Source organism: Melanerpes formicivorus, unplaced genomic scaffold, assembly GCF_026170545.1.
Source record: "Melanerpes formicivorus ecotype bairdi unplaced genomic scaffold, bMelFor1.0.p_v2 SCAF_167, whole genome shotgun sequence".
Taxonomy (NCBI): Eukaryota; Metazoa; Chordata; class Aves; order Piciformes; family Picidae; genus Melanerpes; species Melanerpes formicivorus.
In genome coordinates, this window is record NW_027142519.1 from 163511 (window position 1) to 233352 (window position 69842).

General features: G+C 51.3%; 1 protein-coding gene across 1 annotated transcript; it reads right to left on the reverse strand.

Moving 5' to 3' along the window:
- Positions 1-1366: 1366 nt before the first annotated feature.
- ATP12A (ATPase H+/K+ transporting non-gastric alpha2 subunit) lies at positions 1367-50750 on the reverse strand. The gene is given in 25 exon segments (XM_068169174.1): positions 1367-1931; positions 2842-2933; positions 4013-4114; positions 6323-6456; positions 9022-9167; positions 10589-10712; positions 12423-12577; positions 16444-16612; positions 21315-21465; positions 23388-23524; positions 24830-25005; positions 25426-25618; positions 26096-26230; positions 30224-30333; positions 31272-31470; positions 33799-34038; positions 34040-34068; positions 35819-35867; positions 35869-35937; positions 36445-36579; positions 36715-36828; positions 38264-38467; positions 43366-43425; positions 46751-46891; positions 50532-50750. Coding segments are annotated over 25 exon segments (3102 nt in total). The 5' UTR covers positions 50541-50750; the 3' UTR covers positions 1367-1902.
- Positions 50751-69842: the final 19092 nt, after the last annotated feature.

A 69842-nucleotide genomic window follows, 5' to 3' on the forward strand; every position in this document is an offset into this window, starting at 1 on the left:
CCTTCCCCAGCTTCCTTGCCCTTCTCTGGACCTGCTCCAGCTCCTTTGGGCTGAGGGGCCCAAAACTGACTCCAGGATTTGAGATGTAGCCTCAGCAGTGCCACAGAATCCAGTGGCTTACATTATATATTGTTTGGCTTAAAATGGGTCAAGCCTGGGTCTAGAGCACATGTGGCACCTACTGGTTCATGCCAAAATGCCCATATGAATGACCTGGTTTCAAGCAGGGCTGCATCTGTACCTACCTAGTCCATACTGAGGTCTACTTTGCCATAGAGGTTGTGGCCTTTGGAAAGTGAGGATTGAATTTACTATTAGGAGCAATTTCTTTGCTGCCAGAGTGGTCAGGGACTGGCAGAGGCTGCCCAGGGAGGTGGTGGAGTCCCCATGCCTGGAGGTGTTCAGGAAACCTGTGCCCATGGCACTTGGGGTCATGGTTTGGTGGCCATGGTAGGATTGGGTTGCTGGTTGGACTGGATGACTTTTAGAGGCCTTTTCCAACCCAAACAACTCTCTGATGCTATGAAATTGTTCCAACTGGTTAGTGGCACTGGGTAGGCAACACCTTGAGTCCTGTGTCCAGTTCTGGGCTCCTCAGGTCAAGAAGGAGATTGAGAGACTTGAAGGTGTCCAGAGAAGGGCAAGGAGGCTGGGGAGGGGTCTGGAGCACAGCCCTGTGAGGAGAGGCTGAGGGAGCTGGGGTTGCTTAGCCTGCAGAAGAAGAGGCTCAGGGGAGACCTTCTTGCTCTCTGCAACTGCCTGAAGGGAGGTTGGAGCCAGGTGGGGGTTGGTCTCTTCTCCCAGGCAAGCAGCACCAGAACAAGAGGCCACAGTCTCAAGCTGTGCCAGGGGAGGTTTAGGTTGAATGTTAGGAAGAAATGCTTCATAGAAAGAGAAATTGGCCATTGGAATGTGCTGCCCAGGGAGGTGGTGGAGTCCCTGTCCCTGGAAGTGTTCAAAAGGGGATTGGATATGGCACTTGGAGCCATGGTTGAGTTGTCAGGAGGCGTTGGGTGACAGGTTGGACTTGATGATCTCTGAGGTCTTTCCCAACCTTATTGATTCTGTGATTCTATGATCCAGCTGAGTGGTTGTGCCTTGGTTTTCAGGCTGTATTTATCCAGGATGTTCCAGAGGGGATTGGATGTGGCACTTGGTGCCATGGTCTAGTCATGAGGTCTGTGGTGCCAGGTTGGACTCACTGATTTTTGAGGTCTCTTCCAACCTCAGTGATACTGTGATGTCAATCTGTTCATGGTGCACAAACCCAACCCTTTGCCTTTAGAGCTGGTAGAGCTTAGCTCTTTTTGCTGTTCCCCCCAGATTCTGTTAAGCTTTTGTAAGAAAAGAAGATGCAGAACTGGTGTCTGGGTTGGGGGGAAACCCCCCCTCCTCAAGTTTTATTATGAAATTATTCTTACACAGCATTTGCCACCTTGGTGAGGTAACACAGAGCTCTGCCTCCACTGCCTTGGAATGCAGTCCCACCAACAAGAGATCATCAGCAAACACCTCTAGTGCAAATCAATGCCTTAGGTTGTGTGGGGTTTCTGGCTTTGGCTTTTTCCTTATGCAGCTTTTCTTTCCTCTCAGAGTTCTCTCTCTCTCTTTCTCTCCCAAGTTCATCTTTGAATGAGGGGGAAAATTGTGCTTGTTACCACAAACAGCCCAAACAGTAGGTAGCGTTTCCATATCGAGCCAAGTGGCAGCTTTACAGTACAGTGGGAGGTGGTTTGCCAGCCTCTAAAGTCCTTATTTCTTCATTAAACCTCATGAAATCTCGTCCCTCCCCTCTTCAGGAGGTGAACTCAGCTTGGTATTGCACAGACAGGACATGAAAGCAGCAGAGGCTGGGTCAGGAGGGGAAGGAGGTCTCCGAGGAGGAGGAAGCACATCAGGGTTTCAGTAGTACATGTTCTTGTCCCACCAGCCTGCAGGAGAAGAGGAGGGGAAAAACAAAACTCAGTTACTCTTTTTCTTCAGAAAGGAGAAGTAGTCACTGGCAAGAAATGGTCCATCTTGAAGCTGCAGCTGAGGCAGATGTGTGAATGAAAGGGCAGGAGAGGACACCTGCAGAGCTGGGCTGAGGAGAAGCTCAGGAGGTTCAATAAGGTTATGCAGCTTGGTCAGGGCAATCCTCAATGTCAGCCCAGGCTGGGGGATATGAGATGGAGAGCAGCCCAGCAGAGAAGGATTTAGGGGTGCTGGGAGGGGAGAGGCTAGACAGGAGCCAGCACTGAGCACTGGCAGCACAGGAGGCCAAGGGCTGCCTGGGCTGAAGCCAAAGCAGTGTGGCCAGAGCTGGAGAGAGGATCCTGCCCCTCTGCTCTGCTCTGGGGAGACCTCACCTGCAGGGCTGGGGCCAGATATGGGGCCCCCAACACAATACCCTACCCACCCTGATGGAGTGGGGCCAGAGGAGGCCACAAGGATGATCAGAGGGCTGAAGCACCTCTGCAGTGGGGACAGACCGAAAGGGTTCGGGCTCCAGGGAGACTTTGGGGCTGCATTGCAGTATCTGAAGGGGACCTACAGGATGGCTGTTTAGAAGGGCTTGGTTTGGATGAGGGGAAATAGTTTGAATTTGGAGCAGGGTAGATTTGGGTTGGACATTGGGAGGAAGCTCTTCACAGTGAGAGTGAGGGAGACACTGCAACAGGTTGCCCAGGGACGTGGGTGAGGAGGAGACATTCAGGTTCAGACTTGATGGGGCCCTGAGCAGCCTGATCCAGCAAGAGCTGTCCCTGCTGCCTGCAGGGGGGTTGGAGAAGATGCCCTTTGATGGACTCTGTGGCTCTGTGAACCTTCTATCAAGGCACCCAAGCAGAAGAGCTCTCTTACTTCCTGGGTATCTCCTGATGAGCAGCTTGCGGACTTCATCGTAGACCCATATCAAGACTGCAAACGGCACAGCCACAAACCAGTACTGAAACCTGGGGGTGGAGAGAAGAATTGCTCAGTCAGAAGCATCCAACCACTCCTCTGAACTCCTGAGGGCCCTCTCTCTCTCCCTCTCTCTCTGTGCTATTTGGTGTTACCAAACCTTTGGCCTTTCTAGTGCTTTTCTCCTCAGTCTGATGGTTAGAACCTAGGTGGTGCTCGTGGAGGCCTCCCAAGCTTTAGTGGTTATTGAGGGAATTGATTCCAGACACTTTCCAGGGAGAAACATTGCCAGGTGGTGTTGCAGCCTCTGGAGGTGGCAGAAAGATGGAACAGGGCTGGCAGTGATAGATTTAAAATAGAAGTTTCCTGTCTGAATTTACTTAGCCTGGGGAATAGGAGGCTCAGGGGAGACCTTCTTGCTCTCTCCAACTCCCTGAAGGGAGGTTGGAGCCAGCTGGGGATTGGTCTCTTCTCCCAGGCAAGCAGCAGCAGAACAAGAGGACACAGTCTCAAGCTGTGCCAGGGGAGGTTTAGGCTGGAGGTGAGGAGAAAGTTCTTCCCAGCAAGAGGAATTGGCCATTGGGATGTGCTGCCCAGGGAGGTGGTGGAAGCTCCATCCCTGGAGGTTTGGTTAGACACTGGCACAGGTTGCCCAGGGAGGTGGTGGAAGCTCCATCCCTGGAGGTGTTGGTTAGACACTGGCACAGGTTGCCCAGGGAGGTGGTGGAAGCTCCATCCCTGGTGGTTTTTAAGTCCAGGCTGGATGTGGCTGTGATCTAGTGTGAGGTGTCCCTGCCCATGGCACAGGGTTGGAACTGGATGGTCCTTGAGGTCCCTTTCCAACCCTAACAACTCTGTGCTTCTATGATTCTATGAAGTGTTTGGATGAGGAGCTCGGGGACATGGTCTAAGAGTTGTGTACAGGAAGATGTGAGGTTGTGGCTGGATTTGATGATCTCAAGGTCTTTTCCAGCCAGGTATTTCTGTGGTTCATAATGAATAACCTTAAAGAGTTACCCTTGAGCTGTGCTGCACAGACATCCTGCTCCCATTTGAGGCTTCTGGCAGGATGGTAGCTCCATGTCTGTCTGCACATGGGGGAGGGAAGGACAGCAGCATCAACACTCACCTCAGAGGTGTGAAGTTCAGGGCTGTCACATGTCCAAGACCATAGGTAAGGGTCAGAGCAATTCCTATCTGGGAAAAGATACCCACCCAGATGACCTTGTTCCTGCAAGACAACCACAGGGGAAGGGTTAGATGGCTCTGTCCCTGCATGGAAGCCTGATGGCACAGCAGAGTGCAGGGGCTGTCTGCATTAGTCATGCCTTCTGCTTGCACCATGCCTGTGTGCTCTGTGACTCAACTCTACATGTCAGAAGGAAATACACAAAGGTGTAGGCTCTGTACCAGCAGATAAAGAAAGGAAAACATTCTACTTTCTATCAGAAATGCTCTGAGTGCCAGCTTTCATGTGTGGCCCCTGACCCACTAAATATTTTTAACTCCCTGAGGGCAGCCAGCACTGTCTGAGGGAGGCTGAGCAGCTGGGAGCTCCTCAGAGGCTGAGCTCCTCTCAGGAAAGACCAACAGGCTGAGAGAGTTGGGGCTGTTCAGCCTGGAGAAGAGAAGGCTGCAGGGAGACCTCAGAGCAGCCTTCCAGTACCTGAAGAGCTCCAGGAGAGCTGGGGAGGGACTTTGGAGAAGGGCTGGGAGTGACAGGATGAGAAGCAATGGATTGAAGCTTGAAGAAAGGAGATTGGGACTCGAGATGAGGAAGAAATTCTTTTCAGTGAGGGTGGGAAGACACTGGAACAGGTTGTCCAGGGAAGCTGTGGATGTCTCCTCCCTGGAGGTGCACAAGGCCAGGCTGGATGAGGCTCTGTCCAGCCTGATCTAGTGTGGGGTGTCCCTGCCCATGGCAGGGGGTTGGGACTGGATGAGCTTTGAGGTCCTTTCCAAGCCAACCCGTTCTGTGACTATGAACTACACAAAGAACTGAGGAAAATAATCTGGAAACTCCTTTTTTATGTGTAATAAAGATTGTGAGGAGTGGAGAGGCCACTCTGAGCTGGTGCCCTTTCAGAGCAACCAGCACAAGGTCTAGAATAGAATAGAATAGAATAGAGTAGAGTAGAACAGAGTAGAGTAGAGTAGAGTAGAGTAGAATAGCATTGGAAAAGACATTTAAGATCATCAGGTCCAACTATGACCACCATGAAGTAGGAAAGGGAGTGATGATCTCAGAGGTCTTTTGAACTGAAACAATTCTATGTTTTTATCCTAAAAGGTTTGAGATCTGGCATTGCTTGAAGCCAGATATAGCCTTTGCTCACAGGCTGAATGTGAGTGGGCAAAATCCCCGAGTTAATCTTGTTCCCAAGAGCTGCAGAAGACTGAATTAGCCTCTTGTGTCAGCTAAAGAACCTGCAAAGTAACTCAGAAAACCCCCAAAACAACCAAACTAAACCAAACCAAACCAAACAAACCCAAACAAAAAACCAAACCCAAACCAAACCCAAACCAAACAAGAAAAACAAACCAAACCTAAACCAAACCAATCCCAAACCAAAACCAAACCAAAACCAAACCATCCAAACTCAAACCAAACTAAACCAAACCCAAAACCAAACCAAAACCAAACCATCCAAACTCAAACCAAACTAAACCAAACCAAAACCAAACCCAAAACCGAACCAAACCCAACCAAAACCAAACCCAAAACCAAACCTAAAACAAAGCATCCAAACCCAAACCAAACCAAACCCAAACTAAACCAAATCCAAAGCTAAACCAAAGCATCCAAACCCAAACCAAACCCAAACCAAACTAAACCAAACCCAAACCAAAACCAAACTAAACCAAACCCAAAACCAAACCAAACCCAAAACCAAACCCAAACAAAACCAAACCCAAACTAAACCAAAACCAAACTAAACCAAACCAAACAAAACCCAAATGCAAACCCAACCCTAACCAAAACTAAACCAAACAAACCCAAACCAAAGCCAAACCCAAACCAAACCATCCAAACTCAAACCAAACTAAACCCAACCAAAACCAAACCCAAAACCAAATCTAAAACAAAGCATCCAAACCCAACCCAAACCAAACCCAAACCAAACTCAACCAAACCCAAACCCAAACCAAACCCAAACCAAACTAAACCAAACCCAAACAAAACCAAACCCAAACCAAACCCAAACTAAACCAAAACCAAACTAAACCAAACCAAACAAAACCCAAACCAAACTAAACCAAACCAAAACCAAACAAAATCCAAACCCAACCCCAACCAAACTCAAAGCAAAACCAGGTCAAAACCAAACCAAATGTAAACCCAACCCAACCAAACCTAACCAAAGCAAAGCAAATGAAAACAAAACCAAACGAAAAGCCAACCAAGCAACCCAACTCAACCCAACTCCCCCAACCTTACCTGAAGAGGCCCTGCTGGAAAATGGAATTCCTTCGTGTTTTCCTGATGATCAAATCCGCAACCTGCTGAATGGTGATGCTGACAAAGAAGGCAGTGTAGCCAGTCCACTGCAGGTATGTCCTCTGGTACTTGGTCTGCAAAGCAAAGGGACATCAGAGGAGGCCTTCCGGCAGCCCCTCGGGGCTGCAGACCTTGCCAGGTGCAGAGACTGGAACGCAGAGTTGCTGGGGATTTAACAAGGATCAGATTGTGGTCGCTTGTTCTGCTCTGCTGCTTGCTGGGGGTGAGGCTGAAATAGGAGCTGGGGGCAAGGAGGTGCTGATATTGCTTTACAAATGTTGATTTATTGCTGCTAATACTGATTTATTACTGCTAATACTGATTTATTGCTGCTAATACTCATTTATTGCTGCTAATATTGATTTATTGCTGCTAATATTGATTTATTGCTGCTAATATTGATTTATTGCTGCTAATACTGATTTATTGCTGCTAATATTGATTTATTGCTGCTAATACTCATTTATTGCTGCTAATACTCATTTATTGCTGCTAATACTCATTTATTGCTGCTAATACTCATTTATTACTGCTAATACTCATTCATTACTGCTAATACTCATTTATTGGCTCAAATACTCATTTATCAATGTCAACATTGATGTATTGGTGGCTAATATTGATTTATTAACTTGAATATTGATTTATTGGCTCAAATATTCATTTATCAATGTCAACATTGATGTATTGGTGGCTAATATTGATTTATTAACTTTAATATTGATTTATTGGCTCAAATATTCATTTATCAATGTCAACATTGACATATTGGTGGCTAATATTGATCTATTAACTTGAATATTGATTTATTGGCTCAAATATTCATTTATCAATGTCAACATTGATGCATTGGTGGCTAATATTGATTTATTAACTTTAATATTGATTTATTGGTGCAAATATTCATTTATTAATGAATATTGATGTATTGGTGACAATATTAATTTGCTAATGTCAATATTGGTTTACTGATGGTAATATCAACTCATCAATGGGAATGTCAACTCATCAATGGGAATGTCAACTCATCAAGGTTAATATCTATTTGTTGCTGTTAATCTGGACTTATTAGTGTCAATATCAATGTATTGATGTTGGTATCAATTTATTAATGTTCATATTGGTTAATTAATATGAATATTGATTAATTCATATCAATGTTTGTTTATTAATGATCTCTCTTAGCCTGTCCCCTTAGGGCTGGAGCTCCTCTCCTATGAGGACAGCCTGAGAGAGTTGGGGTTGTGCAGGCTGGAGAGGAGAAGGCTCCCAGGAGACCTTCTGGTGGCCTTCCAGGATCTGCAGGGGGCTGCAAGAAAGCTGGGGAGGGACTTTTGAGGGTGTGAGGGAGGGATAGGAGTGGGGGGGATGAAGCAGAAGTAGAAGTGGGGAGATTGAGATTGGCTGTGAGGAAGAAGTTGTTGGCCATGAGGGTGGTGAGAGCCTGGCCCAGGCTGCCCAGGGAGGTGGTGGAAGCCTCCTGCCTGGAGGTGTTTGCAGCCAGGCTGGAGGTGGCTGTGAGCAACCTGCTGTGGTGTGAGGTATCCCTGCCCATGGCAGGGGGGTTGGGACTGGCTGAGCCTTGAGGTCCCTTCCAACCCTAACAATTCTGTGATATCTGCAGAGTGAGGGGGAGTGAAGAGTGAAAAGGAAGAGTCTGCAAAGTAAGTCACAGCAGGTCTGAGAGTATCAGAGCAGCATCTCAGAATTACCAAGGTTGGAAGAGACCTCAAAGATCATCAAGGCCAACCTGTCATCACAGACCTCATGACTAAACCCATGATGGGGAGAAACAGTCCAGGGAAGAAGGTTCATCCCCAGAAGCTTCAAGCAGAAAAAGACAAGTTGTAAAAGACTGAATGCAAGAATAGAGTCCGAAAGAAAGAGTTATGTGGCTGGAAGCTCTGGAGAGCCTATCCTGAGGGACCATTAGCTGACAGCTCACTGGTTTGGCTTATAAATCTCTCTCTCTCTCTCTTTCCATCATCCTTTGGTTTGGAGGAGTGTATGGAATTGCTAAGGCACTGTTTGGATGAGAGACAGTGCAAGGATTCTTCAGTGCTCCTTTCTGGAACTGGTGCTCAGAGAGGTGGGGGAGGCCCCATCCCTGCAGACACTCACGGTGAAACTTGATGGGGCCCTGAGCAACCTGACCCAGTTAAAGATGTCTTTGGGACATGGTTTAGTGGCCATGGTGGTGTTAGGGGGATGGTTGGACTCAGTGATCTCAGAGGTCTTTTCCAACTGAAACAATTCTATGTCCCTGCTGGCTGCAGGAGAAGGCTGGGGAGGGACTGCTCAGGATCTCAGGGAGTGATAGGACTAGGGGAAGGGAATGAAGCTGGAGGTGGGGAGATTGAGGCTCGAGGGGAGGAGGAAGTTCTTCCCCATGAGAGTGGTGAAGCCCTGGAATGGGTTGTGCAGGGAGGTGGTTGAGGCCCCAGCCCTGGAGGTGTTTGCAGCCAGGCTGGCTGAGGCTGTGGCCAGGCTGATGTAGTGTGGGGTGTCCCTGCCCATGGCAGGGGGGTTGGGACTGGCTGATCCTTGTGGTCCCTTCTAACCCTGACTGATACTATGATAAGATGATCCTCAAAGTTCCCTTCCAACCCAGTGCATTCCACCATTCTGGGATCCCTTACCCATTGCTGTCCGTAGGAGTCCTCAAAGTCATTAATGTAATTGTTCTCCCAGTAGACTCTCACTCCAAGCAGTGTGAGAGGGAGGAAACCTTGCTCAGCATACACAGTGAAATAGGTGACAAAGGCTCCCACTGACTGCATGATACCTGCAAAAGCAACGAGGTAGAAGTGAGGCTGCCAGTGAGGGTGATTAAAGGACTGGAGCACTGCCTGGTGAGGAGAGGCTGAGGGACCTGGGGCTGTTCAGTCTGGAAAGGAGAAGACTTAAAAGGGATTTAATAGATGTCTTTCAATAGCTGAGGGCTGGGGGTCAGGAGGGAGGGGGCAGGGCCAGGCTCTGCTCAGCTGCACTCTGGGATAGGCCAAGGAGCAATGGATGGAAACTGCAGCACAGGAGGCTCCACCTCATCATGAGGAGGAACTTCTGCACTGTGAGGGTCCCAGAGCCCTGGAGCAGGCTGCCCAGAGAGGTTGTGGAGTCTCCTTCTCTGGAGCCTTTCCAGCCCTGTCTGGATGTGTTCCTGTGTGACCTGAGCTAGATTGTATGGTCCTGCTCTGACAGGGGGGTAAGATTCAATGATCTCTTTGGGTCCCTTCCAATTCCTAACATCCTCTGATCCTGTGAGGCAGAAGCTCATGTGCTGGGGGTTGGTGTGGTTCTGTCTCCATGGCTGTGAGTCTCGGGGTGCTTTTAGAGCTTGTAGTGCTCCAACATTGTTGACCTCTGTAGACAAAAGCCTCTTGTCCTGAATAATTCAGCAATATTCAATATTCAGCCTGTGCTGTTGAATAATGAGCAACAGAAAGGAGTCAGAAGTTTGCCTGGGGAGGCAGATGAGGCTGCACCAGGAGCCAGCAGTGGTCCCTGGCAGCCCAGAGCCAGCTGAGTGCTGAGCTGCATCCAGAGCAGGGAGAGCAGCAGCACAGGGAGGGGATTCTGCCCCTCTGCTCTGCTCTGCTCAGCCCCCACCTGCAGCACTGCCTCCAGGTCTGGTGCCTTCAATGCAAGAGGGACATTGAACTGTTGGAGCAGGTCCAAGGTGATCAGAGGGCTGAGAACCTCCTCTGTGGGGCCAGGCTGGGAGAGTTGGGGCTGTGCAGCCTGGAGAAGAGAAGCCTCCAGGGACACCTCAGAGCAGCCTTCCAGTACCTGAAAGGCTACAGGAGAGCTGGGGAGGGACTCTGGACAGGGGATGGGAGTGCCAGGATGAGGAACAATGGCTTTGAGCTGGGAGAGAGGAGATTGAGAGTGGAGATGAGGAAGGAATTCTTTAGAGTGAGGCTGGGGAGACTCTGGCACAGGTTGCCCAGGGAGGATGTGGATGACCCCTCCCTGGAGGTGTTCAAGGCCAGGTTGGATGAGGCTTTGAGCAAGCTGTGCTGGTGGGAGGTGTCCCTGCCCATGGCAGAGGGGCTGGAAATGGATGCTCTTTAGGGTCCTTTCCAACCCAAACCATTCTGTGAATCTGTGAAGGAGCTGAGTTTCAGCTTTCCTTTTTCTAAGCAACAAATGAACTTGGCTGTGTCCTGGGCTTGCTGGCCTCAGGCAGTGTTGCAGGGAACCTACCAATCTGCAGGTAGGAGTAGACAGCCAGCTGCTGGTTCACCAGTCTGTCTTTCTGCTTGTTCCGAGGCCTCCTGTTCATGATATCACTCTCAGCTTTCTCATAGGCTAATGCCACAGAGGGGATCTGCAAGGGAAGGAAACCATCAGAGGCTTAGTGACAACACTTGGTGCTTACCAGGATGGTTACAGTTCTCAGGGCCACCAGGAGGAGCAGAGGGCTGGAGCTGCTCTGCTCTGCAGACAGCCTGAGAGAGTTGGGGTTGTGCAGGCTGGAGAGGAGAAGGCTCCCAGGAGACCTTCTGGTGGCCTTGCAGGATCTGCAGGGGGCTGCAAGCAAGCTGGGGAGGGACTTTGGAGGGTGTGAGGGAGGGATAGGACTGGGGGGGATGGAGCAAAACTGGAAGTGGGGAGATTGAGATTGGCTGTGAAGAAGAAGTTGTTCCCCATGAGCCTGGCCCAGGTTGCCAGAGAGGTGGTGGAAGCCTCCTGCCTGGAGGTGTTTGCAGCCAGGCTGGAGGTGGCTGTGAGCAACTTTCTGTAGTGTGAGGTGTCCCTGCCCATGGCAGGGGGGTTGGGACTGGCTGAGCCTTGAGGTCCCTTCCAACCCTGACAGTTCTATGATTCAGGGGCTTCTGTTGCTGTTTGCTTCCTTTTCAGGACAGGCAGAGCAAAGGGGAAAAGGCTCCATGTGGCCTTCTCCATTCTGCCCTTTATAAAGGATCTGAGGGAAGCCTGAAACTGTTTCCTAGGTCTGATGCAGAAGGCTGGAGGCTGCTGAAAACATGCAAGGGTCTTTGAGATCTGTGATGAAATCTCTGCAATTCATCCCCTGTGGTCCCTGCAGCAGTCTGTGTGATCTCTTGATTGAAACACAGCATGCATGGAGCAGAAGAAATCCTTTCTTTCCTCTCCCTCTCTGCAGGTTGTTTTCTACTCTCTCTACCTGTCTGCTTTTAATTGCACCTCTGCTCTTTCTACAGCTTCTTAGTCAGCAGCAGGGGGACAGGAGGGGACAGGCTCTTCTCCATTTCACCCTGGGATAGGACAAGGAGCAATGGATAAAAACTGCAGCACAGGAGGTTCCACCTCAGCATGAGGAAGAACTTCTTCACTGTGAGGGCCACAGAGCACTGGAGCAGGCTGCCCAGAGAGGTTGTGGAGTTTCCTTCTCTGGAGCCTCTCCAGACCCATCTGGATGTGCTTCTGTGCTGGATTCTACGGTCCTGGTCTGGCAGGGAGGGATGGACTTCAGAGGTTCTTTCCAACCCCTAACATCCTCTGATCCTATGATGAAGGCAGCTAAGCCTTTGAGTGTTCTGCATGTCCCCCCCCCCACACACACTGAATAAACCAGGTTGGAAAAGACCTCAGAGATCATCAAGTCCAACATATTAACTAACACCTAACACCTCCTGACAACTAAACCGTGGCTCCAAGTGCCACATCCAAGCCCCTTTTGAACATCTTCAGCCACAGGGACTCCACCACCTCCCTGGGCAGCACATCCCAAGGGCCAATTCCTTTTGCTGGGAAGAACTTTCTCCTCACCTCCAGCCTCAACCTCCTCTGGCACAGCTTGAGACTGTGTCCTCTTGTTCTGCTGCTGGCTGCCTGGGAGAAGAGCCAAACCCCCACCTGGCCACAACCTCACTTCAGGCAGTTGGAAAGAGCAAGAAGGTCTCCCCTGAGCCCCCTCTTCTCCAGGCTAAGCAACCCCAGCTCCCTCAGCCTCTCTTCACAGGGCTGTGCTCCAGACCCCTCCCCACACCCAGCCCCTCTCACTCCTCAGGATATTAGAGCAGAAAATCACTTCAACCCCCCCCCTCCAGCTTACAATGTCTGTGCCCAGGTCGATGAACAGGATGGTGATGGTGCCAATGGGCAGGGGGATGCTGGCAATGATGTAGATGAGGAAGGGACAGAGCTCAGCGATGTTCTTAGTCAGGGTGTAGGCAATGGTTTTCTTCAGGTTGTCAAAGATCAGGCGGCCTGGAGGGGAAGGAGACACTGATGTGAAAGCTGCTTGTCAGCAGGGGGGTTTGCAGGTGTAGAAAGGCTCAGCTTTTTAAAACCCAGCTTTCTAATATGTCAAGAGAAGGGCAAGGAGGCTGGGGAGGGATCTGGAGCACAGCCCTGTGAAGAGAGGCTGAGGGAGATGGGGTTGCTTAGCCTGGAGAAGAGGAGGCTCAGGGGAGACCTTCTTGCTCTCTGCAACTGCCTGAAGGGAGGTTGGAGCCAGCTGGGGGTTGGGCTCCTCTCCCAGGCAAGCAGCAGCAGAACAAGAGGACACAGTCTCAAGCTGTGCCAGGGAAGGTTCAGGCTGGAGATGAGGAAGAAATTCTTCCCAGCAAGAGGAATTGGCCATTGGGACGTGCTGCCCAGAGAGGTGGTGGAGTCACCATCCCTGGAGGTGTTTAGAAAGAGACTTGATGGGGTGCTTGTTGCCATGGTTGAGTTGATCAGATGGTGCTAGGTGATAGGTTGGAGCTGATGATCTCAAAGGTCCTTTCCAACCTGGTTAATTCTATTCTATTCCATTCCATTCCATTCCATTCCATTCCATTCCATTCCATTCCATTCAGTTTGCTTGGGTTCTGTCTGTTTCTGGGTTTTGATTGAGTTTTGGTTGTATCTAGGTTTTGTTTGGGGTTTGATTTGTTTGGGTTCTGTTTGTTTCTGGGTTTTGTTTGAGGTTTAGTTTGTTTGGGTTCTGTTTGTTTCTGAGTCTTGTCTGGGTTTTTGTTTGGGTTTTGTTTGTTTCTGGGTTTTTGCTTGGGGTTTTGTTTGGATTCTCCTTGCTTCTGGGTTTTGGTTGTTTGGGTTTTGGTTGTTTCTGGGTTTTGTTTGGGGTTTGGTTTGTTTGGGTTTAGGGTTTTTTTTCCTGGGTTTTGTTTGGGTTTCCCTTTGGGTTAGTTTGTTTCTGGGGTTTAGTTTGGGTTCTGTTTGCTTGGGTTCTGTTTGTGTCTGGGTTTTATTTGTGCTTTGGTTTGTTTGGGTTCTGTTTGTTTCTGGGTTTTGTTTGGGTTCTGCCTGTTTCTGAGTTTTGCTTGGGTTTAGTTTGTGTCTGGGTTTTGTTTGGGGTTTGGTTTGTTTGGGTTCTGTTTGCTTCTGGGGTTTTGTTTAGGTTCCTTTTTGTTTCTGGGTTTGTTTCTGGGTTTTTGTTTGGGGTTTGGTTTGGTTGAGTTCTGTTTGTTTCTGGGTTTTATTTAGGGTTTGGTTTGGGTTCTGTTTGTTTCTGGGTTTTGTCTGATTTTTGTTTGGGGTTTTGTTTGGGGTTTGGTTTGGTTGGGTCCTTTTTGTTTCTGGGTTTTGGTTGGGGTTTAGTTTGTTCAGGCTCTGTTTGTTTCTGGGTTTTGTTTGGGGTTTGGTTTGGTTGGGTCCTTTTTGTTTCTGGGTCTTGTTTGTTTCTGGGTTTGTTTCTGGGTTTTGGTTGGGTTCTTTTTGTTTCTGGGTTTTGGTTGGGATTTGTTTGTTTAGGTTCTGTTTGTGTCTGGATTTTGGTTGGGTTTTGTCTGGTTGGGTTCTACTTGTTTCTGGTTTTTATTTGGGCTTTAGTTTGTTTGGGTTCTTGCTGTTTCTGAGGTTTGCTTCAGGTTTTGGTTGGGTTTTGTTTGGTTTCTCTTTGTTTCTGGGTTTTATCTGGGTTTTAGTTTGTTTTGATTTGCTTGGATTCTTTCTGTTTCCGAGTTTTGCTTGGGTTTTGTTTGCTTGGGTTCTATCTGTTTCTGGGTTTTGTTTGGGTTCTTTTTGTTTCTGGGTTTTGGTTTGTTTGGGCTCTTTCTGTTTCTGGGTTTTGTTTGTTTCTGGGGTTTGGTTGGGGTTTAGTTTGTTTGGGTTCTGTTTGTTTCTGAGTTTTGTTTGGGTTTTGTTTGTTTCTGGGTTTTTGTTTGGGGTTTAGTTTGTTTGGGTTTTGGTTGTTTCTGGGTTTTGTTTAGGCTTTGGTTTGCTTGGGTTTTGTTTGTGCTTCCATTTGGGTTAGTTTGTTTCTGGGATTTAGTCTGGGTTCTGTTTGCTTGGGGTTTGTTTGTTTCTGGGTTTTATTTGGGGTTTGGTTTATTTGGGTTCTGTTTGTATCTGGGTTTTGTCTGATTTTTGTTTGGGGTTTGGTTTGTTTCTGGGTTTTGTTTGGGTTTCCCTTTGGGTTAGTTTCTTTCTGAGGTTTGGTTTGGGTTCTGTTTGGTTTGTTTGGGTTCTGTTTGTTTCTGAGTTTTGTTTGGGTTTCCCTTTGGGTTAGTTTCTTTCTGAGGTTTGGTTTGGGTTCTGTTTGGTTTGTTTGGGTTCTGTTTGTTTCTGGGTTTTGTTTGGGTTTCCCTTTGGGTTAGTTTGTTTCTGGGGTTTAGTTTGGGTTCTGTTTGCTTCAGGGTTTTGTTTGGGGTTTGGTTTGCTTGGGTTCTGTCTGTTTCTGGGTTTTGATTGGGTTTTGGTTGTATCTAGGTTTTGTTTGGGGTTTGGTTTGTTTAGGTTCTGTTTGTTTCTGGGGTTTTGTTTGGGGGTTGGTTTGTTTGAGTTCTTTCTGTATCTGGGTTTTGCTTGGGTTTTGTTTGTTTGTTTCTGGGTTTTGGTTGGGATTTCTTTGGGTTCTTTTTGTTTCTGGGTTTTGGTTGGGTTTTGGTTTGTTTGGGTTCTTTTTGATTCTGGGTTTTGTTTGTTTGGGTTCTATCTTTTTCTGGGTTTTGTTTGGGTTCTTTTTGTTTCTGGGTTTTGGTTGGGATTTGTTTGTTTAGGTTCTGTTTGTGTCTGGATTTTGGTTGGGTTTTGTCTGGTTGGGTTCTGTTTGTTTCTGGCTTTTGTTTGGGTTTTAGTTTGTTTGGGTTCTTGCTGTTTCTGAGGTTTGCTTCAGGTTTTGGTTGGGATTTGTTTGATTTCTCTTTGTTTCTGGGTTTTATCTGGGTTTTAGTTTGTTTTGATTTGCTTGGATTCGTTCTGTTTCTGAGTTTTGTTTGGGTTTTGTTTGCTTGGGTTCTGTTTGTTCCTGGGTTTTAGTTTAGGTTCTGCTTGTTCCTAGGTTTTGCCTGCTTTTTGTTTTGTTTGGGTTTTATTTGTTCCTGGGTTTCATTTGGGTTTGGGTTTTTTTGTTTGGTTGTTTCTGGGCTTTGTTTCATTTTATGTTTGTTTGGGCTTTGGGGTTTTGGTCTTTTTGTTTGTTTGTGGGGGTTTTTATGGGGAGGTTGTTTGAATGGTTTGTTTGTTACTTTATTTTTAACTCCCTTCCCTGAGAGCCTTCTGAAAATTCAAGTGACAAGGAAAAATCTCTCTCAGTGTGAAAACCAGAGGGGGAAGTCCCTTTCCACAGCACACTGAAGCCACAAGCTCTCAGCAGTGGAATGTGTGTTGCTGCCATAGGTGGAGCACAGTGAAGTAACAGAGTGAGAAGGTGGAGAAAAAACAGTTGTGGTTTTGTGGGGCTCAGAACTGCTTAGGAACAAGATAGGAAGGGGGGTTTGTCTGCAGCTTAAGCTGGCAGAGCCATGATGTGTGTGGGAAAGGAGAGTGATTTCCTTATAGAATCATAGAATTGTTAGGGTTGGAAGGGACCTCAAGGCTCAGCCAGCCCAAACCAACCCCCCTGCCATGGGCAGGGACACCTCACACCACAGCAGGTTGCTCACAGCCACCTCCAGCCTGGCTGCAAACACCTCCAGGCAGGAGGCTTCCACCACCTCCCTGGGCACCCTGGGCCAGTGCCTCACCCTGTTTGTCATCTGTCAATGAATGGAATGAATTCCCAAACATCCAAATCACGTTTCCAAACTCAGAGATTAAGCATGAAAAGAGGGCTGAGCAGAGAAGGGGAAGGATCAGGAGGACCTGCCAGTGCTGTGTGGCTGGCAGGGTTAGTGAGATGATTTTTTTACCTTCCTCCACTCCTGTGACAATAGAGGCAAAGTTATCATCCAGCAGTACCATATCAGCTGCGTTTTTAGCTGCATCAGAGCCAGCAATCCCCATGGCAATTCCAATGTCTGCCTTTTTAAGAGCAGGGGAGTCGTTGACTCCATCTCCAGTCACAGCCACGACTGCTCCCTGGAACACACAAAAGGATCCAAATGTGAGGTGCTTGAATGAGATGCTGCTGCCTTCCCCTGAGGACAGACTGCTCTCAGCACACTCCATGTCTTTACACCTCCAGGAGAAAGATGCTGTGGTGAAATTCTGAGTCCCCTTTATTCCCATGCAGTATGTAGCTAGTGGTCAGAAAGATGCTAGGTGGGATGAACACAGCAACCCCAGACTGAGGTCTGTAGCTGAGTTTGTCATCTAGGCTCCCTTCAGGGAAGAAATGGGGAACTCATAGAATCAAAGAATGGTTTCAGTTGGAAGGGACCTCCAAGATCATCCAGTTCCAACCCCATTGCCATGGGCAGGGACACCTCCCACCAGCACAGCTTGCTCAAGGCCTCATCCAGCCTGGCCTTCAACACCTCCAGGCAGGGGACCTGGGCAACCTGTGCCAGTGTCTCCCCACCCTCACTCTAAACAATTGCTTCCTCATCTCCACTCTCAATCTCCTCTCTCCCAGCTCAAAGCCATTATTCCTCATCCTGGCACTCCCAGCCCTTCTCCAAAGTCCCTCCCCAGCTCTTCTGGAGACCCTTCAGGTACTGGAAGGTTGCTCTAGGTTGTCCCTGGAGCCTTCTCTCCTCCTGGCTGAACAGCCCCAACTCTAGTCAGAGGCATTCAGGAATATGTTTTGATACATCCCAAAGAGCAGAGATCTACATTGAATGTCCTTTAAATGCATTAAATCTGACATTTTGTGCAGTAAGGGAGCTCAGATGGAGACATCTGGCTGTTAGAATAGAATAGAATAGAATAGAATAGAATAGAATAGAATAGAATAGAATAGAATAGAATAGAATAGAATAGAATAGAATAGAATAGAATAGGAGTAGACTTAACCAGGTTGAAAAAGACCTTTGAGATCATGGAGTCCAATCCATCACCCAACACCATTTGATCAACTAAACCATGGCACCAAGCACCCCATCCAAGACTTTCTTGGACACCTCCAGCCATGGGGACTCCACCACCTCCCTGGGCAGCACATTCTAATGGCCAATCTCTGTTCCTGGGAAGAATTTCTTCCTAACATCCAGCCTGAACCTCCCTTGGCACAGCTTGAGGCTCTGTCCTCTTGTTCTGCTGCTGGGTGCCTGGGAGAAAAGCCCAACCCCCACCTGGCTCCAAACTCCCTGCAGGGAGTTGGAGAGAGCAAGAAGGTCTCCCCTGAGCCTCCTCTTCTCCAGGCTAAGCAACCCCAGCTCCCTCAGCCTCTCCTCACAGGGCTGTGCTCCAGACCCCTCCCCAGCTTTGTTGATCTTCTCTGGACACCTTCCAGCATCTCAACATCTTTCCTAAGCTGAAGAGCCCAGAACTGGACACAGGACTCAAGGGGTGGCCTCAGCAGTGCTGAGCACAGGGCACAATGACCTCCCTGCTCCTCCTGGCCACACTCTGCCTGATGCAGGCCAGGATGCCCTTGGCCTTCTTGGCCCCCTGGGCACACTGCTGGCTCAAGTTCAGCTGCTCTCCACCACTCCCCCCAGGTCCCTCTCTGCCTGGCTGCTCTCAGCCACTCTGCCCCCAGCCTGTAGCACTGCCTGGGGTTGCTGTGGCAAACTTTGCTTATCTCAGAGAAGGCAAACTGATTATCCAGGAGAAGGAAATCTCTGATTACCCCAAAAGAAGGATGAATGATTACTCAGAAGAAGGAAAACTGATTACCCCAAAAGAAGGATGAATGATTACTCAGAAGAAGGAAAACTGATTACCCCAAAAGAAGGATAAATGATTCCTGAGGAGAAGGAAAACTCTGCTTACCCAAAGGAAGGGAAACTCTGCATACCCTAAAGAAGGGCAACTGTGATTACCCAAAAGAAGGATAACTCTGATTCCCCCAAAGAAGGAAATCTCTGATTATCCACCTCAGCTCCCATCTATCCTGCAGCTAAAGGTCCTGCTCCAGCTGATGCACATGTTCATGGCTTGACAGCTCTACAGAGTGCTCTGAGTGGGGACAAAGCCTGCCCAAGTGATTAATGCAAATACTGAATGTCCTGTCCCTGTGGGGATTTAGCAGAGTGCCACTGCCTATAAATGCTGCCCTGCACAGAAGAGCTTAGCAGCTCTAAGTGCTAAACATAGCATGGAGGCTGGCTGGCTTCAGATGAGGCAGGGAGGGTGTCCCTCTGCATCCCTTAAAGAGGCCCTGCTCTGCTGGGCCTGTGGGGGTCTAAGCAGTGCAGGGCACATCTCCCCCCTGGCTTCCAAAGGCCACCCAGAAAGAAAAATAAGAAGAGATTAAATGGGAAGATTTTATCCCTTTTATTTTCCTCTCTCTGCTGTAGTGAGAGCAGCTCAGGCTTAAACCCCGAGAGCTGCTGCTGCTGAATGGAGAGCTGAGCTCTGGCAGAACTGCAAACCCCCAAACCATGTCCTGTGCCACATCTCCTCCTTTCCAACGTGCAGGCACAGCAGGAATGTGGCTTTCAATTCACAGCATCCCCTTGCAGGATGCCATATCTGAAAGGGAGAATCTTTTGATGGCAGCCTGGCCCTTTGCCAGAGCTCTGTGTATGTCATTCCTCTCCCTTCTGCCCCTTGTGCTGGCTGCTCTCCATGCTCCTTTACATAACATTGCCTGTGGACAAACCCTCTTAAAACCCTGCTCTCTGTGGGTTGTTTTGCAGGCTTTCAAACTCACACAGAGATAAGACTTGGGCCTACATAAATCATGCTATGATATTTTGTGGGATTCATACCTTATCTCCTCTCTAAACATTCCTGTGGGTGGGAAGTGCATACAGCTAAATGGCTACACGAGATAAGAGGAGAGGATGTGGTAACAGGTTGCCTTTATCTGGGTTTAAAGAGCTGCTGAGGGAAGGTTCCTTCCCAAACACAGCACAGCCTCTGCCCAGGAGCTGCAGCACAGACCCACTGGGATGCACTGGGTTTGATGGGTGGACCACTAGATGGATAAGGAACTGGCTTGATGGCTGCACCCAAAGAGTGGCTGTCCATGGCTCCATGTCCCAGGGGAGGCCAGTGACAAGCAGAGTCCCTCAGGGATCAGCCCTGGGCCCAGGCTTGTTCAACATCTCTGTGGGTGCCATGGACAGTGGCACTGAGTGCAGCCTCAGCAGGGTTGCTGATGACACCAAGCTGTGTGGGGCAGCAGACAGCTGGAGGGAAGGGATCCATCCAGAGGGAGCTGGACAGGCTGCAGAGCTGGGCACAAGCCAACCTCAAGAGGTTCAACAAGACCAAGGGCAGGGTCCTGCAGCTGGGTGGAGGCAATCCCAGGCACAAATGCAGGCTGGGCAGGGACTGGCTGGAAAGCAGCCCTGAGGAGAGAGCCTTGGGGGTGCTGGGGGAGGAGAAGCTCAGCAGGAGCTCTCAGTCTGCACTTGCATCCCAGAAAGCCAACCAGAGCCTGGGCTGCAGCAGGAGAAGTGTGGCCAGCAGGGCAAGGGAGGTGATTCTCCCCCTCTGCTCAGCTCTGGGGAGACCCCACCTGGAGTCCTGCCTCCAGTTCTGGAGCCCCTATGATAAGAGGGATGTGGAGGGGCTGGAAGGTGTCCAGAGCAGGGCCAGGAGGATGAGCAGAGGGCTGGAGCACCTCTCCTATGAGGACAGACTGAAGGAGTTGGGGCTGTTCAGTCTGGAGAAGAGAAGGCTCCAAGGTGACCTCATTGTGGCCTTCCAGGATCTGCAGGGGGCTCCAGGAAGGCTGGGGAGGGACTGCTCAGGATCTCAGGCAGTGCTAGGACTAGGGGGAATGGAATGAAGCTGGAGGTGGGGAGATTGAGGCTGGAGGGAAGGAGGAAGTTCTTCCCCATGAGAGTGGTGAAGCCCTGGAATGGGTTGTGCAGGGAGGTGGTTGAGGCCCCAGCCCTGGAGGTGTTTGCAGCCAGGCTGGCTGAGGCTGTGGCCAGGCTGATCTAGTGTGGGGTGTCCCTGCCCATGGCAGGGGGGTTGGGACTGGCTGATCCTTGTGGTCCCTTCCAACCCTGAATGATACTGTGATACTATGAAAGGGACCCTCAGAAGAGGAGAGGATGTGGTAACAGGTTGCCTTTATCTGGGTTTAAAGAGCTGCTGAGGGAAGGCTCCTTCCCAAACAGAGCACAGCCTCTGCCCAGGAGCTGCAGCACAGACCCACTGGGATGCATTGGGTTGGAAGGGACCCTCCAAAGCTCATCTTGTCATAGAATCATAGAATCAATAAGTTTGGAAAAGACCTCAGAGATCATCAAGTGCAACCTGTCACCCAAGACCTCCTGACTACTAAACCATGGCTTTGAGCGCCACGTCCAAGCCCTTTTTGCACACCTCCAGGGACGGGGACTCCACCACCCTGCAGGCAGCAGCGACACTTCCTGCTAGATCAGGCTGCCCAGCAGCAGCTTCTCAGAAGCCTGTGCAGAAGCCAGGCCCTTGGTAAGCTCCATGCCAATCAAATTTAGGGAAAGCTCATTTTGGCAGCAGGAGGCCAGAGCCTGTTACAGGAATCTGAGCCTCTTGGCTCCTGCCCAGGCAGTGTTTATGCCAATCTGTTAGATAATGCTCCCGCACGGTGAAGAGAGTATAAACAGAGCTTAGAGAGCCCTGGAAATTGGCTTCCACCCTCTCACCTCAGGGGTGCTATCTGTGGAAAACTACTGCCTGATGCATGCCCTGTGGCCATACCTGGGCACCACCTTTTTGCTCCTCTCTTACTCACCTGCCTCTGGCAGCCTTCAACTATAATCAGTTTCTGCTGGGGCGACGTCCGGGCGAAGACTATCTCGGAGTGGTTGCACAGGATTTCATCCAGCTCCTCCAAGCTCATGTCCTTCAGCTCCATCCCATTAACCACTGCTGCTGTGGCCTCTCTGGAAGAGCCAGGGGGGGAAAGCTGGGTGAATTCTCCCCACCAAACAGGCTCAGCTAAAAATAACCTCGTGGAATGCAGGAGGCTTAAGAGTGAGGGAAGCAGCTAATTGAGTTAATTCCAGAAGCATTAGTTGTTAATCAGCAGGTGTGGAGTGAAAGGCACTGTAGAAAATCCAGAGTGAATTAGTTACCTAGATACAGAGGAGGGGAGAGGGGGAAAGGAAGCTTCTTGCTGAGGAGAGACAGCAGCAGAAAAATGCAGGTTTAAAGAGGACTCTGAGTGGGAGATTGGGGCAGTGGAGGAGGGAGACATCCTCTCTGTAAAGAGCTCTTCCCCTTCTCATGTGATGTTGTCTTCACATCTTGTGGGTGAAGGGAATTTGGATGGGTGGTCCTTGGGTCATGGGATTCTGCATTTCATAGCTGTGTGTTTTGGCAGATGGGTAACAGCTGGAGGAGAGGAGGCTGAGGGAGGCCTCATTGCTCTCTACAGCTCCCTGAGAGCAGCTTGCAGTGAGCTGGGGGTTGGGCTCTTCTCCTTAGGATCAGGTGAGAGAAGGAGAAGAAATTGCCTGAAATCGTGTCAGGGAAGGGTTAAGTTGGGCATGAGGAACAATTTCTTTGCTCCAAGAGTGGTCAGGGACTGGCACAGGCTGCCCAGGGAGGTGGTGGAGTCCCCATGCCTGGAGGTGTTCCAGAAACCTGTGGCCATGGCACTTGGGGCCATGGTTTTTTGGCCATGGTGGGGTTGGGTTGATGGTTGGCCTGGATGATCTTAGAGATCTTTTCCAACCCAAACAATTCCATGGTTAAATGCATGGCTGATGACACCAAGCTGTGTGGTGCAGCAGACAGCTGGAGGGAAGGGATCCATCCAGAGGGACTTTGACAGGCTGCAGAGCTGGGCACAAGCCAACCTCATGAAGTTCAATAAGAGCAAGTGCAGGGTCCTGCAGCTGGGGGGAGGCAATCCCAGGCACAAATCCAGGCTGGGCAGGGACTGGCTGGAAAGCAGCCCTGAGGAGAGAGCCTTGGGGGTGCTGGTGGACAAAAAGCTCACCAGGAGCTCTCAGTCTGCACTTGCAGCCCAGAAAGCCAATCAGATCCTGGGCTGCAGCAGGAGAAGTGTGGCCAGCAGGGCAAGGGAGGTGATTCTCCCCCTCTGCTCAGCTCTGGGGAGACCCCACCTGGAGTACTGCCTCCAGTTCTGGAGCCCCTGTGACAAGAGGGATCTGGAGGTGCTGGAAGGTGCCCAGAGCAGGGCCAGGAGGATGAGCAGAGGGCTGGAGCACCTCTCCTGTGAGGACAGACTGAAGGAGTTGGGGCTGTTCAGTCTGCAGAAGAGAAGGCTCCCAGGTGACCTCATTGTGGCCTTCCAGTATCTGAAGGGGGCTACAGGAAGGCTGGGGAAGGACTTCTCAGGACCTCAGGTAGTGCTAGGACTAGGGGGAATGGAATGAAGCTGGAGGTGGGGAGATTGAGGCTAGATGTGAGGAGGAGGTTCTTCCCCATGAGAGTGGTGAAACCCTGGAATGGGTTGTGCAGGGAGGTGGTTGAGGCTCCGTCCCTGGGGGTGTTTAAGAGCAGGCTGGCTGAGGCTCTGTCCAGCCTGATCTAGTGTGGGGTGTCCCTGCCCATGGCAAGGGGGTTGGAATTAGATGATCCTTGTGGTCCCTTCCAACCCTGAATGAAACTATGAAACTATGAATGGGTAATCCACAAGTGAAGATGAGAGCCTAGACACAGAGTTACTTAGGCAGAGCTGGCATGTTGGACAGCCACAATGGCTAGGAACACACCAAGAGGGAGAAGTGCAGAAAGCAGCCATGATGCAGAAATAAGCTCCAGAAAGCATTTGGAGGGAGCAGGCTCTCAGCAGGTGACCCCCACAGGCACCCCCCTAAGCCCTGCTGGCTCTTACCTTCTGTTGACTCGCTCAACAGGAATGTTGAGGCGCTTGGCAATGTCTTCCACAGTCTCACTGGTGGCTGAAATGATGCCTACACTCCTGGCAATGGCCTTGGCTGTGATGGGGTGGTCACCAGTGACCATGATAACCTGAGGAAGGGACATGCAGTCAGCAAATGCACATGCAGTGGCTGGAGAGAGGTAAGAGGAGAGAACAACTGTTGGAGGCCAGGAAGCTGTTCAGGACCTGGGCTTGGGAGGCTGTGCTGTGTCCACAGCACTGACAGATTCTGGCTGTTCATTGCTTGGGCTCTCTATTGACATCTGGTCTCTACCTCTTGTTCTTGGTGCAGTTTTGTCAGGGCTGGAGAGGGAGAACTTGTCAGAAGCAGCAAGATTAGAACAGTGCAGAACGAAGGAGGGCTTTATGTAAGGATTTATAGTAGGTATGCTCCAGAGTGAGAATTCATTAGGATCTTGAAACAGATCCTTGCAACTCAGGGTCCTGACAGATAAGACATGGGCTGGGTGTTAGTTTCTTCTTGTAGAAATGTTGCCAGCTGCCAGATCTTGCTTCAGACTACAGACAATTCCACCAGGGTTGGGACTTGGGATTCATCTCATCTGAGATCAGCAAACCCAGACACTGATTGCCCTTCACTTAGTGGCACTGTGGCTCCCCTGGGAGTGAAACCAGGAGGATTTCTGCTTCAGGTTCAAGCTGAACAAATTGGAGATGAGTGGTTCCTGTGCCTAACAGGGTCCAGGGTTCCAATACTCCAATATCTCCAATATCTCCAATACTCCAATATCTCAAGACTTTTGTTACCTGATTGTGCTTACAAGCAAGGAGCTCTAGCTGGCATGGTTCTGCAACTGGAAGTGATGAGACAGTATCAGAGCCTTGCCAGATTGGGCTTTCCAGTCTGGGGCTTCTGAGTACCTTCTGTCTGACCCTCACTTAAATATTTCTTTGCCTCTCAAGGCCTTCAGGTGTTTCTTTAGGATGTGTTAGCAGTGGATCTGCACAACGATGTCATTGTAAGGGGCATTAATGAGCACTTAGATTGTTGGTAGTCACTGCTAGAAAGCTGCTCAAGGACAATGTGGTGGAAGAGCTTGGAAGTTACAGTCATGGATTCACATAATGGTGTTGGAAGGGACCTTCAAGATCATCCAGTTCCAACCCCCTGCCATGGGCAGGGACACCTCCCACCAGCCCAGCTTGCTCAAGGCCTCATCCAGCCTGGCCTTCAACACCTCCAGGCAGGGGACAGCCACAGCCTCCCTGGGCAACCTGTGCCAGTGCCTCCCCAGCCTCACTCTCAAGAATTCCTTCCTTGTCTCCAGTCTCAATCTGCCCTCCTCAAGCTTCAATCCATTCCCCCTTACCCTCTCACATCATCCTCTTTACATTGCCATGAGTGTCTCAGCAGGGCACTGTGAATCCCCTACCTTGATCCCAGCACTGCGGCACTTGGAGACGGCGTCCGGCACCGTGGATCGAGGAGGATCAATCATGGACAGGAGCCCAACAAAGCACAGGTTGGAGGTTGGGAAGTTCATGGCATCAGTGTCAAATGAGTAGGAGTCTGGAAACTCGTTTTCAGGCAGGTACAAGTGGCAGAAACCTGCAAAGAAACTCAGGCTGGAGTGATGGAGCAGTGGGAGGAAGGGCAGCATCAGGCTTCCCCTTTGTCCAGTGCATTGATCCAGGAGCTTTTGAAGGAGGGTTTTTTTTAGCCTGCCATTGTAAGCCTCCTGGCAGAGCTCAACTGGAGTCAGTGTCTGATGTGGCAGTGGCAGTGATACTGCCAGCAGGGAGGAGTGTTTGCCTTTGAGGGGTTTCTTAGAGGGCTTTTTTTTGGCTGCTCAGAGTAGCAGATCAGCACAGAGCAATAAGGACAGCCCTGCTTAGCAAGCTCTATTGTTCTCCTCCTTCTTCTCCTCTCTACTTACTGCAAGCTGATGAGGTCCAGAGTCTGGATTGCACCAAGATCAAAAGCTCCCTTTTACCCCACAGCTCTCAGTGGTCCCTACATTGGACTCACCCAGCACTCTCTCTCCCATGCCCCCCAGCTCCATGTATGCTGTTTGGAAAGCCTCTGCCTTTTCACTGTCCAGTGGCTCTTCTTTGCCATTGATCATGATGGTGCTGCACCTCTCCAGGATCCTCTCTGGGGCTCCTTTCATCACCAGCAGGTAGCATTTGTCGTCAGGATCATCAGTCTCATGGATGGAAAGCTGTGTGCCACAAACAGGGGGTGGTTGGCAAGAGCAGAGGACACAGATCCTCCCCTGTCTCTTCTCTTGCTCGCTTTGCATGGAGGCAGTGTTTAAGCCTGGAGAAGAGGAGGCTCAGGGGAGACCTTATGCTCTCTACAGCTTCCTGAAGGGAGGTTGTAGCCAGGTGGGGGTTGGCTCTTCTCCCAGGCAACCAGTACAAGAGGACACAGTCTCAAGCTGTGCCAGGGGAAGTTGAGGCTGGAGGTGAGGAGCAAGTTCTGCCCAGCAAGAGAGATTGGACACAATATTCCAGGTGTGGTCTCACCAGGGCAGAGCAGAGGGGCTGGGAAACCTCCCTTGCCCTCCTGGCCACACTCTTCTTCATGCCCCCCAAGGATCCCATTGGCTCTCTTGGCCACAAGGGCACATTGCTGCCCCATAACATCATCCACCAGGACTCCAAGGCAAAACTGGCCAAAAAACAATGAAACACACCTGGAATTTGTTGGTGGAGTTGAATGGAATTTCTGCCACCTTCTTGTTCTGTGCTCTGATGCTCATGACATCCCCCAGGAGCACCTCAGAGAACTTCAGCAGAGCTGTTTCAGAGGCATCACCCACCACCACTCTCTGAAAGAAGAAACAGCTCATGGCACATCCAACCTTCTGCCCTTCCCCCAGGAGAGCCTGCAGGACCCCAGGGCATGCTGCAGGCTTGAGCAGCAGTGATCCTGCATGGCTGTGTCCAAGTCACCCTGGCACATGAGTGCAGCGAGACTCTGGGACCTCTCTCTTGCACTTGCTGCTAGAGCTCAGCTGCAGCCAGGAGGTGCTAGCAGCAGCACCACCTTGGGGGTCACCTCCAGGGTTGTCTGGTGGCTTTGTGCTGCAGCTCCTGGGGGGACAGCAGGCAGGTGCAGCTCAGCCAAGTGGTGCCCAGACCGAAATGGCTTGGAGAAGGCATTGGTGCAGCAAAGAGAGCAAGTCAGGGATGTGTTTGCACAGTCTAGTCACCAGAGTTGACTACCTTCAGCAGTGCAAAGACGTTAATTGAGGCATGTTGATCTTAATTAAGGTGTGTTTGCCTCAATTAAGGCTTGTTGCTATGTTAAATGGATAGTGCAGCAACTACTAGTGCAGAACTGCCTGCTGCTTGAGTTGCCTTTCCCTGTATGGGGACAGCTGCTTTCGGCTCGGTGAGGTTTTCTCCCTGTCTCTGTGGGGTCTTTCCCCCTCTCTGTCTGGGGGTTTCTCTCTGTCTCTGTGGGGTTTTTACCTCTCTTTCTGGGTTTTTTTCCCTGTCCCTGTGAGGTTTTCCCCCTCTCTGTCTGGGGTTTTCTCCCTGTCTCTGTGGGGTTTTTACCTGTCTCTGCCTGGGGTTTTCTCCCTGTCTCTGTGGGGTCTTTCCCCCTCTCTCTCTGGGGTTTTTTCCCTGTCTCTGTGGGGTTTTTACCCCTCTCTGTCTGGGGTTTTCTCCCTGTCTCTGTGGGGTTTTTACCCCACTCTCTCTGGGGTTTTTTCCCTGTCTCTGTGGGGTTTTTACCCCTCTCTGTCTGGGTGTTTTTCCCTGTCTCTGTGGGGTTTTTACCCCTCTCTGTCTGGGTGTTTTTCCCTGTTTCTGTGGGGTTTTTACCCCTCTCTCTCTGGTTTTTTTTTTTTTTCCCCCTGTCCCTGTGAGGTTTCCCCCCTCTCTGTCTGGGGTTTCTCTCCCTGTCTCTGTGGGGGTTTTTTCCCCCTCTCTCTCTCTGGGTTTTTTCCCCTGTCTCTGTGGGGTCTTTCCCCCTCTCTGTCTGGGGTTTTTCTCCCTGTCTCTGTGGGTTTTTTTTTCCCCCTCCCTCTCTCTGGGGTTTTATCCCTGTCTCTGTGGAGTCTTTCCCCCTCTCTGTCTGGGATTTTTCCCCCTCTCTGTCTGGGGTTTTTCCCCCCTCTCTCTCTGGGTTTTTCTCCCTGTATCTGTGGGGTCTTTCCCCCTCTCTCTGTGGGGTTTTCCCCCCTCTCTCTCTGTTTTTTTCCCCCTGTCTCTCTGGGTTTTTTTTCCCCTGTCTCTCTGGGGTTCATCCCCCTCTCTGTCTGGGGTTTTATCCCTGTCTCTCTGGGGTTCCCCCCCCCCCCCCCCGGTTTTTTTCCCTGTCTCTGTGGGTTTTTTTTCCCCTCTCAGTGTGGGTTGTTTTCCTCTGTCTCTGTGGGTTTTTCCCCTCCTGTCTGTGTGAGGAAATTTCCCCCTTTCAGTGTGTGGTTTTTTTCATAGAATCAATAAGGTTGGAAAAGACCTCAGAGATCATCAAGTCCAACCTGTCACCCAACACCTCAGGACTAACTAAACCATGGCACCAAGTGCCACATCCAATCCCCTCCTAAACACCTCCAGGGATGGTGACTCCACCACCTCCCTGGGCAGCACATTCCAATGGCCAATCACTGATTTCCCTGAAGAATTTCTTCCTGACATCCAGCCTAAACTGCAAGATTGTTTTAGAATCATAGAATTGTTGGAGCTGGAGGGGACCTCAAGGATCATCCAGTTCCAACCTCCCCTGCCATGGGCAGGGACACCTCACACTAGATCAGGTTGCTCACAGCCACATCCAGCCTGGCATTGGGAACCCCCAGGGATGAGGCTTCCATCACCTCCCTGGGCAACCTGTTCCAGTGTCTCACCACCCTCAATGGGGAAGAACTTCCTAACATCCAATCTGACCCTACCCATTTCTACTTAATATCATAGTATCATTCAGGGTTGGAAGGGACCACAAGAATCAGCCTGTCCCAACCCCCCTGCCATGGGCAGGGACACCCCACACTAGATCAGCCTGGCCACAGCCTCAGCCAGCCTGGCTGCAAACACCTCCAGGGCTGGGGCCTCAACCACCTCCCTGCACAACCCATTCCAGGGCTTCACCACTCTCATGGGGAAGAACTTCCTCCTCCCCTCCAGCCTCAATCTCCCCACCTCCAGCTTCATTCCATTCCCCCTAGTCCTAGCACTGCCTGAGATCCTGAGCAGTCCCTCCCCAGCCTTCTTGGAGCCCCTTCAGATACTGGAAGGCCACAATGAGGTCACCTCAGAGCTTTCCATTCCCCCTAGTCCTATCATTACCTGATACCCTAAAGTCCCTCACCTGCCCCATTTTCCCTCCTTTTCCCCTCAAATCCCACAGCACCTGGGCTCTGTTGAGTCTCCTCCTACCCCAAGTGTGGCTGCTTTACCCTCCCCACCCACTCCCCTATTTAATCCCCCTCAGGAAGGGCAGAAGCCCTAAGCTGAGCCCATCTGGGCTGAGGAGCCTCCTGTCCTCCCTGGTGAGTGCCCTTGGTGCACACTGGGTGTTGGTGGGGGTGACTCCAAAGGCTGGGGGGCCTGGTGGCCCCCTGGTTGTTAGGGACAAGATTGATGACTACTCCTATATCATCCATGGGTGCTGGCTGGGGCTGAGCTCCTCTGTGTGGTATCTTGGCTGCAGAGGGTAATGAATAGCTCTGACTTTATGGAAAATAGCTCAATTGTCAAAAAAACAATTCAAAACTAACACCTAACAACCCTTGGTCACTGCACCCTTGCTAGCTGAGAAAGCTGAAAGCAGGGAACAGAATATAAAGTATTCCTTGCTGACAACTGAATCAAACAATGTCATCCCCCCCTGGGCAGGTGAATAAATGGTTTGGAGGAAAACAAACAGGTGGAGGCTGTGCTGTGTGTCCTGTTCCTTCCCACAAAGAGAGCTGAGCCTGTTGAAGGGCCTCGTGGTTGTTGGAGCTGTGGGCAGAGATGGTGACATCAACCCCATGCAGTGCTGCAGGCTGGGGCCAGAGTGGCTGGAGAGCAGCCAGGCTTTTTTCCCTCCCTCTCTGTGTAGTTTCTTTTCCCCTTTCAGTGTGGGGTTCTTCCCCTGTCTGATTGAGGTTTTTTTCCTCTTTCTCTTTGTTGGGTGTTTTTTTCCCCCTCTCTGTGTGGATTTTCTTCCCCTGTCAGTGTGGAGTTTCCCCCCCACCTCTGTGGGGGTGTTTATCCCCCCACCTCTTGTGGGTTGTTTTTCCCCCTGACTCTATGGGTTTTTTTCCCCCTATCTGTGTGGGGGTTTTCCCCCATCAGTGTGTTTTCTCTTCCCCCTGACTGTGTGGGTTTCTCCTCTCTCAGTGTGGGTTCTTTTCCCCTGACTTGAACTTTTTCTGCTTGTACAGCAGCAATCATAGAAATGCCCAGGTTGGAAGGGACCTCAGAGATCATCTACTCCAACCTCCCTGCCATGAGCCGGGACACCTCTACACTAGACTTAGCTGCTCAAAGCCTTCATCCAGCCTGGCCATGAACACCACCAGGCAGGAGGCAGCCACAACCTCCCTGAGCAGCCTATTCCAGAGTCTCACCACCCTCACACTGAAGAACTTCTTCCTCAGCTCCAGTGTAACCCTGCTCTCCCTCAGCTTCAAACCATTCCCTCTTGTCCTATCTCCAGCCAGCCTCTTGCAAAGTCCCTCTGCAGCCTTCCTGTAGTACTACTACAAAGAGCAAGTTGGAAGGTTGTTGTGGCAAAATAGAGATTACAAAAGCCAACCAGAGAAGCTCCTATGGATTGGTTTTGGTTCCAGAGGAAGAGAAACAAGCTGAGGGGAAGCAGGCAGTACCTTCATGATGGGGATGCTCTCCTGTCCGGGTCTGAATTCCGCTCGGTTGCAGAGAGCTACAATTTTTGACAGTGCTGTCCAGGTGGGAGAGCTTTGGTCAAAAGGTTGATCTGAGAGGAAGCAAAAGACACATTGCAATGCTCAGCATATTGCAGGATGAAGTAGAAGCTTAAGTTTGAAAGAGCAGGGTTGAATTATGTGCAGGGGGGAGGGGGAATGAAATGGTTCTTTTGAGAGGTTCTGCTGTGGAACGCCGACCTGACTCAAACCCGACCTGACACAAACCCAACCTGACACAAACCTTTACATCTCTCAGCAGCTCTGGCAAAATCCTTTAAATGCTGCTTCTCTGCTTATTAGAGAATCACAGAACTGTCAGGCTTGGAAGGGAGCTCAAGGCTCAGCCAGTCCCAACCCCCCTGCCATGGCCAGGGACACCTCACACCACAGCAGGTTGCTCACAGCCACCTCCAGCCTGGCTGCAAACACCTCCAGGCAGGAGGCTTCCACCACCTCCCTGGGCAGCCTGGGCCAGGCTCTCACCACCCTCATGGGGAGCAACTTCTTCCTCACAGCCAATCTCAAGCTCCCCACTTCTACTTCTGCTCCATCTCCCCCACTCCTATCCCTCCCTCACACCCTCCAAAGTCCCTCCCCAGCTTGCTTGCAGCCCCCTGCAGATCCTGGAAGGTCACAATTAGGTCTCCTGGTAGCCGCCTCCTCTGCAGCCTGCACAACCCCAGCTCTCTCAGGCTGTCTTCACGGGAGAGGTGCTCCAGCCCTCTGCTCATCCTCATTCTCCTACTAAATTCACTGCCAGCACAAGGATCTCCTCCTCAGTTAACTTCTGTGAGTGGAGTTCAGCTGCTAATTCTCTTCACATCTCCGTGTGGCTAAGAAGAGACTTTGCACTGATGTGTGGAAGGAGGATCTGCCTGCTTTAGCTGCCAAAAGCTCTCCCACTGACTGAGAATTGACTGCTGGTAAGGTGTGAAGCATCTCAGCCCAAGAGCTGCCCCTCCCCAGGCCCCCCCATTGCCATCTTTACTTGTCTGATCCTCGCTGGTGTCAGCAGAGTAGATCTGGTTGTCGAACCAGAGGTGAGCAACAGTCATCCTGTTCTGTGTGAGGGTCCCAGTCTTGTCAGAGCAGATGATGGAGGTAGAACCAAGTGTCTCCACAGCCTCCAAGTTCTTCACCAAGCAGTTCTTCTTTGCCATCCTCTTGGCTGTCAGGGACAGACTCACCTGGCAGGAGAAGTTGAGCTCACTGTTAGTGAGGAAGAGTTACAGAAGAGTGCACTGAGGCTGCATCATTCTGCTGGAGGCTTAGTTTGGGTTGTTCCTGGGTGGTGGTTTGGATTTGGTTCTTAGTTAGAGAACATTTAAATTAATTTAACTTGGGTTGCCTGCAGTGCATTTTTTTCCCTTCTGTGTCCAGTTCTGGGCTCCTGAGGTCAAGAAGGAGATTGAGAGACTTGAAGGTGTCCAGAGAAGGGCAAAAAAGTTGGTGAGGGGCTTGGAGCACAGCCCTGTGAGGAGAGGCTGAGGGAGCTGGGGCTGCTTAGCCTGGAGAAGAGGAGGCTCAGGGGAGACCTTCTTGCTCTCTGCAACTCCCTGAAGGGAGGTTGGAGCCAGCTGGGGGTTGGGCTCTTCTCCCAGGCAAGCAGCACCATAACAAGAGGACACAGTCTCAAGCTGTGCCAGGGGAAGTTTAGGCTGGAGGTGAGGAGAAAGTTCTTCATGGAGAGAGTCATTCATCATTGGGATGTGCTGCCCAGGGAGGTGGTGGAGTCCCCATCCCTGGAGGTGTTCAAGAGGGGCTTGGATGTGGCCATGATTTAGTTGTCATGAGGTCTGTGGTGACAGGTTGGACTTGATTATCTTTGAGGTCTCTTCCAACCTTTGTGATACTGTGACACTGTGATTATTGAGGGCAGGGGATGGACTGTAGCTAGCACAAGAGGAACCTCCTTGCCTGCTGATAGGAAGCACAGAATGGGTTGGGTTGGAAGGGACCTCAAAGATCATCCAGTTCCAATCCCCTGCCATGGGCAGGGACACCTCACACCAGCACAGCTTGCTCAAGGCCTCATCCAGCCTGGCCTTGAACACCTCCAGGCAGGGAACAGCCACAGCCTCCCTGGGCAGCCTGTGCCAGAGTCTCCCCAGCCTCACTGGAAAGAATTTCTTCCTCCTCTCCAGTCTCAGCCTCCTCTCTCCCAGCTCAAAGCCATTGTTCCTCATCCTGGCACTCCCAGCCCTTCTCCAAAGTCCCTCCCCAGCTCTCCTGGAGCCCCTTTCAGGTACTGTGAGGCTGCTCTGAGGTCTCCCTGCAGCCTTCTCTTCTGCAGGCTGTACAGCCCTAGTAATGTCCTACCAGTCAATGAACTGGTTTGGATGGAAGAACCTACAGTGTGGAGGTGGGGGAGCTCTGATCAGCTCTTCATTACTGCAGTGCTGCTGGCTGCTCTCTCTTGGTGTGCATTAGAGCTAACAGTGCTCAGCCATTGTGCTGCTTCTCAGCCAGGGGCTTTAGTGATGCCTGCTATGTGTTAGCAAGTGGAACTCTCATGTGACTTTCAGGGTACAGTATCTTCCTCTCCAAGTAGGAACAGGCTGTGGGGAAATGAGTCACAGCACTCAACCAAGGGAGGGGGGATGGTACTTGAAGGACCTTGTTTCAAGCTGGGCTGTTGTGCTGTAGATTAATGGCTCAGGTTTGCCAGAATTCCCCAGTAAAAAGTTTATACTTTCAGGTTCATGGGGGGGAAAAAAGGATAAAATAAAACCCAACACACCACAGAATCATCACAGAGCCACAGAATGGTAGAGGTTGGAAGGGACCTCCAGAGGTCATTCAGTGCAACCCCCCCTGCCAGAGCAGGGTCACCCCTCAGGGCAAGGCACTCAGGAACACATCCAGGTGGGGCTGGAAAGGCTCCACAGAAGGAGACTCCACAACCTCCCTTGGCAGCCTGCTCCAGGGCCCCAGCACCCTCCCAGTAAAGAAGTTTCTCCTCACTATGAGGTGGAACCTTCTGTGTTCAAGTTCATATCAACTGCTCCTTGACTTATTACTGTGCCCCACTGAAAAGGGATTGGCCTCCTCCACTTGGCAACCACCCCTCAGCTATTGATAGACATTGATCAGATCCCCTCTCAGCCTCCTCTTCTCCAGGCTAAACAGCCCCAGGGCTCTCAGCCTTTCTTCACAGCAGAGAGGTTCAAGTCACACACAGTGTCACCAAGGTTGGAAGAGACCTCAAAGCTCAAGTCCAACCTGTCACCACAGACCTCATGACTAAACCATGGCTCCAAATGCCACATCCAATTCTCTCTTGAACCCCTCCAGGGATGGTGACTCCACCACCCCCCTGGGCAGCACATCCCAATGGCAAACAACTCTCTTCATCGTCCTTGTAGCTTCCTTGTGGATTCCCTCCAGCAGACCCCAAACTGACCTCAGCCAAGGCTAAATCATCTGTTCCTCACTGTTAGTGCTGCCCTGCACTGAGCTGTGGCAGAGCCTGAGGAGCTGCAGGAGGCAAGCAGGGAGCCGCAGCATGGACTCACCGTGACCGTGGCCAGCAGACCCTCGGGCACGTTGGCCACAATGATGCCGATGAGAAAGATGATGGAGTCCAGGATCTTGTACCTCATGGAAACAGATATGATGAAGAAGAGAACACCGATGGAAACAGCCACTCCTGCCACCAGGTAGACAAAGTGCTCTATCTCAATGGCTATGGGAGTTTTCTCGTTCCCTACGCCCGAGGCCAGCGAGGCGATGCGGCCGATGACCGTGCGGTCGCCGGGTGTTGATCACGACGCCCGTGGCAGTGCCTGCAAAGAAGTGAGGCTGTCAGCTCCAGGACAGGCTCCTCCTGTCTTCTGTGCCCAGTGCTGAGTGATGAAGACCCTTCTCAGAGAATTACAGAACTGTTGAGGTTGGAAGAGACCTCTGAGAGAGAAGAGAAGAGAAGAGAAGAGAAGAGAAGAGAAGAGAAGAGAAGAGAAGAGAAAGAGAAGAGAAGAGAAGAGAAGAGAAGAGAAGAGAAGAGAGAGAAGAGAAGAGAAGAGAAGAGAAGAGAAGAGAGAAGAGAAGAGAAGAGAAGAGAAGAGAAGAGAAGAGAAGAGAAGAGAAGAGAAGAGAAGAGAAGAGAAGAGAAGAGAAGAGAGAAAAGATAAGAGAAGAGAGGAGAGGAGAGGAGAGGAGAGGAGAGGAGACTGAGAACTGGATTGAGTCCTGGGGCTGGAATGTAAACCTTTTCACAACTGTATAAGGGTTGGAGAGGGAAGGGAAGGGAAGGGAAGGGAAGGGAAGGGAAGGGAAGGGAAGGGAATTAACCAGGTTGGAAGAGATCTTTGCATCAGGGGACTTGAGGTGAGGAGAAAGTTCTTCCCAGAGAGAGTTGTTAGCCATTGGAATGTGCTGCCCAGGGAGGTGGTGGAGTCACCAGCCCTGAGGTGTTCAAGAGGGGATTGGATGTGGCACTTGGAGCCATGGTTTAGTAGTCAGGAGGTGTTGGCTGACAGGTTGGACTTGATGATCTTTGAGGTCTTTTCCAACCTTATTGGTTCTATGAGATCATCAAGTCCAACCTATCACCCAACACCATCCAACCAACTAACCCATGGCACCAAGCACCCCATCAAGCCTCTTTCCTAAACACCTCCAGTGATGGGGACTCCACCACCTCCCTGGGCAGCGCATTCCAATGTCCAATAACTCTTTCTATGAAGAACTTCTTCCTAACATCCAGCCTAAAGTCCAAGCCTGAGCTCTTAATCCTACCACTACTGCTAAGCCACTATTGCTGGACCTTGTCCCTCATTCCACCACCCCTGAATTCCTTTCATCCCCTTAGGAATCTGTGCTGCAGAGAAAGGTCTGAGCTCTCCTGACCAATTACTCTCTTTTTTTTGCTGTAGGGTTACCCTGGGGGCTGTGCAGGCTCTTAGCAGCCTGGTCAGGTGTGACACAAGGACCTTTTACTGCAAGAGGGACAGGGATCTGCTGGAGAGAGGCCAAGGGAGGGCTGCAAGGATGCTGAAGGGACTGCAGCACTGCCTGGGGAGGAGAGGCTGAGAGCCCTGGGGCTGTTCAGGCTGGAGAAGAGAAGGCTTAAAAGGGATTTAATCAATGTCTGAGGGCTGGGGGTCAGGAGGGAGGGGACAGGGACAGGCTCTGCTCAGCTGCACCCTGGCATAGGCCAAGGAGCAAGGGGTGGAAACTGCAGCCCAGGAGGTTGCAGCTCAGCAGGAGGAGGAACTTCTGCCCTGGGAGGCTCCCAGAGGCCTGGAGCAGGCTGCCCAGAGAGGTTGTGGAGTCTCCTTCTCTGGAGCCTTTCCAGCCCTGCCTGGATGTGTTCCTGTGTGACCTGGGCTGGATTCCATGATCCTGTTGTGGCAGGGGGGCTGGACTGGATGATCTCCAGAGGTCCCTTCCAACCCCTAACATCCTGCCATCCTCTGACCCTTGAGGTCCTTTCCAAGCCTGACAATTCTATGATTTTATGATTCCCTTGCATCAGAATTGCTCAAAATCAGCACCCTGCCAGTTGAGGAGGCCTTTCTCTCCTTCCATACACACCTTCCACACAGGTGGTGGAGTAGAATGCAATGTTCTTGGTCTCCAGGGGGGTTGTCGTGGGTGAATTCACAGGAGCGGGGCTGTGGTTCTGATTCCCCTGTGAGTGAAGAATTGTCCACCTTTAATGAAAGGGAGACAGGCCCACATTAAAGTTAGTAACAGGCAGTTAAGTCCAGCCCAGAAGGCAGGGCTGCAGCACTTTTAATGCTTGCTGACAGGGCCACAACCCCTCAGTGCCTTCCCTCTGGGAGAGCTGCCACTGTCACCGGGAGGATCTATTTCTGTGGCAACTCAGTTCAGCCAGGGCTGTGTGGCTCTGGTGGGGCCTTCAGTGGCCCCTGAAGATCCACCTGCAGGTCTGTGGACACTCTCAATGCTGTGTTGGCATTTCTGCCTCTGTCCTGGCAAAGAGCATTGCTATGGCCTGCACCTCAGAGCCTCTTTTGACGGGCAGGAGTGGAGATGTTAGTGCTAGACGAGCTAAGCATCACAATATAACCTCTGCACTCCAAGAGTTAAGGAGATTAGGTCTATTTAAAGCTCCAATCATTCATACTGGGTGCAAAGACATCCTTGGTAGGTAACTCAAGCCTCTAGACCATGCTTTCCCTTTTTCCCCTCTTTACCTTACAACCCTGAGCAGCGATCAGCCGGATGTCTGCTGGGATCCTGTCACCCCCCTTGATTTCCACAATGTCTCCAACCACCAGCTGCTCTGCTGGCAGTTCCTTCTTTTCTCCATCTCTGATGACAAGAGCTTGCTGAAAGACATCAAAGTGTGACCACAGTTAGCTTTGTGCCATCCTACCAGGAGGTACCTTCCAGGTGGGCTGCTTGTGCTGCTGTGCAGTGTGAGAGAGAGCTTCTCCCCAACAGGGTGCATTGGTTATCCTCACCTGTGGCACCATTTTGCTGAAGCTGGCCATGATGTTTGTGCTTTTAGCTTCCTGGTAGTAAGCAAAGATGCCAGTGAGGATGACAACCAGCGCCAGGACGACTCCAAGGTAGAGCTGATCAATAAAAGACATCATGTGGTTTATTTAAGACAAGTGTTCAGCAGTTCTTCTGCTAGAATCAATCACAGCCCTGCCGTAATCCATCAGCCCCTTGAAAGGAGATGCTGCTCAGGGTAAAAGACAGCTTAAGAAAAGGACTTCTAAGATTTGCCCTGCTAATGACTGAGTATGATCAATGGAATTGATCAGGTAGATCAATTGGAGCACCTCTCCTGTGAGGACAGACTGAGGGAGTTGTGCTTGTGCAGGCTGGAGAAGAGAAGGCTCCCAGGAGACCTAATTGTGGCCTTCCAGGATCTGAAGGGGGCTACAAGAAAGCTGGGGAGGGACTTTTGAGGGTGTCAGGAAGTGATAGGATTGGGGGGGTTGGATCCAAGCTAGAGGAGGGTAGAGTTGGATCAGACATTAGGAAGAAGTTGTTGCCCATGAAGGTGATGAGAGCCTGGCCCAGGTTGCCGGTGGAAGCCTCCTGCCTGGAGGTGTTTGCAGCCAGGCTGGAGGTGGCTGTGAGCAACCTGCTGTGCTGTGAGGTGTCCCTGGCCATGGCAGGGGGTTGGGACTGGATGAGCCTTGAGGTCCCTTCCAACCCTGAAAGTTCTGTGACTCTAATTACTGATCAATGGCTATGATGGTGTTAGGTGGATGGTTGAACTCAAGGAACTTGCAGTTCTTTTCCAACCAAAACCATTCTGTGACTCTAAGCAAAGCTTTTGCAGTATGAAAGGTCCTTTGTTGACAACTTTCTCATAGAATCATAGAACCATTAAGGTTGCCAAAGACCTCTAAAGTCATCAAGCCCAACACCTCCATAACCACTTGACCATGTCCCAGACTGTTAAGGTTGCCAAAGACCTCTAAAGTCATCAAGCCAAACACCTCCATGACCACTTGACCATGTCCCAGACTGTTAAGGTTGCAAAAGACCTCTATGATCCTCAAGCCCAACACCTCCATGACCACTTAACCATGTCCCAAAGTGCCATGGCCACACATTTCTTGAGCACCTCCAGGGATGGTGACTCATCTACCTCCCTGGGCAGCCTGTTCCCGTGCCTCACATCTCTCTAAAAGCCTTCTCTAACCTACACCTGGTGCAAAACTGAACAAATTCTGTTTCCTAGCAGAGTGTAACTCCTAAGGGGACTGCAGGCACAGACTCTGGAGCCCTTTGTGGACTTTAGCACTACTCTTCATAGCAACCAAGTGTTGTGATGCTGGGTAGTGGTTATAAAACCTTTGGCAGGGCACTTGTAGACACAAGTGGTACACCAGGTACTTGAGCATTAGTCAGAAATGTTCTGTAGTAGAGGGAGAGCCCTGGAAGGCTAAAAGGCCTCCTTGGAGTTACTGTGTAACTGTGGAGTAGTATTTAAATTGCTCAGCTTGTCAGAGGGTCAAATACTCACTTGGGGCTTATCCAACTACTTACATTGTCGAAGGGTGAATCAGCTGCCTGGGCAATCTGAATGCCAGAAGAAATCCAGGAGAAGACAGCTCCTACCCACAGGAGGATGGAAAAGCCTCCCACCATCTGCTTGAGGAACTTAACAATTTCAGGGGTGGCTTTGGGGGGAGTGAGGGAGTTGAGACCGTCCCGAGCCAAAATCTCGGCTGCTCTTGCGCTGGAGAGGCCCTGCAGGAGGAAACAGAGAAGGTGAAAGGGAAGGCAGAGGGAATCAGTCCCAGCTGAACTCAGGGCAAAACTGGGATGCTGTCCATAGCTGAAATGTTCTTTGTGGCACCCCTCAGCTGCAGCAAGCTGCATCTTTGCATGGTTTAGTTGATTAGGTGGTGTTGGATGATAGGTTGGATCAGAGTATAATCACAGTATAACTTAGGTTGGAAAGGACCTCGAGGATCATTGAGTCCAACCTATCAACACAGACCTCATGACTAGACCATGGCACCAAGTGCCACATCCAATCCCCTCTTGAATGCCTCCAGGGATGGGGACTCCACCACCTCCCTGGGCAGCACATTCCAATGATGAACGACTCGCTTGGTGAAGAATTTCCTCCTCACCTCGAGTCTAAACCTCCCCTGGCGCAGCATGAGACTGTGTCCTCTTGTTCTGCTGCTGGGTGCCTGGCAGAAGAGGCCAACCCCTTCCTGGCTACAACCACCTTTCAGGTAGTTGTAGACAGCAATGAGGTCTCCCCTGAGCCTCCTCTTCTCCAGGCTAAGCAACCCCAGCTCCCTCAGCCTCTCCTCACAGGGCTGTGCTCAAGGCCTCTCCCCAGCCTTGTTGCCCTTCTCTGGACACCTTCAAGTGTTTTGATGTCCTTCTTAAACTGAGGAGCCCAGAACTGGACACAGGACTCAAGGTGTGGTCTAACCAATGCAGAGTACAGGGCACAATGACCTCCCTGCTCCTGCTGGCCACACTATTCCTAATGCAGGCCAGGATGCCATTGGCCCTCTTGGCCCCCTGGGCACACTGCTGGCTCATATTCAGGTGGCTGTCAATCAGCACCCACAGGTCCCTCTCTGTTTGGGAGCTCTGAGCCACTCTGCCCCCAGCCTGTAACACTGCCTGGGGTTGCTGTGGCCAAAGTGCAGCCCCTGGCACTTGGACTTGTTGAATGCCATCCCATTGGCCTCTGCCCATCTGTCCAGTCGGTGGAGGTCCCTCTGCAGAGCCTTTCAACCCTCTAACTGAGCAACATCTGCCCCTAACTTGGTGTCATCTGCAAACTTGCTGATGACTGACTCCATCCCCTCCTCCAGATCATCAATGAAGATGTTAAAGAGCACAGGGCCCAGCACTGCTCCCTGGGGCACACCACTGGTGCCTGGCTGCCAGCTGGCTGTGGCACCATTCACCACCACTCTCTGGGCTCAGCCTCCAGCCAGTTCCTAACCCAGCACAGAGTGTAGTGGTCCAAGCCACGGGCTGACAGCTTAGCCAGCAGTTTGCTGTGGGGGACGGTGTCAAAGGCAATGTGATGATCTTGAAGGTCTCTTCCAACCTGGTCTGGTCTATTCTATTCTACTCTATTCCATTCCATTCCATTCCATTCCATTCCATTCCATTCCATTCCATTCCATTCCATTCCATTCCATTCCATTCCATTCCATTCCATTCCATTCCATGGTCCTAGCTTGCTGAGTTCAGAGTGGCTACCATCTGCTGTGAAGAGATGGGGACTGGAACATGGAACCTGGGGCTGTGTCCATCAGGAGCTTTCATTCTGTCTCCTATCTGCTCAGCCTGGCTGTACTCAGTGATTGGAAGGCTGGGGGGGCCACAGGCAGCAGTTTTGCTGCTCTTTGTGCATTTCCCCATAGGACATTTGCAGTTCCTTGCAGTCCTTGTCTGCACCCTGGTCATGTTGTGGTGCTTTGATATCCAAGTGAGAGCTGCCAGAGGGATTCAGGTGTGGAATTCCTCAAATCTGCTGGTTCATAGGACCACAGAACTCTTCAGGTTGGAGGAGACTTTTGAGATCAAGTGGTTCACCTAGAGCTCACACTCCCACCACTGCTGCTAAGCCACAGCCCTCAGCACCACATCCACACATCTGTGAAATTCCTCCAGCCTGTTCCAGTGCCTGAGAAGCCCTGCTGGGAAGGGGTATTTCCTAAGATCAAACCTGAACCTCCCCCAGGCACAACTTGGGGCTGTTTCTACTTGTCCTGTCACTTGTTGCATGGGAGAAGAGCCCAACCCCCAGCTCACTGCAGCCTCCTTGCAGGGAGCTGTAGAGAGCAATGAGGTCTCCCTCAGCTTCCTCTTCTGTTCTGCACACTAAACACCCCCAGTTCCCTCAGCTGCTGCTCACAAGCCTTGTGTTCAAGGTCCTTCAGCAGCTTCATGCTCATCTCATAGCAACCTGGGCTGGTGGGAGTTGTCCCTGCCCATGGCAGAGGGTTGGAACTGGATGGTCTCTAAGGCTTAAACCTCCCCTCTGGCAGCTTCAACCCATTCCCTCTCACCCTGGCACTACAAGCCCTGGTAAAAAGCCCCTTCCTGGCTTTCTTGGGGGTCCCTTTCAGGTATCACAGTATCACAGTATCACTAAGGTTGGAAGAGACCTCAGGGATCATTGAGTCCAACCTATCACCACAGACCTCATGACTAGACCATGGCACCAAGTGCCACATCCAATCCCCTCTGGAACACCTCCAGGGATGGGGACTCCACCACCTCCCTGGGCAGCACATCCCAATGGCCAATGACTCTCTCTGTGAAGAACTTTCTCCTCACCTCCAGTCTAAACCTCCCCTGGCGCAGCTTGAGACTGTGTCCTCTTGTTCTGCTGCTGGGTGCCTGCCTGGGAGGAGAGACCAACCCCTTCCTGGCTCCAACCACCTTTCAGGTAGTTGTAGAGGGCAATGAGGTCACCCCTGAGCCTCCTCTTCTCCAGGCTAAGCAACCCCAGCTCCCTCAGCCTCTCCTCACAGGGCTGTGCTCCAGACCCCTCCCCAGCCTCCTTGCCCTTCTCTGCACACCTTCAAGTTTCTCAATCTCCTTCTTGACCTGAGGAGCCCAGAGCTGGACACAGGACTCAAGGAGTGGCCTCAGCAGTGCTGAGCACAGGGCAGAATGATTTCCCTGCTCCTGCTGGCCACACTATTCCTAATGCAGGCCAGGATGCCCTTGGCCCTCTTGGCCACCTGGGCACACTGCAGGCTCATGTTCAGGCACCTGTCAATCAGCACCCCCAGGTCCCTCTCTGTTTGGCAGCTCTCAGCCACTCTGCCCCCAGCCTGTAGCACTGCCTGGGGTTGCTGTGGCAAAAGTGCATCCCCTGGCACTTGGACTTGTTCAATGCCATTCCATTGGATTCTGCCCTGGAGAGGATTTCTTACCCTTCCAATCTAAACCACTCTGTGAATCTCTGGCCATGCTCCAACCCCCCAAATGTCCTGCTTGGAGTGAGGAGGCCCAAGACTGAACCCAAGACAAAATTATATCCTCCAAGATAAAATCATTTCCAGTGCACTCCTTTGCTATCAGCTGTTACAGACACTGCCAGTGAAAAATGGAGGTTGCAGCAAACTTGAAATACCAGACAGAGAAAAAAAACCAAACTTCAGAGAAGCTGAGGTCCTGGTGCAGACTCTGAGGTCATGTCTTGTGCAGGGATTTGATTTCAAAACAGCAGCCCAGACTTCCCCAGCCTTCAGAGAAACTCCAGTTTAAATCCAGGTCAGAGTTGCACACTGGCTTAGAATCACAGACTTGCGAGGAGAGGAGATTCGAGGAGAGGAGATTCGAGGAGAGGAGATTCGAGGAGAGGAGATTCGAGGAGAGGAGATTCGAGGAGAGGAGATTCGAGGAGAGGAGAGGAGAGGAGATTCGAGGAGAGGAGAGGAGAGGAGAGGAGATTCGAGGAGAGGAGAGGAGAGGAGAGGAGAGGAGAGGAGAGGAGAGGAGAGGAGAGGAGAGGAGAGGAGAGGAGAGGAGAGGAGAGGAGAGGAGAGGAGATTCGAGGAGAGGAGATTCGAGGAGAGGAGATTCGAGGAGAGGAGATTCGAGGAGAGGAGAGGAGAGGAGAGGAGAGGAGAGGAGAGGAGAGGAGAGAGAGAGGAGAGGAGAGGAGAGGAGAGGAGAGGAGAGGAGAGGAGAGGAGAGGAGAGGAGAGGAGAGGAGAGGAGAGGAGAGGAGAGGAGGGGAGAGGAGGGGAGAGAGGAGGGGAGGGGGAGGGGAGGGGAGGGGAGGGGAGGGGAGGGGAGGGGAGGGGGAGGGAGGGGAGGGGAGGGGAGGGGAGGGGAGGGGAGACCAAGTTGGAAAAGACCTCAGAGATCATCAAGTCCAACCTATCACCCAACACCATCTGATCAACCAAACCATGGCTCCAAGTGCCTCATCCAGGCTCTTCCTAAACACCTCCAGGGATGGGGACTCCGCTATCTCCCTGGGCAGCACATCCCAATGGCCAATTCCTCTTGCTGGGAAGAATTTCTTCCTAACATCCAGCCTAAACCTCCCCTGGCACAGCTTGAGACTGTGTCCTCTTGTTCTGCTGCTGAGTGCCTGCCTGGGAGAAGAGCCCAACCCCCACCTGGCTCCAACCTCCCTTCAGGCAGTTGGAGGGAGCAAGAAGGTCTCCCCTGAGCCTCCTCTTTTCCAGGCTAAGCAACCCCAGCTCCCTCAGCCTCTCCTCACAGGGCTGTGCTCCAGACCCCTCCCCAGCCTCCTTGCCCTTCTCTGGACACCTTCCAGCAATTCAACATCTTTCCCAAGCTGAGGAGCCCAGAACTGGACACAGGACTCCAGGGGTGGCCTCAGCAGTGCTGAGCACAGGGCACAAGGACTTCCCTGCTCCTGCTGGCCACACTCTGCCTGATTCAGGCCAGGATGCCCTTGGCCTTCTTGGCCCCCTGGGCAAACTACTGGCTCATGTTCAGCCTACTATCAACCAGGCTTTGCTTGGAGTTAGGGCATCAGATACATGCACACACATCTATGCATGAGCCTGGTGATGTGAGGGCTTCCCTGCTGCCTGTAGGAAGCTTTGGGGGAAGCCAGAGGGAAAGTAAGGCAACTGATTCAGGCAGGTTCTTAATGATGCCCTGTGGACTTACTTTGTTGATGTTTGTTCCATACTTTCCTTCCAGTTCTGAAGCACTGAGCTTGTGGTCCTCCTGGGTTCCAAAAAAAGGAAGAGAAAAGGAGAGTGAGCAGAATGTCAGGCTGTGGGAGCTGTTGTTTCAGGATCTGGATAGGTTGTGAGCTGCCTGGATCTGGGATTGTGGATCCAGTTGCTAGCTGGAGATCACAGAATCACAGAATCACTAAGGGTAGAAGAGACCTCAGAGATCACAGAGTCCAGCCTCTCACCACAGACCTCATGACTAAACCATGGCTCCAAGTGCCACATCCAATCCCCTCTTGAACACCTCCAGGGATGGGGACTCCACCACCTCCCTGGGCAGCACATTCCAATGGTGAATGACTCTTTCTGGGAAGAATTTCTTCCTAACACCCAGCCTGAACCTCCCCTGGCACAGCTTCAGACTGTGTCCTGTCACAGCTTGCTTGGGAGAAGAGCCCAACCCCCACCTGGCTACAACCTCCCTTCAGGGAGTTGCAGAGAGCAAGAAGGTCTCCCCTGAGCCTCCTCTTCTCCAGGCTAAGCAACCCCAGCTCCCTCAGCCTCTCCTCACAGGGCTGTGCTCCAGACCCCTCCCCAGCCTCCTTGCCCTTCTCTGGACACCTTCAAGTCTCTCAATCTCCTTCTTGACCTGAGGAGCCCAGAACTGGACACAGGACTCCAGGGGTGGCCTCAGCAGTGCTGTCACTAACAGACACCAAGCCATCTGCATATTAACAAGCAAAAGTCTCTTCCACTGGCAGGTGGCATCTTGATTCTGAGAGCACTTTCTTTGCAGACAGCCCCCTCCTCCTGCAGCTCTGGCACCAGACCAGGATGATGTTTTCCTGCCAGTGCTGCTCCCCACAAGGATCTGTGCCTCTTTCAGAGAAAGAATTCCTCTTTGCAGGCCTCCAGCATTCAGTACCATAGGCAAGACCATAGAAGGCAAGGGTGTGGTGGGAGAAGGTGTGTGACAGCAATCTTTGTCCTCCATTAACAAGGCAGGCTCTGTGAAATCTCCTGCTACAAGCCTTGTAGAAAGCAGCAGCAGGTTCTAACCACACTTGAAAAGGGTGTGGGAGAGGGAAATCTCCAGGCTCTTTCTCCTTCCCCTGCAGTGCCACCTCTGTGGTATCACTGACCTAATTGTCTGCCCTGCCAAAGTGAGATGTAGAAGCCAAGAACTGGAGAGATCTGACAATTGTTTTCACAGAGTGATTCACTGGTGCCTGGATGAGCCAATTAACTTGTCTGGGCTTTGGTTTCCCTTTGGAGACAGGAGAGGAATGTCACATCCCCAGCTGGCAGGGAGAAAACTGCCTGAGAGTGGTTTGGCTGCTAGGGGGCACGACTTGGGAACATGAGGTGACCTCATTGTGGCCTTCCAGGATCTGAAAGGGGCTCCAAGAAGGCTGGGGAGGGACTGCTCAGGATCTCAGGCAGTGCTAGGACTAGGGGGAATGGAATGAAGCTGGAGGTGGGGAGATTGAGGCTGGAGGGGAGGAGGAAGTTCTTCCCCATGAGAGTGGTGAAGCCCTGGAATGGGTTGTGCAGGGAGGTGGTTGAGGCCCCAGCCCTGGAGGTGTTTGCAGCCAGGCTGGCTGAGGCTGTGGCCAGGCTGATGTAGTGTGGGGTGTCCCTGCCCATGGCAGGGGGGTTGGGACTGGCTGATCCTTGTGGTCCCTTCCAACCCTGAGTGATTCTATGATACTATGATAGGCATGATTCTATGATACTATGGTGAGCTGTTTGGGGGGCTTCTGATTCTATGATACTATGATGGGCATGATACTATGATACTATGGTGAGCTGTTTTGGGGGCTTCCTTGCCTTTGCAACGCCATCTGGCCCAGAAATAGCCTCTCCTAGCAGCTGCTCTCAAAGCAATTCAGAAAAGAGGTCAATGTAATTACCTCCACTTTTGTGATTGGGAAACTGAAACAGAGAGAGGGAGACAGAGAGGAAGTAACTTCTCCTAGAGCAGCCAGCAGGTCAGGAGCAAGCCAGAAGGACAACAGAGGCTTCCCGGGCTCGGTGCACTGACCATGAAGTGCAGTGCAGTTAGCTTGGGGAGGGAAAACAACCCTGGAGTGCAGTGCAGTTAGCCTGGGAAGGGAAAACAACCCTGGAGTGCAGTGCAGTTAGCTTGGGGAGGGAAAAACAACCCTGAAGTGCAGTGCAGTTAGCTTGGGAAGGGAAAACAACCCTGAAGTGCAGTGCAGTTAGCTTGGGGAGGAAAAAACAACTTGAAGTGCAGTGCAGTTAGCTTGGGGAGGGAAAACAACCCTGGAGTGCAGTGCAGTTAGCTTGGGGAGGGAAAAACAACCCTGAAGTGCAGTGCAGTTAGCTTGGGAAGGGAAAACAACCCTGAAGTGCAGTGCAGTTAGCTTGGGGAGGAAAAAACAACTTGAAGTGCAGTGCAGTTAGCTTGGGGAGGGAAAACAACCCTGGAGTGCAGTGCAGTTAGCTTGGGGAGGACAAAACAACCCTGAAGTGTAGTGCAGTTAGCTTGGGGAGGGAAAACAACCCTGGAGTGTAGTGCAGTTAGCTTGGGGAGGGAAAAACAACCCTGAAGTGCAGTGCAGTTAGCTTGGGGAGGGAAAACAACCCTGAAGTGCAGTGCAGTTAGCTTGGGGAGGGAAAACAACCCTGAAGTGCAGTGCAGTTAGCTTGGGGAGGGAAAACAACCCTGAAGTGCAGTGCAGTTAGCTTGGGGAGGGAAAAACACCCCAGTGGTGAAAGCTGAGATGTTTGGTACCAGCAGTGGGGACCAGGCTGCTTTATTTGGTGCTAATTGTGTAAGGCTTCATTCTCTGATCAGATACTGGAGATTGTGGTAGTGTGAAGATTAAATCCTCCCACCACAGGATCCCCAGGGAGGTGGTGGAGACCCCATCCATGGGGGTATTCAAGGTCTGCCTTGACAGGGCCCTGAGCAACCTGATCCAGTTGCAGATGTCCCTGTTTAGAGCAGAGGGGGGTGGACAAGAAGCCCTTTGAGGGTCCCTTCCACCCCAATGGATTCTGTGATTCTGTGTTTAGATCTCCTGGGACTCCCTGGAGCAAAATGTTGTGCTTCTGCCCTTCCCTCTGCTCCCAGGTTGATTGTGCAAGTGGCAGTGCAGGGGAAGTACTGAGCAGAGCTGTTCCACCTGGGGAAGAGCTCCCAGGGAAGCTGTGGTTCTGTGCTCCTGGTGGCACAATGAAACCAGAACCATTCTTTCCTTGTAGGCAGTAATGCTGCACACTTCAGGAACATGGGGAAGTGAATCCTTCCCCGGCTTGGGATTTCCAGTGCAGCATGAGATGAAAGTGCATCACCCCAGGGGCCCATGGGCAGAGGGAGCCCTGCTTAGGGGCTTGCAAACACTCACCAGGTCCAGCTCTTTCTTAAGCTCTTCTGCTTTCTTTTTCTTCTTGCCTTTTACGTCTTTGTGCTTCTCATCTCCACCTCCAGCCTCTGTTTTCTCCAGCTCTTTTGTCCCATAGATCTCAACTGAGTAAACATCAGACTTCTGTAAAAGAAAGAAGGTGTTGGCACTGGTGGGAACAGCTGCTGGGACGTGAGGAAAGCAAGACAAAAATACCACAGAGAAGGCAAACTGACAGATCTGCTTTTGAGGGTTGGTTGGGGGTTGGTTTTGTTCCAGGCAAGCTACAATTTGCTGCCAGCTCTTGCTCCTGGCAACTTCAAGTTCTTGTCTCCCTCTGAGATCTCTCCACTCTCTGCTGCAGTAGTCACGGCCAGGTGGAAACTGCAGTGATCCCTCCAGGGATGTGCAAGATTGTGAGCACTTCATCATCTAACACAAAGTTCTCAGCATTGCCAGGGCAAGGCCCAAAGTCCAACACCAGCTCCAAGAAGTGTAAAAGCAAAAAGGTTTTCAGAAGGGGAAAGGAGGACAGAAATATTATTCCCTGACAATTTGCCTCTTCCTAGACCTTTCAGATACCTGACTTAGAATCACAGAACTGTCAGGGCTGGAAGGGACCTCAAGGCTCAGCCAGCCCCAACCCCCTGCCATGGGCAGGGACACCTCACACCACAGCAGGTTGCTCACAGCCACCTCCAGCCTGGCTGCAAACACCTCCAGGCAGGAGGCTTCCACCACCTCCCTGGGCAACCTCTGCCAGTCTCTCACCACCCTCCTGGGCAACAACTTCTTCCTCACAGCCAATCTCAATCTCCCCACTTCCTAATGTCTGATATAACTCTACCCTCCTCTAGCTTGAATCCATCCCCCCCACTCCTATCCCTCCCTCACACCCTCCAAAGTCCCTCCCCAGCTTGCTTGCAGCCCCCTGCAGATCCTGGAAGGCCACCAGAAGGTCTCCTGGGAGCCTTCTCCTCTGCAGCCAGCACAAGCCCAACTCTCTCAGGCTGTCTGCAGAGCAGAGCAGCTCCAGCCCTCTGCTCCTCCTCCTGGCCCTTCCCTGGACACCTCCAGATCCTTCCTGCAATTCCAGACTTCAATACTTACTTTTCTTTTTCCTTTCAGTCAAAGTTTCCATGCCGTGGTGCTTTTAACCCACCACACATGCACACATTTCCCTTCCCCCCCTGACCCTGGGAATGGAGGCAAAGCACCATCCTGGCAGCCAAGGAGAAGCAAGTCTGCTGCTTTTCCCAGAGCCCAGAACCTGCAGGGAGGTAGCAGCCTCTTCACTCCTGTTTGCCAGCCCAGCACTGAGCACAGCAAACTGTTAACCCAGGGAAGCTGCCAAACCACTGGCAAGGTTTTGGCTTTGATTGGTAACTTGGGGGTTGTGCTGTTTCCTAACCCTGACTTCATACTGAGGTCTGAAGGGCAAACTTCCTGTGTTGCTAATTTGGTCCCTTCCCTAATCATAACATTCCAGATCCTAATTATCTTGGGATCTACATGCCAGGCCTTGGGAGAAACATTGGTTGACCCCATTTCAGAGGCTTCCTTATTGACTTCTTACACTTAGAGATGGAGCATCAGAGCTTCATGAGAGTCAGAGTGGGTCTCATCTGCAGGTGGTGGGAGAGCTGAGCTCCTCAGCTGCTGCTGTCTGATGACAAATAAAACTAGAAGTGGGGAGGTTGAGATTGGATGTGAGGAAGGTGTTGTTCCCCATGAGGGTGGTGAGAGACTGGCACAGGTTGCCAGGGCTGTGCAGTCTGGAGAAGGCTCCCAGGAGACCTTCTGGTGGCCTTCCAGGATCTGCAGGGGGCTCCAAGAAAGCTGGGGAGGGACTTTTGAAGGTGTGAGGGAGGGATAGGAGTGGGGGGGATGGAGCAGAAGTAGAAGTGGGGAGATTGAGATTGGCTGTGAGGAAGAAGTTGTTGCCCAGGAGGGTGGTGAGAGCCTGGCCCAGGCTGCCCAGGGAGGTGGTGGAAGCCTCCTGCCTGGAGGTGTTTGCAGCCAGGCTGGAGGTGGCTGTGAGCAACCTGCTGTGGTGTGAGGTGTCCCTGCCCATGGCAGGGGGGCTGGGACTGGCTGAGCCTTGAGGTCCCTTCCAACCCTGACAGTTCTATGGTTCTGTGACTGCATCCACACTCTGCAGGGTGTTTGGACTCCTGCAGAGGTAGTGTTTCGGAGGAGGTGAGAGTGCAGAGCTTAATTACATACAGAGTAAAGCAGAGAGCTCAGGGAATGGAAGCAATAAGGGAGGGGGAAAAAAGGCTTGGGACATCTTCATACTTAATACTGGTTTGAGCTAAAAAGTGGCATCCTACCCTCAGCTGCCCTTCAGTTAGGGAAATGGTGAAGTCTTGGTGTTGTTTCTTGAGGACAGGAAAAGCTAAGAGCTGCTGAGTTGTCTGGGGAGTTAAAGGTCTGCAATCCTTCTCCTGAAGCCCTTGGATTTGCTTGATGAGCTCCCAAGGCTTGTGCAGGATGGGTTTTGGCCAAAGATTCACAATCTGGTTTTATCTATTGGGATTTGGGTTTTCATTTCACCTTCTTCCTCCTCCTCCTCCCCCTCCCCTTCCTCCTCCTCCTCTCTTGAACTATCCCACTCAAAAACAATCTGTTCAGCTTGTCAAATCCCCCTCAAGCAGAGAGCCCAGGAGAGAAAGCAAGCAGCTAACTGTGGTGAGAGGTTAGCAGATGGAGGAGAAGAATGAAGCTAATGGAGCTGGTAGCATCTATTGATCACTGCTCTCTCTCTAACCTTCCAAGCTTTCATCACATCTCAGCTTTGGGCATCTGCAGACGGAAACTGCTGAGCAGGGAACCAACCAAGCCCTAGAATTCTTCCCCATCCATTCTGAGCTCTTCTCTTTGTAGGATCAGAAGGGCATGCCCCTCTCCAGTGTCTCAGTCATGGCACTGGATGCCCAACAGTGCCCAGTGTTAGCTCCATTTTTAACCCTTAGCTCCTCTTCAAAGTGCTCATATTTATATTCAAACTTCAAACTAATGCTTCTCCTGGAGCCCAGGAAGTTCCACCTCAGCCTGGGGAGGAACTTCTTTGCTGTGAGGGTGCTGGAGCCCTGGAGCAGGCTGCCCAGAGAGGTTGTGGAGTCTCCTTATCATAGAATCATAGAGCCATAGGATCATAGAGCTACAGGATCATAGGGCCATGGGATCATGGAGCCATAGAATCACAGAGCCATAGAATCACAGAGCCATAGGATCATAGAGCCATAGGATCACAGTGCCATGGAATCATAGAGCCATGGGATCATAGAGCCATGGGATCACAGAGCCATAGGATCACAGAGCCATAGAATCACAGAGCCATAGGATCATAGAGGCATAGGATCATAGAGCTATAGAATCATGGAGCTATAGGGTCATAGAGATATAGAATCATAGAGCTATAGAATCATAGAGCCATAGGATCACAGAGCCATAGGATCACAGAGCCATGGAATCACAGAGCCATGGAATCACAGAGCCATAGGATCATAGAGCCATAGAATCACAGAGCAATAGGATCACAGAGCCATAGGGTCACAGAGCCATAGGGTCACAGAGCCATAGAATTAATATGGTTGGAAAAGACCTCAAAGACCCTTCCCTGGAGGCTTTCCAAACCCACCTGGATGTGTTGCTGTGTGATTTGCCCTGGGGTCATCCTGCCTCACTGATCTCTGGAGGTCCCTTCCAACCCCCCACCACTCCATGGGGCCAAAGAAGCAGCACAGAAGCAGCAGAGCAGCTCTGTGAACGCTGTACTCACCCTCACCATCTTGCTGGGTTTATTCCTGAGGGAGTCAAACAGCCAAGCTCAAGCCTCTGGAGGACAAGCCACAGCCCAAGGGGAGAATGAAGTGGCTCAGGGCAGTGGTGCAGTCCAACCAGAAGCTGCAGTTCCCCCCTCAGCTGGCAAGCAGAGGTTAGCTGGAATGCTGCTTGCACTTCGGCATCCTCCAGGCAGGACGGGTTGGGTGTCCAGAGCCTGTGGAGAAAGAGCTCTGCTTGCTGCTGCTTTATAAATCAGCATCTTGTGCTGGCACTCCACCCCTCCCCTTCCAGGTCCAGCCCATCTTCTGTTTCACCTGTAGTAGGTGGAAAAATACCACAGTAATGGGCATGTGGGTTTCAGGTCAGATAGTTTCTAATTAGTCCTTTGTAGTGTTTGCTCACAGCTAGGGAGCAGGTGGATTATTCAGCTTGCTAGAAGCAAAGTTTCCTTCAGAGGCTTTCCAGCACTGGACTATTCAGTCTGGAGAAGAGAAGGCTCCAAGCAGACCTACCTCTGTTAGAGGCTTTCCCAGAACACCAGAGCTCTCTGGTAGGTTGCTCCTTTTCTGTGGAAACCAGCTGAAAAACTTGTCTGTGTAAACCAGGGAGCACTGGCAGCCCAGAGAGCAAATCCCATCCTGGGCTGCAGCAAGAGAAGTGTGGCCAGCAGGGCCAGGGAGGGGATTCTGCCCCTCTGCTCCACTCTGCTGAGACCACAGCTGCAGCTCTGGGGCCAGCTCTGGAGCCTCTGTGCCAGGAAGGCTCTGGAGGGGCTGGAAGGTGTCCAGAGCAGGGCCAGGAGGAGGAGCAGAGGGCTGGAGCTGCTCTGCTCTGCAGACAGCCTGAGAGAGTTGGGCTTGTGCAGGCTGCAGAGGAGAAGGCTCCCAGGAGACCTTCTGGTGGCCTTCCAGGAGCTGCAGGGGGCTGCAAGCAAGCTGGGGAGGGACTTTGGAGGGTGTGAGGGAGGGATAGGAGTGGGGGGGGCTGGAGCAGAAGAAGAAGAGGGGAGATTGAGATCTGCAAGGGGCTCCAGGAAAGCTGGGGAGGGACTTTTGAAGGTGTCAGGGAGGGATAGGACTGGGGGGGGATGGATCTAAGCTAGAGGAGGGTAGAGTTAGATTAGACATAAGGAAGAAGTTGTTGCCCATGAGGGTGGTGAGAGCCTGGCCCAGGCTGCCCAGGGAGGTGGTGGAAGCCTCCTGCCTGGAGGTGTTTGCAGCCAGGCTGGAGGTGGCTGTGAGCAACCTGCTGTGGTGTGAGGTGTCCCTGCCCATGGCAGGGGAGGTTGGAACTGGCTGAGCCTTGAGGTCTCTTCCAACCCTGCCAGTTCTGTGATGCTGTGATTCTATGACTCCCCTTGTGGTCCCCAGCTGCTGTGGCCATGCACAGTGGGCTACAGGGAGTCTGTGCACACTTTGACTTGCCTCTCTTCATGTGTAACTGCCCAGGGTCCAAGAAAGTCATCCCCCTGCCCTGTTCTGGGTACCAATAGGGATTTGGTGGAGCAGTGCTCCTTCACCCCCTTAGCTTGGACTTTACTTTGAATTGGTATATGGCATTCATTATCTTTCTACCCTTCATGCCTACCTGCAAGGAGCACTTCCTGGTGCATTCTCAGCACGAGCACTTACCTGAGCAGTTATCAGCTTCCAAACATTAGCAGTAATGAAATTTATGGCAGCTTTGGTGTGTGTCATCACTTGAAAGTAAACATCCTCTTCACCTCAGAAATTCTGCTGAAGAGGAACTAAGTCAAGTATCACAGAATCACAGAGTGGAGTTGGCTTGCAAGGAAACCTCCAAGGTCATCTTGTCCAACCCCACTGCACTCAGCAGGGACACCTCCAACTAGAGCAGGGTGCTCAGAGTTCCATCATAGTTTCATAGTTTCATTCAGGGTTGGAAGGGACCACAAGGATCAGCCAGTTCCAAACCCCTGCCATGGGCAGGGACACCCTACCCTAGATCAGACTGTCCAGAGCCTCATCCAGCCTGGCCTTAAACACCCCCAGGGACGGGGCCTCAACCACCTCCCTGCACAACCCATTCCAGGGCTTCACCACTCTCATGGTGAAGAACCTTCTCCTCACATCTAGCCTGAATCTCCCCACCTCCAGCTTCATTCCATTCCCCCTAGTCCTATCACTACCTGAGATCCTGAGCAGTCCCTCCCCAGCCTTCCTGTAGCCCCCTTCAGATCCTGGAAGGCCACAATGAGGTCACCTGGGAGCCTTCTCTTCTCCAGCCTGAACAGCCCCAACTCCTTCAGTCTGTCCTCATAGGAGAGGTGCTCCAGCCCTCTGCTCATCCTCCTGGCCCTGCTCTGGACACCTTCCAGCAACTCCACATCCCTCTTGTAATAGGGGCTCCAGAACTGGACACAGTACTCCAGGTGGGGTCTCACCAGGGCTGAGTAGAGGGGGAGGATCACCTCATCAAGACTGACCTTTAGTGCCTCCAGGGATGGAGCCTCCACCATGTCTCTGGGCAACCTGTTCCAGGATGTCACAACCCTCCCTGTAAAGAACTTCCTCAAATCTGTTGACAGAGGGTTCATTTTTGACTTGACTACTTGAAGAGTATTTTGGGGGGTAAGACTGGCTGGCAGAAGTGGCCTCTGTCTGTCAGACCTGGCCTCAGTGATCCAGGGGTTGGTCTTTTGCATCATATAATTCATAAAGCTGAAATTGCATCACCTGGGCTGCTGTGAGGTACCACAGGCACCAGCAGGTGATGACTCAGGTTGTGGTGAGATACAGCATGCAAAGGGAGATAACTAATGCTGGCTGTTTCCAGCCCTAGGAACAAGGTGTTAGTGCAGGGCAGACAACCAGGAAACATAATCTCATAGAGTGATTTCAGTTGGAAAAGGCCTCCAAGATCATCCAGGCCAACCAGCAACCCAACCCCACCATGGCCACCAAACCCTGGCCCCAAGTGCCATGGCCACAGGGTTCCTGAACACCTCCAGGCATGGGGACTCCACCACCTCCCTGGGCAGCCTCTGCCAATCCCTGACCACTCTGGCAGCAAAGAAATTCTTCCTCATCTCCAACCTAACCCTCCCCTGGCACAATTTCAGGCCATTGCCTCTCATTCTCTCACCTGAGACTGGGGAGCAGAGCCCAACCCCCACCTGGCTCCAGCCTCTTTGCAGGGAGCTGCAGAGAGCAAGGAGGTCTCCCTCAGCCTCCTCTCCTCCAGCCTCACCACCCCCAGCTCCCTCAGCTGCTCCTCCCCAGCCCTCTTCTCCAGACCCTTCCCCAGCCAAGCAGTTTCCACTCCTCACTTTGTGAGCATTGTTCTTTCTCCATGGCATTCTTTAATCTGGGAACATTCTGCAAGGTGCAGAAGGCTACCTGGAAAGGTTTCCTTCTTGTTCAGTTTCTGATCTGTTGTACTGAGGACTGGATTGTGTCCTGGGGCTGGAATCTTAACCTTTTCACATCTGTATAAGGGTTGGACAGGGAAGGGAAGGTTTGGGAAGGAGAGGAGAGGAGACTCGAGGAGAGGAGACTCGAGGAGAGGAGAGGAGAGGAGACTCGAGGAGAGGAGACTCGAGGAGAGGAGACTCGAGGAGAGGAGAGGAGAGGAGACTCGAGGAGAGGAGACTCGAGGAGAGGAGAGGAGAGGAGAGGAGAGGAGAGGAGAGGAGAGGAGAGGAGAGGAGAGGAGAGGAGAGGAGAGGAGAGGAGAGGAGAGGAGAGGAGAGGAGAGGAGAGGAGAGGAGAGGAGAGGAGAGGAGAGGAGAGGAGAGGAGAGGAGAGGAGAGGAGAGGAGAGGAGAGGAGAGGAGAGGAGAGGAGAGGAGAGGAGAGGAGACTCGAGGAGAGGAGACTCGAGGAGAGGAGAGGAGAGGAGAGGAGAGGAGAGGAGAGGAGAGGAGAGGAGAGGAGAGGAGAGGAGAGGAGAGGAGAGGAGAGGAGAGGAGAGGAGAGGAGAGGAGAAGAGAGGAGAGGAGAAACCAGGTTGGAAAAGACCTTTGAGATCATCAAGTCCAACCTCTCACCCAGCACCATCTGACCAACTAAACCATGGCACCAAGGGCCTCATCCAGGCTCTTCCTGAACACCTCCACTGATGGTGACTCCACCACCTCCCTGGGCAGCACATCCCAATGGCCAATCTCTCTTTCTATGGAGAACTTCTTCCTAACATCCAACCTGAACCTCCCCTGGCACAGCCTGAGACCGTGTCCTCTTCTTTTGGTGCTGCTTGCCTGGGAGAAGAGCTCAACCCCCACCTGGCTACCACCTCCCTTCAGGTAGTTGGAGACAGCAATAAGCTCTCCCCTCTCACAAGGTGTGCCAGGTGCAGAAGCAGTGATAGATTGACTGTATCCAGACTCAATCTGCCTGTGCTTTTGCTGCCCAGAATCACAGAATCAGCCAGGTTGGAAGAGACCTCCAAGGTCATCAGGTCCAACCAAAGATTGTCCTGTGTTGCTGGACCAGATACTAGAGCAAGTTAATCAAGACCAGATCTGGTGCCCCCAACACAAGAAGGACGTGGAACTGTTGGAGGGGTTCCAGAGGAGGCCACAAAGATGATCAGGGGGCTGAGAACCTCCCCTGTGGGGACAGGCTGAAAAAGTGGGGTCTGATCATCCTGGAGAAGAGAATGCTTCAGGAAGATCTTAGAGCAGCCTTCCAGTAGCTGAAGGGGCTACAGGAGAGCTAGGGAGGGACTTTGGACAGGGAATGGGAGTGCCAGGCTGAGGAACAATGGCTTTGAGCTGGGAGAGGGGAGACTGAGACTGGAGATGGGGCAGAAATTGTTTAGAGTGAGGCTGGGGAGAGCCTGGCACAGGTTGCCCAGGGAGGCTGTGGCTGTCCCCTGCCTGGAGGTGTTCAAGGCCAGGCTGGATGAGGCTTTGAGCAGCCTGGGCTGGTGGGAGGTGTCCCTGCCCATGGCAGGGGGCTGGGACTGGATGATCCTTAATGTCCCTTCCAACCTAAACCAGTCTGTGATTACAAATGAGTGTATCTGACATCAGACTAGACTGCTGAGGCTGGAAGAGAGGAGATCTGTGAAAGGGAGAATGGATTTAGAGCTAGAGAAATGCCTTTCAGGAGTGCAGGACCGATTCTGTTGGTCAAGAGTGGGGTACAAAGTGTGGCAACAGGGCCAGGATGCTTTGCTTTCTTCTCTGGGAGCTGAAGACTTCGAAGGCAGCTGGCTGGGGGGAAACAAAGAGGTGTGTGACTCTCTCCTCCTGTGCACTCATTTGTAACAACAACCCCTGAGTGTTGTTTTCAGCAATGCTTTGTGATTGTTGAACATTATCTGGGCCATTTGGGCAGGTTTTGCATCTGTCTTCTACAAATGATGACTGCTTCTGCCTGGGGGCAGACGTTAGAAATGCAAATCAGCCAGGCCACAAAGTTTGGCTGCAAAGGGCTGGGTGCAGCCCTGCTCTGGATGCAGCCTTTGCAGCCAGACGTCCATCTTCTGGGCTGCGTAGCAAATGAATTACACTGGGAGAGCCCCTGTGGATAGCCCCACAGCAGAGTATTTACAGAGCACAGAGCTAGGGCTGCTGCTGACAAGCCACTTGTCTTGAGCTGCCAGCCCCCCGAGTGCAGAACTGATGGTTAGAAAATGTTCTGGGGTGGAAATGTCGTTGGTTCTGCCTGCTGAGGGGATCGTTTCCCCGTGAGGTGCAAAGTGGAAGTGAGAAGTGCTGTGAAAAATGCCCAAATCTCTTGTTCAGTGTGCACCAGCTGACTATGGATCAACAGGAAAATATCCCACTGCTGCGGGGCTTCCTCTTTTATCCACCCTCCTTTATCCATCCTCCTTTATCCATTCTCCTTTATCCATCCTTTTATCCATCCTCTTTTCTCCATCCTCCTTTATCCATCCTCTTATCCATCCTTTTATCCATCCTCTTTTCTCCATCCTCCTTTATCCATCCTCTTATCCATCCTCTTTTATCCATCCTCTTTTATCCATCCTCCTTTATCCATCCTATTTTATCCATCCTCCTTTATCCATTCTCCTTTATCCATCCTATTTTATCCATCCTCCTCTATCCATCCTCCTTTATCCATCCTTTTATCCATCCTCTTTTCTCCATTCTCCTTTATCCATCCTCTTTTCTCCATCCTCCTTTATCCATCCTCCTCTATCCATCCTTTTATCCATCCTCCTTTATCCATCCTCTTTTATCCATCCTCTTTTATCCATCCTCCTTTATCCATCCTTTTATCCATCCTCTTTTCTCCATCCTCCTTTATCCATCCTCCTTTATCCATCCTCTTTTGTCCATCCTCCTTTATCCATCCTCCTTTATCCATCCTCTTATCCATCCTCTTTTGTCCATCCTCTTTTATCCATCCTCCTTTATCCATCCTTTTATCCATCCTCTTTTCTCCATCCTCCTTTATCCATCCTCCTTTATCCATCCTTTTATCCATCCTCCTTTATCCATCCTCTTTTATCCATCCTCCTTTATCCATCCTCCTTTATCCATCCTCTTTTGTCCATCCTCCTTTATCCATCCTCTCTTGTCCATCCTCCTTTATCCATCCTGCTTTATCCATTCTCCTTTACCCATCCTCTTTATTCCATCCTCTTTTATCCATCCTCTTTTGTCCATCCTCCTTTATCCATCCTCCTTTATCCATTCTCCTTTACCCATCCTCTTTATTCCATCCTCTCTTGTCCATCCTCCTTTATCCATCCTGCTTTATCCATTCTCCTTTACCCATCCTCTTTATTCCATCCTCTTTTATCCATCCTCTTTTGTCCATCCTCCTTTATCCATCCTCATTTAACCATCCTCCTTCAACCATCCTCCTTCATCCATTCTCCTCTATCCATTCTCACAGAATGGCTTAGGTTGGAAGGGACCTCAGAGGTCCAACCTCCCCACCATGGGCAGGGATGCCTCTGAACTAGACTTGGCTGCTCAAAGCCTCACCCAAACTGGCCTTGAAGCTTTATTCATTCTCCTTTATCCATTCTCCTTTATCCATTAATCCTTTCCTATAGAGGGCCTACAGAGAAGCTGCAGGAGAAAGGAGAGAGACTATTTATAAGGGTAGGTGGTGACAGGACAAGGGACAATGGACTGAAAGTAGAGCAGGGCAGATTTAGATTAGACATTAGGAGGAAGTTCTTTACTATGAGGGTGGTGAGACACTGGACTGGGTTGCCCAGAGAGGTTGTGGACACTTCATACCTGGAAGTGTTTAAGATCAGTCTGGATAAGGCTTTGAGCAGCCTGGTCTAGTAGGAGGTGTCTCTGCCTATGGCAAGGGGGTTGGAACTGGATGATGTCTAAGGTCCCTCCCAGTGCTATCACTCTAGGATTCTATGCTCCTTGTTAACAGTAATCATTTGCCACTGGCCTTGTGTTTTATCATTTGCCCCTGCTGAAAAGGCACAAGAAACAGAGCCCTCATGAGAGCCTGACCTGCAGCTCTGGCCAAGTGCTTGCACACAGCTGAATGCTGCCAGTGAAGCACTTGTGCCCTGCTGTGGCAAGACCTGGCTTGCAGAGAGGGGAGTACGCTTGGGTCTGTGCCAGGGAGCTGCAATCATCACGTGTGTCTCCTGTGTGTGTCTCAACAGCCATGGCTGAGCCCTGCTTAGGGGGTGAAGTGAGTTAAGTGTTGTTCTGGTTTGCAAACATCAGCCTAGCTATGTCCCTTCTGAAGGGTGATGTTTCTCACACAGCTTCAGCAGGACTGGCACATTTTGATCCTCTACAAGGCAGCAGGAGAAGGCTTTGCTGTGACTCAACACACAGGGAGGACATTGCCTAACTTGCAGTCAGGTTGCTGATACCTCTGCTCCTGCTCTCAAACACATCCGGGGGGGGGGGAAGCAAAGGTCTTAATGTTTGAGAGGGCTTTTGGCATGAGAAGGAGAACCTGATGCGTTTGCCTGCCGTCTGCCTGCTGCCCCTTGCTGTGTGATTTCTGTCCCTGCTCTCTGGCATGCAGCAGGGCCCTCAGCAGCAAACCCGACAGCCTGCAGCTCCACAAGTCCCTGGAGGCGCAGGGGTGGGTGCTGGATCTCTCCTGAGCTCCTCTGCCACCAGGCTTTGCTGCCTTTCCTGCAGGCAAGCCGGCAGAGGGAGCGCAGAGCCTCTGTGCCTGCTGCTTCCTTGGCTGTTCTCTGCTCACACTGCAGGGAGCAGAGCCTGTGGCTGTCCTGCTGTCCCAGCAGAGCCTTGCCTCCAGCGACAGAAGTGTTGTGGTGCTGGGGTTCGATTCCTTTGAGGCTAAAGATAGAACCTGAACTTCGGGTGATAGTTTAATGGTGCTGAAATCACCTTTCCAGAGCAGGATAGACCTGCAGATGAGCTGGGCTTGTTCTGGCAGGTATGCACAACAGCTCTGTCATTCCCTTGGCTTGGAGCAGTCTTGGAAGCAAGGCTTTGCAGGCAGCCTAAAATCCTGGGGTTGGAATGGACCCTTGAAGGTCATCTTGTCCAATTCCCCTGCACTCAGCAGGGACATCTCCAACTAGAGCAGGTTGCTGAGGGCCACATCAAGCTTAACCTTGAGTGTCTCCAGGGATGGGGCCTTGATCACTGCTCTGGGCAACCTGTTTCAGTGTTTCACCACCCTCACGGTGCAGAACTTCCTCCTGATGTCCAACCTAAATCTCCCCTGCTCCAGCTTCAAACCATTGCTCCTCATTCCAGTCCTGGAGCCCCTATTATAAGAGGGATATGGAAGTGCTGGAAGGTGTCCTGAGCAGGGCCAGGAGGATGAGCAGAGGGCTGGAGCTGCTCTGCTGTGAGGACAGACTGAAGGAGTTGGGGCTGTTCAGTCTGGAGAAGAGAAGGCTCCCAGGTGACCTCATTGTGGCCTTCCAGGATCTGCAGGGGGCTCCAAGAAGGCTGGGGAGGGACTGCTCAGGATCTCAGGCAGTGCTAGGACTAGGGGGAATGGAATGAAGCTGGAGGTGGGGAGATTGAGGCTGGAGGGGAGGAGGAAGTTCTTCCCCATGAGAGTGGTGAAGCCCTGGAATGGGTTGTGCAGGGAGGTGGTTGAGGCCCCAGCCCTGGAGGTGTTTGCAGCCAGGCTGGCTGAGGCTGTGGCCAGGCTGATCTAGTGTGGGGTGTCCCTGCCCATGGCAGGGGGGTTGGGACTGGCTGATCCTTGTGGTCCCTTCCAACCCTGAGTGATTCTATGATTCTAACACCACCTTGGAAACAGCCCCTCCCCAGCCCGTTAGTGAAGAGAGGCAGAAGGGGCTGAGAATGCCTTCTGGGTCTATTTATTAGCACAAGTAGGGGAGTTTTCACAGTCTCACAGAATCACCAAGGTTGGAAGAGACCTCAAAGATCACCAAGCCCAACCTGGCACCACAGACCTCATGAATAGACCATGGCACCAAGAGCCACATCCAATCCCCTCTTGAACCCCTCGTTTCCTTCCTCAGTGGAGAGGAGCAAATCCCCTTTGAGCCAAGGGGAAAAGCTAGTGCTAAGTCTTTATCCTTTTCCCTCCACCCCCCCTTAATTTAACCCAGAGATGCTAAGCTGTAATTCACAGGCCACAAGTGCTGGACCAAGCACATGCAGAGAGCTCTCAGCAGGCAAATGGAAACAAAGGCTCAGGCAGGATTTTGACACTGGTAATTTAGGCACTGGCTGCAAACCACTCCTTGTCTGAGTGCCTACAGTCTTCCCCTGGGCAGGGAATTGCACACTCTGCCTTGCACAGCACTGTGCAGAGGTCATGGGAAGGTGCTTTGCTCTGCTTTTCTATGGCCTTTCCTTCCTTGTTAATCAAAGATGAGTAGGAAATGGAGGAGAGAGAGAGGCTTCATTCCCAGCTTTTAAGCTGGCATATGAAAAGGTGAAGCAGAGTGTGTGCCTGACTATAAATACCATGACTTGACATCCCTGGGGGCTTTGGCACAGCCACCACAGCTGGAGCCAGCTTCAGGGAAAGTTTGCTTTTGATGTGGCCTCCACTCACCCTTGTGATGCTCAGCCACTGCTGAGCTGTGTATCCACAAAAGGAGAGAGCACAGATATCCCCTGCAGGGCCAGGCTGGGAGAGTTGGGGCTGTGCAGCCTGGAGAAGAGAAGGCTCCAGGGAGACCTCAGAGCAGCCTTCCAGGAGCTGAAGGGCTCCAGGAGAGCTGGGGAGGGACTTTGGAGAAGGGCTGGGAGTGCCAGGCTGAGGAACAATGGCTTTGAGCTGGGAGAGAGGAGACTGAGAGTGGAGATGAAGAAATTGTTTAGAGTGAGGCTGGGGAGACTCTGGCACAGGCTGCCCAGGGAGGCTGTGGCTGTCCCCTGCCTTGGAGGTGTTCAAGGCCAGGCTGGATGAGACCTTGAGCAGCCTGGGCTGGTGGGAGGTGTCCCTGCCCATGGCACGGGGCTGGAACTGGATGATCCTGGAGGACCCTTCCAACCCAAACTATATCAAGGGTCTCTGAAATGTAATCTTCTGTGCATCTATTTCAGTATCTCATCTCTGTCTTCACATCACCTCATCAGGTTGGGGGGCAGGGACTGGCCTTCCATCTCTGGTCCTTGTTTCTACAGTTTCCACTTACATTTCTGCAACAATGGGGCCCTAGAATCATAGAATCAATAAGGTTGGAAAAGACCTCAAGGTTCATCAAGTCTACTCTGTTGCTTTCTAATGTGAAGGACTCCTCATTTCACATGGATTATCAAGAAGTCAGGACTGCCTCTCACATATCTCTGATTCTTTTTGTCAGCCATTGGCAGAGGCTGTCCAGGGAGGTGGTGGAGTCCCCATGCCTGGAGGTGTTCCAGAAACCTGTGGCCATGGCACTTGGGGCCATGGTTTGGTGGCCATGGTGGGGTTGGGTTGCTGGTTGGAAGTGATGATCTGAAGCAGTCCTGGGTTACCTGAGCCCCAGAGGTGTGTCTGAGCTGGCTGCTCCCTGCCTAAAGTGCAGAGAGACTGGAAAAAAACTTGCAGATTTCCAGTGAAGGAGGTGGAGGGAAACATCACTTAGAAACACTCTTCTGTTGAAATCATAGAATCAATAAGGTTAGAAAAGACCTCAGAGATCATCAAGTCCAAGCTGTCACCCAACACCTCCTGACAACTAAACCATGGCTCCAAGTGCCACATCCAATCCCCTCTTGAACACCTCCAGGCACAGGGACTCCACCACCTCCCTGGGCAGCACATCCCAAGGGCTAACAACTCCCTCTGGGAAGAACTTTCTCCTCACCTCCAGTCTGAACCTCCCCTGGCACAGCTTCAGACTGTGTCCTCTTGTTCTGCTGCTGGGTGCCTGCAAGAAGAGCCCAACCCCCACCTGGCTCCAACCTCCCTTCAGGGAGTTGCAGAGAGCAAGAAGGTCTCCCCTGAGCCTCCTCTTCTCCAGGCTAAGCAACCCCAGCTCCCTCAGCCTCTCCTCACAGGGCTGTGCTCCAGACCCCTCCCCAGCCTCCTTGCCCTTCTCTGCACACCTTCAAGTCTCTCAATGTCCTCCTTGACCTGAGGAGCCCAGAACTGGACACAGGACTCCAGGGGTGGCCTCAGCAGTGCTGAGCACAGGGCACAAGGACTTCCCTGCTCCTGCTGGCCACACTCTGCCTGATGCAGGCCAGGATGCCCTTGGCCTTCTTGGCCCCCTGGGCACACTGCTGGCTCATGTTTAGGCAGCTGTCAGTCAGCACCCCCAGGTCCCTCTCTGCCTGGCTGCTCTCAGCCACTCTGCCCCCAGCCTGTAGCTCTGCCTGGGGTTGCTGTGGCCAAAGCGCAGCCCCTGGCACTTGGACTTGTTCAATGCCATCCTGTTGGCCTCTGCCCATCTGCCCAGCCTGGCAAGGTCCCTCTGCAGAGCCTCTCTGCCCTCTAACTGATCAACACGTCTTAGCAACTCAGATTTTCTTCTTCTTTTTGATACTTTATCTTCCTGCTCCCAGTGCTATTAATGTGAACCAGTACTGAATTCACATTGAATGTGGTATAAAAGCAGTAAGGAAAATCCACCTCCTTTCTGCTTTGCAGCCTCCTGGGGCTGGGCAAAGGCACAGCCAGGGAGCTGCTGTGCAATCCCAGTGCAAATCCCTTCTCCAGGTCTGGGAAGATTTCATTTAGAGGCATTTGCAAACCCTTATCTTCCTTTCAGTCTCGATGCTTCCACTCCTCTCAGCCTAAACAATGCACTTTTCCTTTTAAAATGTTATCTGATCTGCTGCTAAAGGAGCCAAAGGAGTGCAGCTGGGACCTGTGGAGGCAAGGTTTGGCTGAGGTCTGCAGCCTGAGTCTCCTCCAGAGCAACAGCACACCTTGCCCCACTGCTGACAGACACCACAGCCTGTCTGTCTGGTGGCAGAGGCAAGCCAGGCTGAAGCCAGGGTGAAAAAGGGGACAGTTAAGAGGGATGTGAGGATAGGCTACATGCAGCTGGAGCTGGACAGGTGGGAAGAGAAAAATCAGGGAATCACAGAACAAGAGGACACAGAACAAGAGGACACAGTCTTGAGCATATGGAATCACAGAACAAGAGGACACAGTCTCAAGCTGCACCAGGGGAGGTTCAGGCTGGATGCTAGGAAGAAGTTCTTCATAGAGAGAGAGATTGGCCATTGGGATGTGCTGCCCAGGGAGGTGGGGGAGTCCCCATCAGTGGGGGTGTTAAGAAGGAGACTGGATGGGGTGCTTGGTGCCATGGGTTAGTTGATCAGGTGGTGTTGGGTGGTAGGTTGGACTTGATGATCTCAAAGGTCTCTTCCAACCTGATCAATTCAATCCTATCCTATCCTATCCTATCCTATCCTATCCTATCCTATCCTATCCCATCCTATCCTATCCCATTCCATTCTACTCCATTCCACTCCATTCCATCCTATCCTATCCTATCCTATCCTATCCTATCCTATCCTATCCTATCCTATCCTATTCCATTCCATTCCACTCCATTCCATTCCAATCTATCCTATCCTATCCTATCCTATCCTATCCTATCCTATCCTATCCTATTCCATTCCATTCCATTCCACTCCATTCCATCCTATCCTATCCTATCCTATCCTATTCCATTCCATTCCATTCCACTCCATTCCATCCTATCCTATCCTATCCTATCCTATCCTATCCTATTCCATTCCATTCCACTCCATTCCATTCCATCCTATCCTATCCTATCCTATCCTATCCTATCCTATCCTATCCTATCCTATTCTATTCCATTCCACTCCATTCCATTCCATCCTATCCTATTCTATCCTATTCTATTCCATTCCATCCTATCCTATCCTATCCTATCCTATCCTATCCTATCCTATCCTATCCTATCCTATTCCATTCCACTCCATTCCATTCCATTCCATCCTATCCTATCCTATCCTATCCTATCCTATCCTATCCTATCCTATCCTATCCTATTCCATTCCACTCCATTCCATTCCATCCTATCCTATCCTATCCTATCCTATCCTATCCTATCCTATTCCATTCCACTCCATTCCATTCCATCCTATCCTATCCTATCCTATCCTATCCTATCCTATCCTATCCTATCCTATCCTATCCTATCCTATCCTATCCTATCCTATTCCACTCCACTCCATTCCATTCCATCCTATCCTATCCTATCCTACCCTATCCTATAGAATCATTGAAAGACAGAATCATAGATAGATAGAATCAGAGAATCACAGAATCACAGAATGGTTTGGGTTGGAAGGGACCTCTAGAGGTCACCCAGTCCAACCTCCTCTGCAGTCAGCAGGGACATCCTCAACTAGCTCAGAGCCCAGAGCCCTGTCAAGCCCCTAGCTGGATGTTGTCAGTAATGCAGAGAAGTGCTGACCCCACAGCACCTATCAAATGTAGGCAAGGGAGCTTTGGGGGAGAGTGCCTTGTAAAAGATGTGTCTGTCACATGTTTTGGGGGATGCTGTCCAGAAACAGCAGGCTGTGCTCAGCAAAGGTGTCCCTGCATGGCTTCTGGAAGGGTGTTGTCCATCCCTGGTCAGCAGTGACACTGAATGGGCAAGAGCTGTCTCCTAATTTAGTGTGGCCACAAAGTGAGTGCAATTTGGCAAAGGTTATGGAATCACAGAATGGGTTGGGTGGGAAGGGACCTCAGCCAGTTCCAACCCCCTGCCATGGGCAGGGACACCTCCCACCAGCCCAGGGTGCTCAAGGCTTCATCCAGCCTGGCCTTGAACACCTCCAGAGACAAGGAGTCCACAGCCTCCCTGGGCAACCTGTGCCAGTGTCTCCCCACCCTCACTGTAAAGCATTTCTTCCTCATCTCCAGTCTCAATCTGCCCTCTCCCAGCTCAAAGCCCTTGCCCCTCATCCTGGCTCTCCCCTGTCAGAAGCCCCTCCCCAGTTTTCTTCTAGGCCTCCTTCAGAAAACATTTGTCCCCTGGCTTTGGGGATTGCCCTGCGGTGCACAGCAGCTTATTGCACTGGGGTTGACCAGACAAGGGACGAGATGTCGAGCAGCAAGGTAATGCTCCTTGGGAAGGCTGCAGTGCCACAGCCAGATGTTTACCATCTGGATGACCTCTATTGGAAAGTGATTAACCCTAAGTCAGTTTGCTGGCTGAGTGTGGGTCGCCCTCTTGCAGCCTGTGATGCCCTTGCCCCGCTGCCTGTGTCAGCCCAGAGCTCTGCTAGCTGGCAACGAGATCCTGTGAGCTCAGGAGCGGTGAGTGTTCAGCTGAGAATGCCAAGCTGCTGGCTCACGGCTTGCAACAGCTGCGAGCAGAGCAAGTCAGGATCTTTAGTCACAGCTTGCAGAGCCGAAGGCTGAGACTGACAAAGTGATGGCTCATGGTTTACAAGAGCTGACAGCCAGCAACCATTGCTCTGGTACAGGCTGACCTCTGGGTTTGCAATTCCCACCCAGCAGATGTGCAGGCAGGAAGCAAGGCTCAGGCGTTTCACAAGCATCGGGAAAGCTGCGGCCTGCAGTGGCTCAGTGGAAGAGGAGAGCAAAAGCCCTGCTGAGAACTGGCTCTCAGGAGCTGCTGCACCTTGCCTTGGCATTGGTGCATCCCCTGCAAAGCAGGTGGAATGGACACCGCTCCTCCCAGGGCAGGCAAGGTGGCAGGCACCTGCTGAAGCACACAGCAGAGAATGATGCTGGGACATCACTCAGTTTTCTTTCTTCCTTTCTTCTTTCTTCCCTTCTTTTTCCTTCTTCCTTTTTTCATTGCTTTCTTCTTTATTTTTTGTCCTTTCTTTTCTCCTCTCTTCTTCTTTCTGCCTCACTCTTCCTCCTCCTTCTTTCATTCACCTTTTCTCCTCATTCTCTTTCTCCTTCTTCTTTCTGTCTTCCTCCTTCTTTCTTCCTCATTCTTCCTCCTCCTGCTTTCTTTCTTTCTTCATTATGTCTTCTTTTTTCCTTCCTTCCTTCCTTCCTTCCTTCCTTCCTTCCTTCCTTCCTTCCTTCCTTCCTTCTTTCCTTCCTTCCTTCCTTCCTTCCTTCCTTCCTTCCTTCCTTCCTTCCTTCCTTCCTTCCTTCCTTCCTTCCTTCCTTCCTTCCTTCCTTCCTTCCTTCTTTCCTTCCTCCCTTCCTCCCTTCCTCCCTTCCTTCCTTCCTCCCTTCCTTCCTTCCTTCCTTCCTTCCTTCCTTCCTTCCTTCCTTCCTTCCTTCCTTCCTTCCTTCCTTCCTTCCTTTCTTCCTTTCTTCCTTCCTTTCATTATTTCTCATTCTGTCTTCCTCCTTCTTCTTTCTTTCTCCCTCTTTCTTGCTTCCTCATTCTTTCGTTCTTCCTCCATTTCTTCCTTCCTCCTTCTTTCTTCTTTCATCCTCCTTCTTTCTTCTTTCATCCTCCTTCTTCTCTCTTCCTTCCTCTTCTTTCTTCTCATCTCTTTCTTCTTTATTTTTCTTCTTTCCTTTTTTTTCTTTCTCACTGCAATTTATTTGTAGTGGAATTGTGCTGACAACTTGAGGAGGGCAAGCATTCCCTACTCAATCCACCAGGCCTTTGGAGAGATGCATTTCATTGTGTTTCCCTTCCATTTCATTTGCATTTCCATCTCAAACTCTCTTCCCTGGCAATACCTCTTGAATATAATCCAGGGAAGGCTTCTGGGGGTGAGAGCAAATGGCCTCAAAATAGTACAAGGTGTTACACAATGAGGGACGTTTGAGGTGTGCTCTGGAGTTGCAAACAGCATTTTACCTGTGGAATTCAAAACTCACATGGCTCTGCACACAGCCCACAGCAGTGTCAAATCTCCCCCAAGCAGACCTTGCACTTGGCCTTGCACAGAAAACACTTAGGGTCAAGAAAAACTTGTTTCATGTTTGTCAAAGCCACGAGAAGAGGCTTGGCCAAGCCTCTGGGCCCCTACCACCAGTGCCTCTGCTCTGGCCCTGCACCATCCTCTCTACCCTAACCCAGCCTCCCACTCCAGGGCCACTGGAACAGCTTGCCCAAAGAGGTGGTGGAAGCCTCATGCCTGGAGGCTTTTAAGGCCAGGCTGGATGTGGCTGTGAGCAACCTGCTATAGTGTGAGGTGTCCCTGCCCACGGCAGGGGGTTGGGACTGGCTGAGCCTTGAGGTCCCTTCCAACCCTGACAATTCTCTGATGGTTCTGTCACACAGGCAGGTGGGAGATGAGCAATCTGAGAGGGAAAAGCAAAAGTGGAGAAAGCCCTGGTGCCATGACACAGAGCTGCTGCTCGCTGGGTGTAAGAAATTCACGGTGCAAGCTGTTGTGCTGCTGCTGCCTGACTTGTGCTTCTGCCATGAATCAGAGGGTCAGGATGAAAAAACCCTCCTCTGCCACTTGGCTCCATCCAGAGGAAGCTGGGCATGCTGTAGGTCCATGTGCATGGAGGGAGCAATGGCTCTGAAGAGAGGAAGGAGCCTCTGCAGTGCCTTCCCCAAGCCTCTCCTGGCAGCACATCCCCAGCTCTGAGCCTGTCCCTGCACGTGGGCAGTTCCACCTTGAGCCTTCAGTCCTGGGGCAGGCAGTGCTGGAGGAAAATCCACTCCTACCTTTCACCTACTTTCCTCTTGGGAAGATGCCCTTGACTTCAATTTGCACTGGATGGAGTCTGGCTGCTGCTGAGAACCAGTCCAACCGCTCGTGCCATGCAAATCAGAGTGAAATCAGGAAGAGGAAGGGGATTCTGCCCCTCTGCCCTGCTCTGGTGAGACCCCACCTGCAGTGCAGTGCCCAGTTCTGCTGCCCCCCAACACAGGAAGACTCAGGAACTGTTGGAGCAGATCCAGAAGAAGACACAGAGGTGATCAGAGGGCTGGAGAACCTCTGCTATGGGGACAGGCTGAAAGAGTTGGGGCTGTTCAGCCTGGAGAAAAGATCACCTCTCAGGACAGGGAGACCTTAGAGCAGCCTTCCAGGAGGCTACAGGAAAGCTGGATGTGCTGGACCTGAGCTCCTGAGCTTCATGCCTTGAAAGTCAATTCTGATGTGCTGAACCTGAGCTTCATACCTTGAAAGTCAATTCTGATATGCTGGACCTGAGCTTCATGCTCTAGAAGGCAATTCTGATGGGTTAGACCTGAGCTTCATGCTCTAGATGGCAATTCTGATGTGCTGGATCTCAGATTCATGCTTTGAAAGCCAATCCTGATGCTCTGTACCTGAGCTTCATGCTTAGAAAGTCAATTCTGATACTCTGTACCTGAGCTTCATGCTTTAGACAGTCAATTGTTATATGCTGGACCTGAGCTTCATGCTTTAGAAAGCAATTCTGATGTGCTGGACCTGAGCTTCATGCCTTGAAAGTCAATTCTGATGTGCTGGACCTGAGCTTCATGCTCTAGAAGGCAATTCTGATGTGCTGGACCTGAGCTTCATGCTTTGAAAGTCAATTCTGATGCTCTGTACCTGAGCTTCATGCTTTGAAAGCCAATTCTGAGGTGCTGCACCTGAGCTTCATTATTTAGAAGGCAATTCTGATGCTCTGGACCTGAGCTTCATGCTTTAGAAGGCAATTCTGATGTGCTGGACCTGAGCTTCATGCTCTAGATGGCAATTCTGATGTGTTGGATCTCAGATTCATGCTTTGAAAGCCAATCCTGATGCTCTGTACCTGAGCTTCAAGCTTTAGACAGTCAATTCTTATATGCTGGACCTGAGCTTCATGCTTTAGAAGGCAATTCTGATGTGCTGGACCTGAGCTTCATGCTTTGGAAGTCAATTCTGATGTGCTGGACCTGAGCTTCATGCTTTAGAAGGCAATTCTGATGTGCTGGACCTGAGCTTCATGCTTTGGAAGTCAATTCTGGTTTGCTAGACCTGAGCTTCATGCTTTAGAAGGCAATTCTGATGCTCTGGACCTGAGCTTCATGCTTTAGAAGGCAATTCTGATGTGCTGGACCTGAGCTTCATGCTCTAGATGGCAATTCTGATGTGTTGGATCTCAGATTCATGCTTTGAAAGCCAATCCTGATGCTCTGTACCTGAGCTTCAAGCTTTAGACAGTCAATTCTTATATGCTGGACCTGAGCTTCATGCTTTAGAAGGCAATTCTGATGTGCTGGACCTGAGCTTCATGCTTTGGAAGTCAATTCTGATGTGCTGGACCTGAGCTTCATGCTTTAGAAGGCAATTCTGATGTGCTGGACCTGAGCTTCATGCTTTGGAAGTCAATTCTGGTTTGCTAGACCTGAGCTTCATGCTTTAGAAGGCAATTCTGATGCTCTGGACCTGAGCTTCATGCTTTAGAAGGCAATTCTGATGTGCTGGACCTGAGCTTCATGCTCTAGATGGCAATTCTGATGTGTTGGATCTCAGATTCATGCTTTGAAAGCCAATCCTGATGCTCTGTACCTGAGCTTCAAGCTTTAGACAGTCAATTGTTATATGCTGGACCTGAGCTTCATGCTTTAGAAGGCAATTCTGATGTGCTGGACCTGAGCTTCATGCTTTGGAAGTCAATTCTGATGTGCTGGACCTGAGCTTCATGCTTTAGAAGGCAATTCTGATGTGCTGGACCTGAGCTTCATGCTTTGGAAGTCAATTCTGGTTTGCTAGACCTGAGCTTCATGCTTTAGAAGGCAATTCTGATGCTCTGGACCTGAGCTTCATGCTTTAGAAGGCAATTCTGATGTGCTGGACCTGAGCTTCATGCTCTAGATGGCAATTCTGATGTGTTGGATCTCAGATTCATGCTTTGAAAGCCAATCCTGATGCTCTGTACCTGAGCTTCATGCTTTAGACAGTCAATTGTTATATGCTGGACCTGAGCTTCATGCTTTAGAAGGCAATTCTGATGCTCTGGACCTGAGCTTCATGCTTTAGAAGGCAATTCTGATGTGCTGGACCTGAGCTTCATGCTTTGAAAGTCAATTCTGATGCTCTGTACCTGAGCTTCATGCTTTGAAAGCCAATTCTGAGGTGCTGCACC